Source organism: Pteropus medius, unplaced genomic scaffold (genome assembly GCF_902729225.1).
Source record: "Pteropus medius unplaced genomic scaffold, Ma_sr-lr_union100, whole genome shotgun sequence".
Classification (NCBI taxonomy): domain Eukaryota; kingdom Metazoa; phylum Chordata; class Mammalia; order Chiroptera; family Pteropodidae; genus Pteropus; species Pteropus medius.
In genome coordinates this window covers 2,097,162-2,169,250 of record NW_024343733.1, presented here as the reverse complement: position 1 = coordinate 2,169,250, position 72,089 = coordinate 2,097,162, and the positions used below count along the sequence as shown (strand labels likewise).

The 72,089-nt window shown below is 43.9% G+C and overlaps 1 long non-coding RNA gene and 2 other non-coding genes across 4 annotated transcripts; all 3 read left to right on the top strand.

Moving 5' to 3' along the window:
- Positions 1-3,981: 3,981 nt before the first annotated feature.
- On the top strand, positions 3,982-4,100 carry LOC120606882 (5S ribosomal RNA). The gene has a single exon (XR_005654010.1). It is a non-coding gene; the product is annotated as a 5S ribosomal RNA (ribosomal RNA).
- Positions 4,101-26,381: 22,281 nt separating this feature from the next.
- On the top strand, positions 26,382-38,322 carry LOC120606699 (uncharacterized). 2 transcript variants are annotated; one of them, XR_005653951.1, is made up of 4 exons: positions 26,382-26,463; positions 30,921-31,040; positions 32,105-32,164; positions 38,237-38,322. It is a non-coding gene; the product is annotated as an uncharacterized LOC120606699 (long non-coding RNA). The 2 variants fall into 2 exon arrangements; XR_005653950.1 differs by lacking the exon at positions 38,237-38,322 and adding an exon at positions 34,826-34,952.
- Positions 38,323-54,636: 16,314 nt separating this feature from the next.
- LOC120606883 (5S ribosomal RNA) lies at positions 54,637-54,755 on the top strand. Its single transcript, XR_005654011.1, has one exon. It is a non-coding gene; the product is annotated as a 5S ribosomal RNA (ribosomal RNA).
- The last annotated feature ends 17,334 nt before the right edge of the window (positions 54,756-72,089 follow it).

The following is a 72,089-nucleotide window of genomic DNA, read 5'->3' as shown; positions in this document are numbered from 1 at the left end:
CCTCCCCCAGGGAAGTCAACTGGATCCTACTTAGAAGTCTGGGATGAAGTGGGAAGGGGGTAGAGGGAAATACGACACCCATTATCCGGGGGTTCATGCTGTGATTAGAATACAAAGTTATACTCAAAGGAAGGGTTCCAAAGGGAGATCCAATGAGAGGCAGAAAGGCTGACATTATATAAGGAGCCAGGAAGAGTTCCTCCAGGTAAGGTCTAAACAAGAAAGCAAGTAGCAGCTTAGCCGTTACAGAGCTTAATGGCACATCAAGGCTTGGTGTTCAAGGAAAATTGCTCAGGATTCAGACCATGGGATACGAGAGGGGAACTTCATCTCGATTTTGTGCATTGGGAGAGCAAATATGACCACGTCAAGGCCCTACGCAGGACCCATCGGCAATCGGGCAGTGGCTTCTGAGGACTCCCAAACACCGAACTTGTCCTACTGAATTTCGCAGTCCTGTTTTGAGGCAGGCGCCCAGGAAAGAAAGAGATGAATGTAAGCCAGGACCATTCACAGAGGGAATCAGAGATCTGGAAGCTTTGTCAGGTTCATACGGATCTTTAATACGCATCGGTGCCCGCTGAGCTTGCCTCTTTCATATTCTAGGTTCTCTATCTCCGGCTTTCTCACGCTCCTCTGTATGCTTTTGGGGAAGAGCCTTCAGGTAAAAATAAATAATTATGCCTGAGACCATCAGAGTCGCTCACTTTGCTGTACAAACATTCGTGCAAGGCTCCCCTCATTAAATCTCCCTAAAATTCCAAACTTTTGAGTTTTCAGACTAGTGTGAAGTTATAGACCCAACGCCATCTGATCCAATCAGCAGCTTATCCAGACTTCTCACCTTGCCCATCCTTTCACACTTTCCAATGCATGCATTATTTTTTACTTCTGGAATTCCTGACGTCTTTTGATCATTCGAGAGACTTATCCGAGTTGGTTTTTCATTAGAGCATTGTGTACATATTTGCATCATCTCCGATACAGGTAGTAAGGGTCATTAGGATCACAATTTCCATCTTATTTCATCTTACCACTCCACCCCTGGCAAAGGGCTGGACACCAAGGAGGAGCATATATGTTATTGAATATGTTGAAACTGGGGAAATAAGTAATTGAGAGGTTCCTGGAATACTGAAGTACTTGTTTTGGTTTTGACACCAGAACGGGTTCAAAATGAGCTCCAAGAGCTGGACAATTATGCTTCTTGAACTTGGTCTTTACACCGAAAGAGGTGTTTCGTCAACCCCCTTTCTCAGTTAGGTTACTTGAGTTGAAAAAATAGTTGTTGACAGGCACTGTATGCCAGGCTTTGTGCTCGGTATTGCAGATGTAAAAGTGATTAAGACACAGTCTTTAACTCGAAGAATCTATAGCCCAATGAGAGAGTTAAATGCATCAAAAGATATTAAAATAATACTAGCTACTATTCATTAATCACTTACTGTATACTTGTGACTTCAAAAGCATATATTATCTCATTCTCAAAGCTCTGTGAGACTTTTGGACACAGCCATGGTGGAGTCGTTGGTCCTAGACTCACCCTCTCATAAATAAGTCTATGAAGCAGCTGTTTTCAGACATGGGACAGCTGACAGTGAAGAGCTGTGATCTTTGAGAGAAAGGAACACTTGAAACCAGCTCCACGTTCACGCCAGATTTCTACTTGCAGCACGGAGAAGTGGAGCCCAAACAGACAGCAGTGAACTTGCTCGAAGAGAACCAGATTGGAGTTTGGTGTTGCCGAGGCAGCAGAATATGTGAAACAGGACGGTAGAGAAAAGAAGCTACACAGACGACGAGGTCTGGGACAAATACTAAATGGAGTGTGTGCAAGGCAAGACTCAAACTTAATAGCGAATAGCCACTGTCAGGGGCAGAGAGTGGGTACTGTGAGTTAAAAGGTGATTCTAGAGGTTACACAGGGTAAGGAGATGTTGGGGCTCTGGCCAAGAAACAGAAGAGAGTGTGTTGAATTTCCTAAGCATTCATTTGATACCCGCAGCAAGGTCATGCCTTAGAAAGAGAACTATTTTAGCCTTAGAGAGAGAGAGCTACCCTTTACCCACCCTCCACACCCCACTAAGGAAGCCTAAACAAGTTTCTAAGGTCAACCCGAACCTCCGGTAAATTAACTACTTGCTAGAATAAAGCTCAATTCTCTTTAAAAGAAGATAAAATAATTCATATTTTCAACAATATAATCTCCACAGTTTTTGAAATATAATAAAAAAAATTTAGCAGGTCAGGAGGATGTAACCTATAACAAAAATGGAAAGCGCAACAGAAACAAACTAAAAATATCCAGTTAGTACAAAAGAATGCAGGAAAGTGGGGGCGTGGGAGATGAAAACAGCCAGAATAAATCAAAAAAAAAAAAAAAAGATGGCAAACAATCCCAGCCATACGAATATTTACATGGAGTATAAATGGACTAAATACTAAATAAGACAGATTGTTTGACTGGGTGAAAACACAAGCCCCAACGATATTGTGTTTACAAGAGATGTACCATAAATGTGAAGAGACAGATGGTTAAAAGCAAAGAAGATGGAAAAGAGGTACCATGCAGGTAGTAACCTTAAAAAGAAAATCCCAAGGTTGGCTATATTAATATCAGATGAGGTAGGATTCAAAGCAAGGACTATCGTTAGAGACAAAGAGGAACATAATATAATGGTAAAGGAGTAAAACCTACCAGTTCATCAAGACAGCATAACAATCCTGAATGTGTATTGTGGTAGAGTTTCTAAAGATGGGCATCATCGATCTCTATCCTTCTTACATATGCATGTCACTCCACGTGTCGAGACGGAGTCTATGTTGCCTTCCCTTGAACTTGAGCTGTTCTGTGACATCCCTGGCCTACGCGTCTCAGTTCCATTTCTTTCGGAGCAGCCCTTGCCATGCATTGATCTCCCGGATCAGCCCTGACCCCCTCGTCGTTCCTGCAGCCTAAGGATGCTGGAGCCTCATGTCTGTCGCTCATCTCAGTTGCTTCCGCTTGACTGGCTTCTACACTCTTCCGTCACCTGGGTAACTCATTCTTTACATTAACTTATCTCCATGTGGACCCATTTAGAATGGTTTCTGTGTCCCAGCGGGACACTAACTGATACAGGGAGCTGATGAAGCTTGTTCTACCAATTTGCCGGATGGGAGAGTGAGGCTCGGCATTGTTCTGGATGGTTCTTCTCCACTTTGGACGCGTACCCCTTCCGCATCCACAAGCACGCATGGTCCAGCAAAATGTCGGCAGGCTTTGATCTGCCATTAAAAAATGACTTTTACAAATGGAAAGGCTTTTCCATCTGTATGATTTAAACGGAACGATCAATGTTTAAATAATAAATGCCCTGATTTTGGGAAGTCTGTCCTCCTCTGGCGGCTTCCCTGGGCATGTCTGGGTCAAACTCAGCTGCCTTGGGTCTCTGTTTTCATCCCCCACCCTCCTCCCCCCGAACCTGAGGGACAGTGCAAAAATGACAACATTATTTATAACAACCAAGGCATGAAAATGACCTAAGTCTCCTTAGTGGATGAATGGATAAAGAAAATGTGATATATATACAGGTATACACACACACACATACACACACATATATAGTATACATATTTTCTATGTACATATGTATATATAATGGAATATTATTTAGCCATAAAAATAAAGAAATCCTGCCATTTGTGACAACATAGATAAAACTTAAGGGAATTATGCTAAGTGAAATAAATCAAACAGAGAAAAACAAATAATGTATGATATCATTTGTATCTGGAATCTAAACAATCCTGACTTATAGAAGAAGAGATTGCCAGGGATAGGGCGGTGGTGGAAATGGATGAAGGTGGTTACAGCATACAAACATCCAGTCATTAGCCAAGTAAGTTCTCGAGATCTAATGTACAGCATGGAAACTGTAGGTAACGATATGGCATTGTACACTTGAAATCCACTAAGAGTAGATCTTAAAACTTCTCCTTGTCTACGGCCATGCCACCCTGAACAAACCCAATCCCATCTGATCTCGGAAGCTAAGCAGGGTCGGGCCTGGTTAGTATTTGGATGGGAGACCAACTTGGAAGACCAGGTGCTGTAGGCATAAAAAATGAAAAAATAAGAGATTGTACACTGACAAGGTCCTTGCAATCTGTGAGGTCAACCAAGGGTTGCCTCGCCTAAAAAATCAAAATTAAATTAAAAAAAAAAACTTCTCTTTGCAGAAAAGAAAGTATGAACCATGTGAGATGATGCATATGTGTTAACTAACCTTATTGGGGTAATCACTTTGAATATCTACCCATATCAAGCCATCACATTGTACACCTTACACTCACACAATGTATTATGCCAATTGTATCCCAATAAAGTTGGAATAAAAAGCTCAATTAAACAGAAAATAAAAGAGAAATGACAGTTTGGAGATATACGTACATGTGTATTCATAACATATGATGCCTATTTTAACAATATATCTAGCTATTTGCATATTTTGCTTACAAAATATCTTTTTTACCAGTCAAATGAGGCAGCTTGCTCATTGAGCTGGCCTGGTTTTCAAGACCACAGGGGATTTGTGAGCTGTCAGGAGCAGATGATCCTAGTAAACGTGGTAAGACACATGCTTCCAACAAACACCTTGCCTGCTCCAGGTGAAAGCCTTGCTGCAAAAGAAGCTTTGAGCTGGGTTCCTTTCGGTTCGCAGTAGCTTCTTTCCCTTTTCCTCGCCTCCACTGCCAACTTCGGGCTCTGGTAAGCTCATTCTACACCCATTTCCGTTACCAAAACTGGTCTGATGGCCTATCTCTATGCCGAATGCATGTCTGCTGTACTGCATAGCAGAGGATGAAGGGAGAAGGTCGCGTGCTTTCAGATCTATTTATTTCTTACGTTCAAAATTGCACTTCTTTGTTTTACGAATCTAGTGCAGATTCTTTTCACACAATTTGATGGGAAAAACATAGATTGAGATTTAAATCCCCCAAGTGCCACATGATTTATTACATCATCTTTCATACTCACAATAATCTGAGGATATAGCCATTGTCGTCTTCACCTCGAGTGAAGACACCGAGACTCAAAGGACATAATTAATTTGCCTACATTCTTGATCAGCTTGCAAATAGCCCAGTAGCAGGATTTGAATCTAAGTCTTTGAATCTAAAGAATCTACATTCTCAACCCCTATGGTATAGAATCCTCTCCTTCCGAAAAAAAAAAAAAAGTATAGATACAAAAATACTCTCTATTGAAAACCTTCATGACTGGTTTCTTTCTAATAACCAAGGTGATATTTACTCCATTCAACTGGTGGGGCGAATGATAATGTCAAGAGTAATCTATTTAGCGATGTCTCCATGTCAGGCAGGGCTGAGCGTTGTGTATTATCTCATCGAAATTAAAAAAAAAAAAAAGGAAAGCAATCTTATGCTCGCCACCTGGAGATAGCCACTATTTCTATTTTAATGTCCGTTCTTTGTGTGTTTTTCCTATGCGGTTTTTTAATGGGATCATACTCTCCATGATGCATTGTGGCATCATTTCTCCATGGAAAAATAACATCACAAACACCTTTCCATGTCATTAAACAGTCTTTTATGACATTGGTTTGTAATGGTCGCACACTCCATTTTCTGGAGGCATCGTAATTTATGCAGTAATTCCTTATTGTTGGACACTTGACTTTTCCCATTTATACTATTGCAAATATCATTGCAACGAACATTTTCGTAGTTAGATTTTTTGTTGTTGTTGTTCTATAATACCCCTACGAAAATGTCTTCCAGTAAATATGCTGCATTGAAGCTTTTGCAGATGGTTGCTTCTTTGGGTAAAAGAATAAATGTCGAGCAACATTCTGTTTCCATCCAAGTTTATGTGGTCCATTTGGTCCATTTCCTCCAACCCTGGCCCCCAACTGGATATTTTAATTTGTTCAAAACAAAGAAGCAAAAATTGCTAATTTGCTAAGTGAAACATGATAAGTCATTGTTGTGTTGTTGTCATTTTATTGCTGGTTGAATATTGAAGTTGAATATTTCATCATGTGTCTGATTTGTTCATCTGAACTCTAATTCCATAGCTAGCCTGATCGCCTAATATAGAAGTATTAATGCATATTAGGGTAAATGTTAGGCTGAGCAAAGCTCATGAATTTAATATGAGCAGTAGGATATAGCAAATTTAAATCTCCTTTATGAAATTGCCTCTTTTCAGACTCTATGTATATGTGGTTCCTACTTAATGACCAAGCCATAGACCCATCCTGTGCCATGTTACGTGTCCCTTAGTCCAGAGAACACTCCTTCTGGAGACCCTCACCAAGTTGGCCAGTGATGTGGTCACAGACCATACATCCCTGAGCCATCAAGACTAATTATTGCCTGAAATTCTCAGCCTGCAATCAACAGAAAGCAGCAGTGCTAACTCCCTGAGGACAGCAATTAAGTCTCGTTCATCTTCGTGTCCCTGGTATGTCCCAAAGTATATGACCAGTCATGTTTGCTGCGGAATAAAGGAGTGCTAAGTACAAAACAGGAGAAGGAAGAGATAGGCAGGAATTTCACAATCAAAAGAAATAGATAGCAAGCAAATGTGCTCAATTAAAAATGAGAAGAGTTGGTGTAAAAAAAAAGGTGGGGGAGGGTGGGTTTCATAGACAGGAGGACGGAAATGCTAGCCAGGTATTATGGGCAAACTTGTGTCCCCCAAAATTCGGATGTTGATGTCTCGTCCCCCTATATCTCAGAATGCCACAGTAGTTGGAAATAAGATCTTTAAAGAGGGTAATTGAAGTTCAAAGAGGTAAACGAAGCTATTAAGATAGGATGCTAATCCAATATGACTGGTGTCCTTATAAGAAGGGAAAGGGACACACACCGTGGATACATGCGCACGGAGAGATGACCACTTGAGAAAGATACACATGCCCAGGAGAGGAGCCTCAGAAGACACCAAACCTGCCAACACCTTCAACTTGGACTTCTAGTCTCCAGAACGATGTGAAAAATTTAGCATCTCGAAATCCCCACTGCAGATTCCCAGGGGAGAAAAATCTGGTTGGCCCTGTTAAAACGAAGATGGGCTAATATCTGCACTGCCAAATGCCTCCGAGGACTCATACTACTATTTGTTCATTCACCATCTCCCCCAGCTAGGATGGTTGCGTCATAAAGACAGGGGTGTTTTTCATTCTGTGCTGTTTGTTCACCACTATATCCAGAGCATCTAACATGGTTCCTGGCATGTCGCAGGCACTCCATAAATCCTTGCTGAATGAAAGAAGAGAATTGAACTCAGGCTAGACAAGCTCTGGGGCTGATGCACTTTATAATGTGACTTAGGGGAGGTGCAGTGTCTTCAGGAGGAGTGTATGTTGCTTACGGAAGGTAAATTCTTAAATCTCCATGACTCCATACTCTCTCCAGGCTGACTCTTCATATATTTGGGATAATAATAATAATAATAATAATAAAGGATGCCAAAATCCCATCAGCATGTTTTAAAGAAATAGAACAAAAAATCATCAGATTTGTATGGAAGCACAAAAGACCCTGAATTGCCAATTGAGAGTCATCTAGGAGAGTCACCCAACCAAGTTGAGTGTTGCATCAGCAAGATATAAACTGTCACAGTGTCAAACCACTTACATATGGTGCTGCTTGTTATAGCAGCATCTAGAAGAAAGTCAGTCTGGGCTGGGATATTGGGCTTCTGCTAGACTAGAAGAATTTGGAGAATTTTCCCCGTTGTTTCAACAGTCAGCTCGTTGTCCCTATTGATAACTATTATAAAGATACATGTTGGAATTTCACAGTTTCCAGCTCTCATTTCGACCTCTGACAGGAAGGAAGGCAGGGCTCACGAAGCACGTTTTACAATGTGGAAAATGAATCTCTCTTGGTGTTGGAGTGGTCTAGCTGAGGCTTCTAGCTAGTCAGAGATCCCTGAGCCTGACATCTCACAGCCTGGTGCTCTTTCTACAACATGATGATGTGTTGCAGGAAAAGCGTGATGACGTGCTACATTCTGCCTGCACGGAGAGAGTGATATATGCACACCGGGGGGACTCCTTGCTTCGGCACCGTTCACGTTTTGAGATGAGCTTTGTCATGGGGAGCCGCCTTGTGCATTGTGGGATGTTTAGCAGAATCCCTGGTCCCTCCTCACTAGATGCCAGTGGCATCTGTTGCCCGGTTTTGACAACCAAAAAAAAAAAAATGTTTCCGCACATTGTCAAGTGTCCCCCTCTCCCAGGACAAAAATCCCCCCCGAGTGAAAACTACTGCCGTAGAGATTTCTGTCTCTTCGTAAAAAAGTGTTGTTCACGTGTATTTCCCCTAAAACACAAATATAGGCTAGAAAGCAGTTCTCCCTTCCTGGGGGAGAAGAGTAACATAAAATATGAGATGAAACTGAGGTAAAACATATCACTTTTATGTGTTCTGTTCACATATGGAGATCATATTTAGGGATGGTGTGAATCTCACACCATTACGGTTCTTTATTTAGCTATGATGGAATTTAATTCCTATGGAGTGCTTAGATTCCACTGGGTCACGAAAGCTTTGTCTGTTAACCGAGGCCCATTATAGTCAATTCAGGGTTTCTTAGACTCTTTTGAACCGTCTCACCTTTCTTCCAACTTCTCTGGGGTCGTATGTGACTTGGAAAAGGTCTAATGGTCTCAAGACGAGCATATGTTGTTTATGGAAGATAAACTCCCAAATCAACTATCTTTCCATATAAGTCATTCGAACCAACATTTAATACATGTTATTTTGAAGAATGATAATAATAATGATAAATATTATTGAGCTCTTGAAGTACAACTGACTTTGGGAAAACAAGCATGTGTGTCTTCAGTGTCAAACTTCCAGGACATTTAGGCTCGGTCAGCCCACCAAACAGTGTCTGGGGGAAGAAGGCAGTCAATCATCCTGACAATCTGTCATCTGCTTCTGAAGTCTGCGGGACGCCAAACACTCCGAGTTGGGAAAGCGCTGTGGTCTTGTCCTCCAGATGTTTGAGGTCATGTTACCCCACCCTCCGTGTGTCAGAGCTCCTGGCTGAGAGACAGTGACACTGATGATCACTTCTTACTACAAAGCATAACAGTACCGCCTTTGCATGTGTGTGTGTGTGCGCACGCGTTAAGAATGCACCATGGCTTAAAGCAGAGGGTTTGACGAGCGTTATCTTATTCCTTGAAGTGAGGTTCTATTAGCAGCCAAGGAACAGATCCAAGGCCACTCGGGTGGGAGGTGGCTGTACCGAGTCAAATGGTAGCCCCCAAAAGATATGTCCACCCAGAACCTGTGAACGTGACCTCATTTAAATAGGGCCTTTTGCGAGTGTGTTTAAGGATCTGGAGATGGGCTTGTCCTGGATTTAGGGTGGCCTGGTATCCTTACGAAGAAATAGAGGGAGATCTGAGGCTCAGACACACAGAGGGGAATGCCAAGTAAAGATGGAGGCAGAAATTGGAGCGATGTGTCTATAGGGTAAGGAATGCCAGAGATTGCTAGCAACCACTCGAAGCCAGGAGAGAAGCATGGTACAGATTCTCCCTCGAGGCCTCCAGAAGGAGGCAACCCAGCCAATACCTTAATTTCTGACTTCTGCACTTCTAAAATGTGAAGTTGTAAATGCGTTGTACTGTTGTACGAAATGCCTCCGTTTGGGGTGATTTTTCGTGGAAGTCCTCGGAAGCAAACATGGCGGCTGAAGTAAGAGTTGAACACATGGGTCAGCCAGTAACCTACGAGTAACCCACGAGCCACAGAACCAGCTCTGTACTTTCCAGTAACCTACGAGTAACCCATGAGCCACAGAACCAGCTCTGTACTTTCCAGTGCCTTAATTCAATGTCTTCACATTCCCAAATTCAGTGACCCAGAGAACTGCAGTTTTCAAAAGAAGTGCACATGCGTACACAGACACACACACACACACGTGTGCATACACAGAGCCAGACACACACACACTTCGAAGAGGTAGAACGACCACGAAGCCCTCTTAGCGATTTCCTCAGATGATTACTAACGCTCAAGAAAAGAAGAAAAAGGAAAAGACATTCGACTTGCAACTTCAACTCTGATCAAGCTGGCTGTGGGGGCTGGGGCGGCGGGAGGCGGAGTAACCTCAGCCATGCGATGCGAAACCAGAGGATTGGACCTCGTTAGCATTCATGATGATATTTTATTCCCATAGAGCCTTTTATCCCCGGATTCCAGACATCTTTAAAAGGGGAGCGAGTGCTGTTCTGGTTCGCATTTGATGTGGCCACGAGGTCATTGGAGAGGATGGAGGGAGGACTCAGGTCAAGACATTTACCCTCGTTTTCCGGAGTCGATGGACAAACCAGAAATAGTGCAGATTTCTAGGCATCGACGTTAGAATCTTCTGAGTTCCCCACACCCCAGTTGATTTTTCCTTGTAGAAATCGCCTTCCCTCTTTCTAGATAATTCAGAGAACTCTTATACATCCTTCAAGTTCCAGTTCCGATGAGAAGCTTTCCCTGACCTCTCACGAAGCGATGTTGATTATCTCATGCCTTGTACACACACTCTATTTCATATGTACCTCAATTACAGCATTTATAATAGTTGATACTATTTAGGGGTCAGTCTGTCCCTTTAGACAAAGAATCCTTAGCCCAAGAGTTTAAAACGGCCAATGGAAAGGCTTCAAGGGCAGCCCTGAAACTGCAAAATTTTTTTGTAAATGTGCAACTTAAAGGATAAGTCCTCTGTAGCTTTTGCGAATTTTCAAAGAACTTCAAGACATAAACACATTTAAAGTTCGCTGCGCTAAAAATTAAAGTCTCTTGAGTTTTTATATCTCCGTTGCCTGGCACAGCACCTGGCCCGGCTCAGACACGTGAAAAATGTCCGTTGCATAAAACTTGGATGGAAATATGGTCAGAGGGATTCTGAGTTACTCCGATTTTGCATTTGAATCATTGCAGCTTTGAGGGAAAACTTTAAAAGCTCCTAATCTGACTCACAGCTAGCTCTCTTTTCCAAACAAAGCAAGTCAGGTGCCTTATTCAGAAGAAGTTTATTAACATTTCGATAGCTGCTACCTCTTGCTTTCCAGAACTTTCTACTTTTTTAGTGGTCTCAGCAATCCAGCACCTAAAATTTATCCCACAGGGATGCGGCATAATAGCAAAAACACTGGACTCAATCTGATTGTCTGTCCATAAGTGCTATTGTTCTTTAGAACAGAGGCCAGCAGAATATTTGTCAAGGGCCAGGGAGTCAATATTTTAGGCTTTGGGGGACATGCAGCTTGTCTGTAGCCCCTGCAATTACTCAACTCTTCCTGTACTGTGAAAACAGCCCAGACAACATGTACATGTACCAATAAAACTTTATCTACAAAAGCAGGCAGGGGGCTGGATTTAGCCAATAATTTCCTGAGCCCTGCCTTAGAATTCCATATCGTTGTTAAGAATGACTTGTGGAAATGTCCACAATTGATCGAATTTGCAAAGCAGTATGACCAGCATGTGCGATCGATTCTGTTTTAAGCCCTTTATCTGTGCTATTTTATTTAATCTCCCCCTACAACCACTGATAACTGGGGCGGGTGGCTTAGCCTCCTTGAGCCTCCATTTCCAAACTGGTGAAACTGGGGCAGAACAGGACTGCCGCGCCTCTGTTTAAAGCATTAGACGCCGTTCCGTAATAGAAACACAATGAAAGTTTGTTCCCTTCTCTTAAACGTTTTTTTTTTTTTTCCCAACGAGCCCCTTTTCAACTAAAAGAGAGTGTAAAGAAAGTGATGGTAAAATAGTTTCCATTCTGAACATTTTCTCTGAGGGTACAGACATCTATTCAGACACAGATGACTTGCGTGGGGGTTTTTTTCTTATTTTTTTTTTTTTTGACACATGCTGTGGTGACATGGTGATGTCTATTATCTTATGTGTGATTAATGAAAGCTGTTAATATAAACAGTGAGAGGAGAGGCACTCTGATTTTCCCAGTGGCTGCTAATTAAGGAGGTGCTGCTCATTTTCAGGATTCCGAGGGAGCTGCTCTGTCTTAGCTGTCTGTAATAATTTATCAAGAAGCGAAGTTTTAAGGACATGACCTAGAAAGAGGATGATAATAAAAGAAATGTCTCTTTTCCTTGGAATAGTCGTAATAATGATAACGACAATACTAGATTGTACTAGATGCTTCTATGTGCCAGGGACGAGCTAAGGGCTTTGCAGGAATATCCTTATTTAGTTCGCCCAACAATCCTCTACGGTAAATTGCTGTGTTCGACTTGCGTTGTCTTCAACTTTTGGATGAGGTCGCTAGTCTTACAGAAAATGAGTGACTGACCATGAAAAGGACACTCGGCATGACTTAGTTAAAGAAGCAACTCTGAGGTTTGGGGAAAAGAGACATGTGTGGAATTCTCCATATTATGTGGATTCTGTATCTGGGGCGGGGTGTGTGTGTATGTGTGCGATAGAAATAAGCATTGGAGGGACACCTACAAACACATGTGTACAGAGATACGTGTGCAGAGATACACACGTACACACAACGTGGTCCGATCAAGAAAGTCTTTATGTTCGAGTAAGTATAATATCCACGAGCCTGTCATAATTTCAATGGTACGATATCCCTAGCACTAGTGGACAGGAACGTGAACACCAACACACGGCGTTGTATGTTGGGTCTCGGTTTGCCCACAGATACAGAAGAGGCCCGCGAGGTACAGCCCAGATCTGCTTTCCGAAAGCCGGAGGCACAGCGACATTTACTCACTCATCCACTCGCAAGTGCGGAGCTCGTGGGAATGGAGAGGAAAGATGACCTTGGGGATTATATGGGAAGTAAAAGTCCCAGGGCTGGATGATTGATTAGGTGGGGCAAGTGCGGAATGAGATGAAGCTGAACAGGACACCATGACTTTTCCAGTTTGATTGAGTGGATGGCTGATCACGCCACGGATGAGCTGGGGAACCGAGGTGCAAGTGCAGGTTCGGGGGAAGGTGATAAGCTCCATCTCGGACATTCCAAGCTGGAAGTGCCTGAGGGACGTCCGGGAGCAGATGTGAGAAGACACATATGGGTGTTTATGGGTCTGAGGCTTATGGAAGGGGGACATTCAAAGCCGAGGAGTGAAACAAAGGTGAATCCTGGGATGTACCGAGTATGAGGTGAGCGGAGGAAGAGAAGGGAGCGGAAAGGAGGAGGAGAAAAAGGGATCTGACCGATTCGAAGAACGATGGCGTGATCAAGAAGGGGACGAGGGGCCTGAACGAGGTGTCTGTAATGGGGTGTGGCACATGGGAGACCTCAGGACCTCAGTGGCCGAGGTCTCTTCCCTAACCTAGACTAGAAGGCCCCCTTGAGCTTCTTTCAAAGACAGCTCAGTTTTGCAAAGGGCCAGGACTTTGCTATAGTAAAGAGACGTCTTGACGTGTGATACATTCTCAGTATACATTTTTCCTTTTCCTCCCAGTTCATTAGGTGTTTGTATGAAGGTGTGTGTTTGTGTGTGTGAGAGAGAGAGAGAGAGAGAGAGAGAGAGAGAGAGAGAGAGAGAGAGAGGTTACAAAGGACAGAAAACATAAAGACAAAGGGATTTTATGGGCTCAGATGGCTGAAAATTCCAAAAGAATTGACTTCAGAGACAGCTAGATTCGGGGATTCTGACGAAGTCAGATCTTTTACTTGCTCTCTCTCTATCCCAGCTCAGCTTCCCCTTCGTAGGCTCCATTTTGAGGGAAGTATCAAAATGGTCCTTGCAGCTCTGGGCTGACTCTTAGCATCCTGCACCTAGAAGGGCGTACCTCTCTCTCCCAGGAGCGCAGAAAAGAAGTCTCAGCAGAGTCTCCATTAATTCCAAAAGGTCTGGCTAGAGGCACATGCTCACCCGGAACCAATCACTGGCCAGCAATGCTGTGATTGGCTGGACCTTAAGTGGACCACGTGACATTCCCAGAACTCAGTCTCTGAAGGATGAGAGTGGGCAAGGTCTGGCACTTCCAGGAACAATCAAGGTTCCAGTAACAGGAGACTCCATGACTGGGTACAGAGTCTGTGCCCTCTACAAAGGCAATTTGGTGTGTGCATGTGGAAATTTTTCCTGGCTCCTTAATTCCTAAGTGTGTTTGTGTGCATTTCCACCCCATTCCTTCTTTTTACTCATTGGTGAGTTCAGAAAAGAGACGCTAAGCATCAGCTCCCTGCAGAACGGAGTTCTCGCTGGAGCAGGACCTGCAGAGGGGCGTCTCCCAGGATCCCTAGCTCCAGACTCCCTCCCTGGGAACGCAAGAAGGATGTCTTCAGCCTCTGCTGACTCAGCGGGTCAACGGGGACCTCTGACACCTCCTAGCCTTTCCCGGAACCTTAAGAAGGAAGAGGAGAGAGTCTCAGAGGGCAGGTTTAAAATTAGAAGGGAGGGCAGTGCTGCCTGTGGTTCTTGAACGTCAGCCATTCGGGAGGAATGGGAGATAAGGTGGTCAAGAGACAGGAAGCATTTATTTAAGATTCCTATCACACTGGGAAGCTGGAGGGGGAGTTCAGTTCAGGGGAAGAACAGGATGTTGCCAGGATCCGGGGCAGGGCCAAGGGCAGGGGGGCATGGAGGGAATGGATATTGGAAAGGGATTGCTTGTCAGCCAGGGGTTAAGGCGAGAAGGTTTGGAGAGGTCCCTGACAGGAAGTCAGCCCTGAAAGAGGCCCCTTGGGAGTTCGGGTCCCTTCCGTTGCAGAAGGAAAGATAGATCGTCTCTTCGAAGACCTTGGATCTTTTCAGCGAGGCTGGCGTGTTTCTGGGTGGTCCACGGGGAGAGGGATCTCGTTGAACGCTTGTGTGAGCTCTCGGTTCTCTGTTCTCCCTGGAGTCTTTCTGCAGTCCCCCAGCTCGGAGGCTACAACACTGACCTCTGAAGGGCGCCACTCTGTAGCTCCACTTGCCCTTGAGGGCTGCAGGAAGTTAAAGGCCAGACTGTCTGACTCAGCCCCTGGGATCAATTCTCACCCCACTCTCATGATGCTGAGGGCCACGGTCCTGAGCGCCAGTAAGTCCTCCTGTCCTTCAGGGGAAGTGCGCAGTTTCTCTAGTCTTCAGAAAAGACCACCCCACCCCCACCCCGTATCAGAATAAAAAAATCCAGCGGAAAGAAGTCCACAAAGAGGCCACTTACAAGATGAAGAAACGCAAATAACCAACAAACACCAAGGGGAAAAATGTGATCATCATTCAACTATTCCACGACTGCATTGTTGTGGTAAGCCAGATACTGCCGTGAGCCTTGGACATCCACTAACTGGTTTTAGTCCTTTTAACGACCCTAAGAAATATTTTCTCCGTCTCACAGCACAGTCCTAGAAACCAGGGCACAGAGGGGTTAAGTTCCCTGTCCAAGGTCCCAGCTGTTAAGTGGCAGAGTGTGGAGGAGAGAGGACTCTGCTAACCGCCTGATGGATAAGAGTCTGGGTTTGCAGCTGACGAAACTGGCCTTGGACAAGTGCCTTCACCTCTCGGAGCCTCAGTTTCCACACTCTAGACAACGAGGATAAAATAGCACCCCTATCATCGAGTTGCAGAAAGTTTTTAACAAGAAAATATATGATCAGTATGGTCCATTAGTATTTATTAAAAGCACGATAACCAGTAAAGTTTTGTCCAAGGCAAAAGTTTCATTATTGTGGACTTGCAGGTTCCAAGGACCTACCGTAGCAGCTGTCAGGTGTTCTGAAGGGTCTTCTCCTGGCAAAAGAAGCCAGAGGCCCAAGGAGCAGGGCTGAGATGTGTCGCACCCTTACTCTCCTCTCCCGGCTCTTCTGCGGGCATAGCTGACAGGAGTCTGAAGGGACCTCTCGCTCACCCACACCCGGGGCCTCCGGGGAAGCATATGGACCCCAGCGGCGGATCAATGGTGGAGTATTTGCTCAGCTCCACACCCACGGTCCAGCTGAAGAGACGCCCTTGGGTTCAAGGCTAAAGGCTTCCGGGAAATGTGGCTGGGGCTCCAGGCCATCAGTCACTCAGTAACTGACCACCTCGTCTCTGGGGACAGCCTAGAGCTCTGGCATGGGCCTTTCCACGTTCTCATTTCCAGGGCGAGCGTCTGCTTCCTCTTGCTCTTTCCAGTAGCAGCCACACACTCGCGTCATTGCAATAGTTTTTGTCACCGTTGACTGAGCGCCCGCCGCGTTCTGGGCCCCGCGCTAAGCATTTTCTGTACGGTTCCTCATTAAATCCTCACTATCACGCTAGGTCTTAGACAGTATAATTTTATCCCTGTTTTACAGCCCGCTCAGAGTGGAAGTTCTTTGCCAGAGGTCACACCGCCGGAAAGCAGAAGGCCTGGGATTTGAACCCAAGCCACCCGACTCCAGAGTCCACGCCTGAGGCTACGACGCTCATGTGCTTTCACAGGGATTCTCTTGGCCGGGTCCACCTGCCAATCCAGGGCACCCTCCCGTCCTCTGCTCTTACAGAAACCAAGGGGTGACATTGGGCAGTCAGGTTATAGGAGGCAACCAGGGTCACATACGTGACAAATGCAGGGCAGTTACAAAGCTACAGAAGAACTGAGTGGAAAGCATTTCAGCCAGAAAGTACAGGGAGTGTGAAGACCCCGAGGCAGGAACACACTCATCCGGTTCTCATTCATTTCTAGGTCTCTTCCACGGAGATGTTTATCTACCATCCTGTTTTCCACTCATCCATCCTTTGGAGCCCAGTTAAGTGTCTCCTCTTCCAGGAAGTCTTCTCCAAACCTAGGCCAGGCTTGGTCCCCTGTCACTGTTCTCGGGGTCCCCATTCTTCTTCAAAGAAGGTCACACACTTATGTGTACTTAAGAGCCTGGAGTATTGGCTTACCGTTGGTCTCCTACATGAGGTTATAAACTCTAAGTAGGTGCAGGGGCGAAGATGCTTGCCTTGTAGCCTCTCTACTTGGAACAGAGGCGCCTAGCAGGTTCTCCGACGAATGTTCATTGACTGGCTCGTCTGATGAGACCACGTTTTGAAGATTAGAGTCAATGCTGGATGCCCTTGCTTATCAGGGGAAAGACATGCCTGTCACTTCTTGGGGACGGGGGGTGCCACTGGAGAAACTCTTATACTCCTGCACAAGGAGATATACGAGTATGTCCATTACAAAATGATTTGTATGAAAAAAAAAAATTGGCTTCGATTTAGATGTCCACCAGCGGTGACACCATGTGACACCATGCACGCATGCGTTTTAAGGCTGCACACATCACAAGGAGGGTTTTCAAAACATAATGTGGAGGGACCATTCTGGTCACAAAGTGATTCAGGTCTCACTTAAGACATTGGAGACAACCCAGAGGCCCTCCAGAGGTTTAAGGATTCATATGTAAGTCTGTAAGAATCATATTAAAATGGGAGCGTGTATTCTGAGCTCGTGGGAGTACTCGGGGTAGAGACGGGGGCAGGTAGAATTGCACCTGCGACTGGACGAGGGGAATTTCACTTTCCTGAGATGCTCCAATCGCGTTTAAGAAGTATGAATTCATGTCTTCCTAATTTTAAAATGGATAAATACAAAATGGAGATGGTTAGAAAATGTGCCAACACATTCATAATGGCTAATTGTGGGTGGTGGAAATATGGGTGAGTCTTATTTTTTTCTAACCCTCTTCCTCCTCTTCCTCCTCCTTTCCCTTTCTTCCGCCTCCTCCTTCCCCTTCTTCTGCTAGTTCTTTGATTTCAGAGCACAGAGGAAGGCGAACGAGAGAGGGAGGGAGTGAGAGAGAGGGAAGAGACACAGGCACGTATGCAGGGGAGAAGTTATGAACGTAAGAAGTCTGAAAACAGGCAAGAGAGCAAGGTTGTAGGAACAGAGATTTCTGACCCAGAAAAAGGCAAACCCCATTTTCGCATATTTTTAGCGGAAAAAAAATAGAGCACACCGAGGAAGCTTGAGAAAGGGCAGATTTTAGCACAATCTAATAAGAACTTATTAGCATGTCAAATAAATGTTAATTACCTAAACTCTACAGTAATATACCATCCTTAATAACATTATTTAACACTGCAGATGGCTTCAGAGGCTTCTTCTCCCCCCGAACCATCTCCCAGGGATAACCTCTGTTGTCAGTTTGTTAACTTCCTACGTAGACTTTTTCAAATACCTTTGCACACATATAATTACCATAAAAAATGCGTAGATGAGTTTCGTGTTGATTTATTTTAAACACGCCTAGAACTAAACTGTATGAAATGTTCCAGAAGTGTTCAAGAAGCACTTTCGTTCACCATTGTTTCTGGCATTTATCCACAGGGATATATATGTATAGACTTAGTGTCTCCTTTTTCCTGGCTATCTAATGTTCCATTGAAAGACCATACTACATTTTATGCATGCACTTCTCTACTGGAGAAAAAATAGATTCGTTCAATTTTTTTTGCTATTACAGTGTAGCTGTGATCACCCCTGAACACACCTCCTCAGGCATCTCCAGTTTATAGAAAGAGCACATTTTCAATTTTAACAGATTCTGTCGATTTGCCCAAAGGAACATTAGGTAACCGTGAGCTGTCTGGGACTAAATTAGGCCACTTTGCAAGAATGAGTCCCTCATCTCTGCCAGTGTCCAAGCATTAGCTGGACAGCCTCTTGGCACGGCTACGTTAAGGGGACGCTAGCCATTGAGGTCCCTTCCAACCATGCTGTCCTGCAATCTCTCACCTCCCGCAGTGGGACTTCCACTCGATACAGCTCACACCAAGAGCCCCAGCTGCATTCAGGAAGAAAAGTCATCTTTCTGCAAGTTTGAAGTCGCTATCAAGGACAATTTTGTAAAAACACATGTTTCTTGTTTTTATTATTGTGTCATATTTTATTCTAAGCCGAAGGCATCTTAACTAAATGCTGTGTTTTGCCAGCGTTTGGAAAGGGGAGGCCTGGCGCCAACTCCTGGGTCGGTACCCAGTAGCTGTATCATCTTCAGCCTGCTCTTGAATTTCTCTATGCCTCAGCTTCCTTGTCTGTCAAATGGGCAAATTCCTACTTCTATCACATCCGTCTGGGCGATTCCACTGGCCGTTGGATGTAACTGGCTCCAAAGGCCGGCGAGTTGCATGTTCTCTAAGGGAGTCGAGGGGGAAGGGTCACTACACAAACTGGCTGTCCTAGAGATGCACGGACTGGGAGGCATCTTTGCCCTTGGACAGGAAGGAAGTTCAAGGTTTAACCAATCCATCGCACCCATTGCCGTGGCCAGCACAACCTTTTGTTCAGTGTTTTATCTTTTTCCAAGCAAGTCCATTATCTCGTCTGTTCATCAAAGGTCCCTGCAAGGAAGTCAAGCAGAGGATGGGCCCAAGGAGAGATGACTCAGGGATCTGAAAGTCAAGGCCAGAAGCCTCTCTGACAAGCAGCCCACTGGGCTGAGTTTCTCCACTGATCTTGGCCTTGGAGGAAGGTTAGGCTGTCCAGGCCTGGCCTGAAATACTCACAGAGAGACTGCCTTTCCTCTGACCACGCACTGGGCTCCTCAGCCCAGCCAGATGGTCTGCAGATGTGAGCTCTGGGTTGCAAGGGAGGCTGGGAGAATAGGCAAGACCGATCCTCTTGCTTGGGATGTCAGGCCCCAAGCTCAGGTCCCACGATGCTATAAAAGCCACGGGTCCCACGGCTCTCCCTAACTTCAGTTTACAGACTTTTGGAGAGAAGGTGGTGCTGGAGGCACTGGCACCCTCCCGCGATGCTGGTAGCTGTCCGTCAGAGAACATCTCAGGCGACAGCTGTCTCATCCTGCGGCCTTCAGGTCAGCTCGGACACAAGCCGCAGCCTCATGTCACCTCTGCAGCTCGGGCCAGTCCCGGAGAGCCTGCTGGGTTCCCAAAAGCCTTCTTCCAAGGGACCGCGGGCCCTGCGCTGCCTTTTCCTCCTCCAGTCTATTCCAAAATTCAGGGTCCCTTCCCTCATGCCGTATCTTTAGAGTAGCCAGTGTTGATTTTTATCTTAGGGGACCAATGTCACCGCCAACCCCCTCGGAGTGGGACTGTTTGGAGCTCTGCCTTGAAATTAATAATTCCCTGACTCTCAGAGAGATCCCAGGGGCTTTGCTTCCAGGCATGTTTACGGCCAGACCCAAGTTCTCCCATCCATGCTGTGTGGCTTTGGGGGAGTTACCTCACCTCTCTGATCTTAGGCTTCCTATGGGTAGAAGTGGGGAATCACGACTTCACAGGGCTGTTGGGAAGATTCAAGAAAACACTTTTAAATGCCTGGTATGGTGCCTGGCACGGAGTCCGCGCTCCCTAAGGGGTTGTGGCTGTTTCCGGTGACTGTCATTGTAGTCGTGGCTGTGGCAGGTGTGAAGAAGATGCCTCCCTTCTGCCCTCGGCCCCCTCGTGGCCTCGCGAGTCAGACCGACCTGCATTCTCACCCTAGAATTCCCTTATAGCTACATGCCCTTGAACAAGTTCCCGAGCGTCCCCCAAGCCTGCCTCAGTTTCCCCATCTGTCAAGAGAGGTTCAGAAAGCTTAAGGGACTCCCCCAAAGTCACCTACCCAGTAAGGAATTTCCACCCAAGCCTGCAGCCAAGAGGGCTAATCGCATAACCGTGACACAGCTCCATCCCAATCCTATTTCTACGTCCCTTAAGTAAGGCCACTGTGTTTCTTAAATTTCACCCGGAATGAGGACTACCTAAAAATGACATCTTCTTCAAATGCTAAAGTTCTGACTGAAAGCCCATGTCCAGCCGACCACCAGGACACCAGTTTACCCTACCCCCATTCCACCCCACCTCCAAAAAAAAGCCAGCAACCAGGTGTGAGAGAGGGCTTTGGACTATTCAGAGAAGGTTCATGAAGGGAGGGTCTGAGGAGGAGAACTGAAATTCACCCCATTCAGGAAGGACCTTGATAGCATCTGCACATCAAAGGAAGCCAAGGCTTCAAAGTCGGGCTCTCTGTCCTGCCCTCCTCCCCCCAGGACCGGTCACGGCTAACTGGTTCACTTGGGGACAGCGCTAGCGGGTGCAATGTGAGAAACTTGTCCTCACGGCAGTGAAGAGAAGAGCGTGACTCTGGAGCCTGGCAGATCTGGCTGCGTTTCTCTCTGCCTCCCCCTGCCACCAGCTCGGGGGCCCTCGCTCTGGGGCCCCAGACCCCAAGTGCTCTGTGCATGTGGAATTCAGGTCACCCGTGAACCTGATCGAGGAGAAAATGTATCGCATCCTTGTCATCACTCACCTCGAACTGAAATTTCTCATTTCTTTTCCATTGTGATTGTAGGCAGGATCAGCTGTCCCTGTCATCAATAGAAATCGCAGATACTGGCATGTCAGGTTACAGGTGTCTCACCGAAGTTAGCATCCCTTAGTCTCATGACACCTCTGCCCTCGTGGTGGTGATTAGAACTACTGCTATGACTTGTCATTTCAAGAGTGGGTAATGAAGCACAAATATCACATGACTTTCCTATTTGTCGTTGGTTTCCTTGGTAATCTGCGTATTGTATTTTCTGGGATCTTAAACACAATTCTGAGAAGGGGTTCCTAGCTTCAGCATAGTGCCAAAGAGTCTATGGAATGTGTACACACACACACACACACACACAGACACACACACACACACACACACACACAGACACACACACAGCGCACACACACATTACTAAGAACGCCTGTAGTTCCATTAAACTCTGTCAGCCTTGGCTTTCTTGTCAAGGAAATGGTCATTAAATCTCTTCTCTTAGTGCCTTTGTGAAGATCACATATTCCAACGTGTGTGAAAGCACCGGGCACGTAGGAGACATTCAATCAACGCTAACCTCCCTCTTTCCTCTTGACAATCACCCTCATGCAGCCTGGGGCCAAGAGCTGGTGTATTTACCACCTGCCTTCCGTGGCCGCCCATGAAAGCCTCTTACCACATGCTGCTCACACCCGGCTCCAGGAATAAAATGCCCCTCCTGTGCTGCCACGACACACGTCCAGTGAGATGGAGATTGACAAGGCCACAAATATTTGAACTATCTTTGGGATAACACAGGGCATTGACTCCAAAGTATGTGCTACATCTGCCGAAAGTTTATCCTAGAATAACAAACGTGACAGCTAGCAATGTGGGGGATGTGGGGGGTGGCACGATAAGATAAAAGGCACCCGTGGGGTCCACAGGCACAGCCCATGCAGGATGAAAGAAACTCGGGACTGAGTGTAGCATCAGGGGAGTAAAGCCACTGAGTCAAACAGTCCATTTTCTAGAAAGTTCCCAGCATCTGAGTGGGGCATGGAGCAGACAGTATGTATAAATTCAGCCTTGTTGCTGTGTGACCCTGGGTAGCTGTGACAGCAAGATGCTAACCTTGTGTGCCTGAGAAAATTCAGAGAAATCACTGTAAAGCACTTAACGTGTGCCTGGAACAGAGTGAGCCTTCAGCAAATGTTGCTCTGCTGTTTTCACTATTAGCATCACTAGACTGACATATGGAGACGAATTCATCTCCCGGACCCAGTGGTCAGGGGGTCTGCTTTGCCAGTTAAAATTATGTGACCTTGGGTTGTTTTATTTCTTTGTGCCTCAGTTTCTTCAGTGTGCTGTGGGATAGCTTTAGGAGCTTGTACAGTGGTTCTGGGACTTAGTTAAGATAATACATGGAAAGGGCTTAGGCCAGAGTCTGACCCAGAGCAAACACATGATAAATGTTAGCAATAACCATTACTATCATCATCATCATCACCATGTAGCACTACAAACTGGACACAGAGAGAGGAAGCCCTTTGGAATAAATAAATCAAGGGCAGAGTTTCTCGGTGAGACAGATATCTAAACCAGGGGTAGGTAAACTATCTGCCACCTGTTTTATAAATAAAGTTTTATTGGAACACAACCACACCCACTCATTTATCTGTTGTCTATGGCTGCTTTCTCATACAACAGCAGAGTTGAGTATTCTCTAGCCCTTTAAGAAAAAGTTGTCATCCCCTAGCGTGGAGGACTGGTGGTATTTCAATGAGATGCCTCAGAAGGGATGCTAATGAGCCATTCGACATCAGTTAATTATTATTTTTCTGTGTCGATTGATTAATCATGCTGGGAAGAATAATAACCTTTCTTCTATCCATTTTTCTGTACCTCCATCCACTCGTCTATTCGTTCAATAAACATTCAGAACTCTACTAAGTGCTGGGGGTGGAGCAATGAACTAAGACTAATGAGAGAAGTGGACAAGTAAGTGGATAATTACAGTTCAGAATTTGGAGAGCCATGCGGGTCAGCCCACACCACGCTTTCTGTGAATCAGAGATGACGTAGCTGAGAAGTCGAGGTTCGACACATCAGTGGCTAGAGTGTACAAGCGCGATCTGAGGTGGGCAAATGACATCGGGCAGGAAACCAGTGTGGAGGTGTCGGGTGAAGCTTCGTGGAGGAGGACATGGGAGCTGAGTCTTAAAAAGAGGTCGGGCGAAGAGGAAAAGAAAAGGGGACAGGGGACAGAGAAGGCCATCTTAGGTGGAGGCAATCGAATCAGGTGACTGGAGACGGGGTCAGGTCTGCTGCTATGAAGAGCACCTTTGACTACATCATAAATTTCTACCAGAATAATGTCAGACCGCCATCACCTAATCACCTCCCCTCAACTTTACATTCTGGCCCTAACTCAGATCTGGTCTTCTCTCCATCCTCAGCGCCAGCCTCTAAACCAAGCCACCGAGGACTCCCACCCCGGCATCGGCCAGAGCCATCCCGATGATCCCCACAAACGTCTCCTCTGCTTTGCATCCAGAAGGACCATCCTAAAATCAGTCTGATCGCCATACCCCCTGCTCTAACACCTTCCACGGCTCCTCGGTGCCAGAGATCAACCGAAACTCGTCGATGTGTGGTCCTGGCACAAACTCTGCTTCCCTTCCTCCCCCCGCCCCACAATGCTTCCCCAGAGACTCACTTTTTTTCTATCTTATCTCCTCACATGTTGGAATTTCTGTTTCTCTTCTTTGGCATATATAGATCTAGATTGATACATGATGGAGAGATAGATGATTGGTGATAAGTGATGGATAAATAGATGCGATATATGTCTAGATAGATGTGATATATATTTAAGTAGATCTTCAAGTAAACGCTATATATTTCTGACTACATGTAAAGTCTATCTATCTATCTATCTATCTACTTATCTATAGTATTGACATAATATATATATAGTATTTGCATATAGAGAAATTTAAAGATGGAGATAGACACTTCAAGCCACCTCGGTTCAGGGACGGGCAGCCAGAAACCTGCTAACTGGTCTCCCGGCTTCTGCCTTCGCCTCCTACAGTCTTTTCTCTCAAAAGTAGCCAGAGGGACCCTTTTAAACCTACGTCAGATCATGTCACCCCTCTGGGCAAAACCCTCCCACGACTGTCCGTCTCACTCAGAATGGAAGCTAACATCTGGGCCGCAGTCCCCCGAGCCCCGCGAATCCGGGCCTGCACGGTTTCTCTAACTTCATCTCTCACTGGCCTCTCCCTTACTCCTCTCCCCTTTCAATAGCCCCGTTATAACTCCTCAAACGGTCCACGCACACTCCCACCTCAGGACCTTTTCACTGGCCGCTCCCTCTGCCTAGAAGACCATTCGCCCGTATCTGTGGGACCCTCTCTCTCCTGCTCTCGCCTCTCTTTTGGGACTTTACTCAAATGTCGCCTTCTCACAGACATCTCTTATAATCCCATTTAAAGCGGCAAACTGCTTCCCAGGTCCTTCCTTCCTTCTGCGTATCTTTATCACGCATGTTAACGTACAATAACATTTAATCATTATTTTTTTAATATCTGTCCCCATTACCTTGAAAGCTAATGCAAGGATTTGTGTCTGTTCGGTTTACTGTAATACCTTCAGCAACTCTAATAATCCATGGCGCATAGTAGATGCTCAATGAATACTTGGGAAACGAAGGAATTGTCTCCTTTACTGCAGTCAGTATACCTCTATTAATGCATCCATGGATGACTTTGATTTTTTTTTTTTTTAGCCATGTCATACTATTAGTGCACACTGATATTTCAGTTGTCACGAACCTTACGGTTTTTGTTTCTCCATGTGTGTTACATGCCCTGGTAATGACTCAGGGAAATTTTCTGTGCTCCCAGAAGCCAACAGTCCAGACAGGGTTAACCCTAGGCCTTACCACCCACTGGGTGTCCCCAGGATCCTCCTCTTGTCCCGACGTTGATTTTTTTGTCTTCCTCTGGCTTTGCTGTCGTTTGTTTAACTTGGACTGTGCTTTCTCTGTTTTCTCCCTCCTGTTTGCTCTCCTGGGCCTCTGGTTTGAAGTCGGCCGCCCAATGGCCTCGACACTGTCACCTTTCCTCCAGCCACCAGCTGTGCCCCACACGCCACCAACACTTTTGCCAAGGGGAGGGGCCAGATGGCTCAAGCATTTCACTGCAGGTCAGCCCCCAGCCTGGATCAGCCTGATGGACAACGGTATTGACAGTCTGGCTGACCCTCGTTCGATAGGCTGACATTCCCCATATTTCACAGGCCGACGTTGGATGTGTATCAAAGAGACCGTTAGGTCACCAAACAGCTAATTAAAGCAATAAAGAGCCAAGAGGCCTCGGTGGCCTCTTTCTTCCTTGAGAGGCTTGAGACCCCTGGTAGGAACTTGTGCTCCCTTTGCCCGTGGGGTACAGTTTAAGATGATATTTAAAAAGGTCCCAGTGAGCCCTCTCATCGGAAAAGAGACAAGGACAAATTCCAGACTCCACCTCCATCACCATTTTAATCTTTAGGACTCCACACGGAGTTGCACAAGGTAGAGTCCGCAGAGCTTGTTCTTCTGGGGAGGAGTGTTTTGATAGAGGCCACTTGTTTTGATCGATCATTACCAGGTCTACGTGACTGAGGGTCATCGTGAGTGAGACTGAAGGTGTCCGGGGGCCCAGCTCACTCTGGCCACCTTGGCAGTAGGCACCCCTGGGCATGAATCCCAGCACATGTGCTAGCCGTGTGTGGCCTTGGCTTAGTTTTTAAGCCATTCTGAGCCTCGGTTTCATCATCTCGCAAATGCAAATGTGAATAATGCCAACGTTAGACATTAATAACGTTAATCTTATTGCAAAGATCAAACCAGTGGATCCTTAATTCTGGCTTCTGATTAGAATCACCTGAGGTGCTTCTATAACACACTTTTGTCTAAGCTCAGCCAAAGCCAATTGATTTAGAACCTGGGGCTGGGTTTTGGGCATCCCGTATCTTTTAAAAATAACTTTGGATGGTTCTTATGTGCAGTTAGGGCAAAAATCACCAGATTGAATGATATTAAACGATTACTATGCTCTCCTCAGGGCTGACGCACAGTAGGGGCTTCATGAAGACTGAGTATTTTCCTTTCTTCTCTTTGGTGTCTGTTGTTTTGAAACCTCTCCTTACCTGCTTAACAGACGTGACATCGAGCAGCTGTCTCCAAGCCATCTGATAAAGAGATTTCCAACATAGTCTTGGAGACTTCTACTGGTGAGTTATCAATGGGGTCCAGTTTCTCTTTCATCTACAAAGACTAGTCTTTTCCATAATTCTGTATGATCCCCCATCAGCACCATTTTTTGATAATATCTCAAAGAGGCTACAGACTTCAAAAGTCACTTATGGCATCAAGAGCCTCCAATTCGTACTCTGGATGTCACGGTGCCACTACGGCCCTGTCGTAGGGACCTAAATCACACCTTGCTGCATTCAGTGGGTGACTGGACAAAAGTCCTTAGTGGCAGACTGGAAAAAATGATAATGGTATACATGAGAGCGAGTGTTGCATATGATCCAGATGGTCCACCAAAGAGACAGGTGTGGACGTCCTATTTTATTTATCTCATCTCAGAGACTTTTTTCAAGAGTAGAAATTAAAATTTGTGGAGGTGCTCAAACAATATTATAGCGACTCATCCAGGATCTACATTTATGGCCTTCTCTATGGATCAGGTTACTTAGCCTCTCTGAACCTCGGTTTCTTCATCTGTAAAATAGGCTTATTGATGATACCTCTCACATAGTGCTGTTGTGATGATTAAATTAGTTACCACATGCAAAGTGCTTAGAATAAAGTCTGGTACATAGTTGAATCTCCATAAAGACAGTGATGAGTATTGTAATTATTTAACACATTTTAATCGGACGCTTCCTGCATGTCGAACAACGGGTAGATCTGAGAGGTACAATGAGGAAGAAGAAAAAGACCTTGGCTTTGCCCTCCTCATGATGTAGTCAAGGAGACAGATGCATAAAGAGAAAATAATAATAGAGGTCAACTGGCATTTATTAAAGGTCTGTGTGCCGGCACTGTTCCATGATCTTGAGACACATCAGTGAGCGAAACGAACTTCTTTGTCCTCCAGGAGCTTATATTTTATCAGAGAGCAATGAACATTCAATAAGAAAAATAAATAGATAAAACATATCTGTTAGAAGGTGATAAGCATGATGGGGAAAGGAAGATTGGAAATCAAAAGAGAATAAAACGTTCTCTGTAAATATAATTGGTTTAAGTGGTAGCCCCTTGAAAGATACATCCAACCAGGACCTGTGAATGTGAACTTATTTAGAAAGGCCCTTGCAGATGCAATTAAGTGAAGGTTCTCATGATGAGAGCATCCTAGGTTATTCGAGTCGACCCTAGATCGGATAACTAGTGTCCTTAGAGGAGAAGAGATGGGAAGGTGACACAGAAGGAAGAAGGCCATGTGAAAACGAGGGCAGAGGTTGGAGCGATGTGGCCACAAGTCAAAGACCACCTGGAGCCTCCAGGAGCTGGAAGGATTCTCCTCAGAGCCTTCAGAGGGAGTGTGGTCCCTCTGATGCTGTAATATCAGACTCGTGCCCTGCAGAACTGTAGGAGAATAAATTTTTGTTGTTTTAAGCCACTGAGTTTGTGGCAATTTGTTAGCACAGCCCTAGGAAATTAATATGGAGCACAGAGAAAGGGCACTGCTCCGTGCAGAGGCGGGAGGGTGGTACATGAGATTATCCCAGGTCCCTAACTGATCCCCCTCGGCTTCCTCGTTTAGAGATGGGGCAGGGGTCCCTCCTTCCACTGAACAGATGGGAAAGCTGAGAAACTGGGCGAATCGCTATCTCAACAAAGACTTCCTCGGGGTTTGTCGGCTGATTCAGAAACAGAAAGTACATGAAAGACCTGAGTTCTAGGTTCCACCCCTGCTCTACCGCTTACTAATCGTAGCTCTGGGAAAATCGCTTCCTCTCTGTGAGCCTCAGCTTCCCTATCTGCATAGTGGAGGTAATAAGATCTCACATTTCCATACCTTACAGGTTGGTATGGGGATCAGATGAGCTCGGGTTTGTGCGGCACTTGGCACAGTGTCCTGTATGTGGCGAACCTTCCACGAATGACAGTTGAATTTATTTTTCAGGTTCAATGCCTGGTTCAGACTCTGACGAGTGTACATGTGAAGATGTTGTATGTGTGTGTGTGTGTGTGTGTGTACAGATAGTCTCATCTAAACATGTTTACATATTATATATATATATGTATGACTATGTGTTATATATGCATATGCATGTAGTCTCATTCAAAAATTATTATGTGTGTGTATATACATTTGTGTATATGCATGTTGTGTGTATCTGTATATGTGTGTGCATGTCGTATGTGTGTATGCTGCATATGTGTGGGCATATGGGTGCATATATACCTATAGTCTCATCCAAAAGCAATATATACATGAATAGATGTATGTTCACTGTATGCGCATCTACACATGTAATTGCGTGCACATGTACAGCATACATGCAGGTGTGTATGTATGTGCATGTGTGCAGTGGGTATGTATACGTGTGTGCATGTGTGTGTATTCATGCATGGACACACACGCCAAGTGCTTTCTCACACTGCCATTCTCTCCGGGAGCAATGGCTACATACATTCCCACGGCTGCTGCGGCCCCCAACCTGCCTGGCGCAGCACGTACTGAGAGCGTGTGCCCAGCGCGGCAGCCCGCCTAGCTGAGCCTCAGAGCGTGGTCATCAGCCCACCTAGCTGAGCCTCAGAGCGCGGTCATTTCTGAGATAAGGCGAACCCTCTGAACCCCACAGCAGGAGAGAGAATGATTACCAACTTCAGCGGAGAAACCCGAGTTAAAATGGGTTAAAATATCCAATTTTTGCAGCTCCATAAGGATACATTCGGCTTTCAGCCCCTCTTCCCCTTCCTTCCTCCCTCCCTCCCTCCCTCACTCACTCTCTTTTCCTGCCTCCCGATGAAAAATATGCTCTGGCTTAATAGAATTACTCTCAGAGCCATCAATGCAAACGCTGTTTCAGGGCAATCTCATTCGAACAAATGTATTTTTATTTGAACAGTGTTACTTGAAAAATTAAATCGCGGTATCTGTTCCCTTTCCCCTCCCCCGCAGCCCTCCATACAGCCCTCACAATGGGGAGGAGAGGAGAGCAGAGCTGAACATTTTTAAAATGAATTTGATCTGATTTAATGATTCCTCTCTGCATTAATTAACAGTGAAACCAGCCGATACGTTATGTCAATCACAGACGTATCCATGGGCTTCCATTTTATTTGTGGAACCGACCGAATGTTGGTGTCCGAGCTTACCGTCTTTGAAAAGTTCAAAGCTAGGTTAGACAGGCTGCAGGGGACGTGAGGACTGGACGTGTATACGTGTGCACAGGTCTGTGTGGGTCTGGAAGTATCTATGCTCAAGTGAAATTGAGGGGGGGGCTGCCCAGAGGTTGGAACCAAAGAGACCCGGGTTCAAATCCTGGTGTGAACGCTCGGTACCTGCAGGTCCTGTCATCTCCCTCTGCCTCACGTTCACCCCCCGTAAACTGGGGGGTGAACGTGAGGCAGTCAAGTTACACTTGGCTTAATGTGTTCGTGCTGCTGCCTTAAAATTCTTAATAATTTCATCTTTGTGTTGTGTAAGTAAAGTCTGATGTCACAGTAAGCAGAGGAGATATGTATAATATGCACATTCCCCACCATCTCTTGTTTCTGCATTTGGATGTAATATTTGTGATATATGGGCTGTTTTTTTTTTTTTAAACTTTATGTAGCATCTCTATGTGCCAGATACTTCAAAGATTTTATCTGTTAGTCCCAACAACATCCATAGTTAGATACTGTTATTATTCTCCTTTAACTGATGAAGAGATGGAAGCTCAGAGAGGGTAAGTAACCTGCCCATCGTCACACAGCTAGAAAAGGGAGACACGGAGCATCCTAGCCAAGTGTTTTGGCCTCCAGAGCTAATGTTCTTAACCACTCTGAATTTGCTCTTTGAATGGAATGAAGGGTGGCTCTTCCTGAGAAAGAACTAACTGAAAGCATTATCACTCCTCGGGGGAATAATCTTTGCTAACCGGCTAATTATTTTAATGGCAGAGACAACTGTTATTCACTAAAATGTCTCCTCTGGTCTGATGTGTTTCTTCGTGTTTCCTCTCCCATCCGTGGCTCTCTGAGCTACCTCCCTTGCTGCCCCATGGCCCAATAGAGTGGGCACATATGCCTTCTCAAGCGTGTCCTCTGGTAAGTTCTGAGTGTAGCAAGAATAAAGTTGATTTGGAGTCCAACAGACTTGGGTTTAAATCCCAGCGCTTTTCCTTACCGATTATCAGATCTTGAGAAATTTATATTTTTTAATAGAAATAACGATATCTGTGCTGAATGATGCGATGTGCTGCCCAGCTCCCCCTTCAGGAATGAAAGACCTGTCCCCTCAGCTGTTAAGAGTGTCGCCATCTGCTAGATCTCAGCCGTCAATCTCTTGGGGGTGCCTCGGTTGTAAAAAGAGCAATACCATCCAAGGGTGCCCCACCTTCCCAAAGCAGCTGTGCCTCTCACCACAGTGGGAGAAGATCTGAAGAATTATCCTGGCTTCAAGGTTCTCTGTAGGGTTGACTGAGGTCTTTGTTCAGACTGTGCGAACCTGACCTTGTCCCAGCTCGCTCCTGCATCCTTCCTGTCACTGATTCAGAAAGCCTCCTTGTGAACGTCTTGCTTGCTGATCTCCATCTCAGAGTCTGCTTCCTCAGGAATCTGACCTGTGACAGAAGCTCTTAAAGTAAGTCCTAATGCATCATTAGCTATTATTATTTATTTTGGAAAACACATATAATAGCCTCCTTCTGTGTCCTGGGCACGTAAAGGATAAAAGGCAAAATATAAAAGATTGAAAGTTATGGAAAGGGTGATGAACTAGCAAAAATAGTCATGGTCTCCGCAGTGAGACCCTACACTAACAGATATCAGATGTAGGATTCTTTGACTCTGAGTTCCTTTCTATCTTGTCCAACTTATTCAGCTTAAGAAGAAGAAAGTAGAGGCTCAGACAAGGGGGCAGGACTTCACTTGTCCGGAGACACTCAGGACTCTGTGCTGATTGTACAAAACAAAGAACCAGGTCCTCTCATTCCCAGGCTGCTCTGCTTATGTGAGGTCCCCAACCTCTAGCTGGGTTAGGTCACCCAGTGAAGTTCCACCCATGTCCTATCGGGGATGGCTGTGCCAAAAATGATGCATCGACATAGGTCTTCATCAATGACAGTTGATGACCGAGGATAAATTTTGTTAAGCGCAAGGTGTCTTCTTTCTGTGTTGGCACATATCACCATCATTATTATCACCATCACCGTCATCATCATCAACATCACTACTATCGTTACCACCATCATCATCACCATCAACATCATCACCATCAACATCATCATTGCCATCATCATCATCATCATCAGCATCACTACTATACGTTACCACCATCATCATCACCATCAACATCATCATTGCCATCATCATCATCGCCATCATCATCATCATCATCACCATCATCATCACCATCAACATCACTATCACTGAGGTCATCCTTAGCTCATCATCTCGATCATTTGTTGAGTAAGCCCTTTAAGATATCATCTCATACAATCCTCCCAACGATCTGTGACATTGTTAACATGTTTTTAGAATTGAAAAAGAAGATGCTCGAAGAAGCTAAGCAACCAAAGTCACAGCTAAAAACAAAAAGCAGAGCTGGGATTCGAATCCAGGTTGTCCAGGCTTCAGGCCACCTCTCTTAACTATTAAGTTTCACCTGCTTTTTTTTGTTTTTTCTTTTTTTCTTTTTTTAACCAGATAGAAGAATGTCAGATGATAGACTTGCAGAAGAAACTCTTATGGGGAAAACACTAGCAGGTATGTGGAGGTGCCTGAGTGCAGAATTACATGCTCAAAGCACTCGGTATCAAGAGTTCCTATGATCTATCTCTGAATTTTCATCCATGTCCATGGATGGATAGTGACTTCTGAGTGTAACAAGAACACAGTTGATACGGAGTCTTGGATTTGAACTCTAGCACTGCTGCTTGCTGAGAGATCTTGGGGCATTTATAATGCTTCCCTGTGCTTCGGTATCTTTACTTACAAATGGGGATGACGTTATCGGGTGTGGATAAAACAGTAGTGGGTGCTGTGAGGTGCTTCTCAGTCCTCTTTTCTTCCCTAGCTTCAGGAGAACATTTCAAAAGTCATGCTCTCATTAACTCACTCAAAACGCAGTTATTGAGCCTACCGGGTTACTGAAGACTGGAGGCGGGGGAGGAAAGTCCTCATAGCTAGAGATTAGTTTGGAAGTCAGAATCAAGACCAGTGCATCGCGGGACATTAGACAGGAGAGGGAGAGCATCATTCTGGGAACTGGGGTGTAGCGGGGCTCATTGTACATGGTATTTTGGGTAACAAAGAATCAAGTAGAAGATTCGGAGAAGCATCACGGAAGATAGGATGCTGGGTGGGGGCCAATTTGTAGCTGGGCTTGAGTGCTCACCTAAGGGCTTTTGATTTTGTTCTGAAAACCTTGGTGGATTTGAACTAGGGGAATGTGATAATGTGATTTTCATTTGGAAGGTTTGGAGTGTTATGTTATCACAGAGTGGCGTCATGCCAAACATGAGAGAACATCGGGCTCTCGCCTATCAAAGGCGGAGCAGTGAACACGGCCAGCACTGTGCTCGGGGCCTCTCCAACCTGGTCTGTGGGTTATGGATGCCTTTCTCCAAGCTTCCGTGCACGTCCGTTTCTAAGGACTGCACTTTTGACCCTCTTAGCCAGACTGACCCTCTTGTCTTTGGAACCCCTATGTCTACACAGAAGCGAGAGCAGGACTCCTCTGGGAGCTTTGTCCCTCAGGCAGAGTCCTCGGCCAATCCAGGATTAGCTGGGACAAGACGATGAAAGTCCTCCGTCAGCTGGGATGCAACTCTGAGGTGCACCTCCCACTGCAGAGCGTCCCCAGGGCACAAGGACGAGGCTGTCTCGGGCTAGACTTCACACTCTAGCTGGACTTCACACTCTGGCTTGGCTTCTTCCTCTCCTTTGCCCTGCTTTTCCCACTCACCTGGGAGTACTTCCTGGATAAATCACCTGAACTCAAACTTCATCTCAGGGTCTGCTTCTGGGGAACCTCACCTTAGAAAGATAAGAATGAATCACCGTTTTAGGAAAATCAATCAGGATATAAAATGAAAGTTTCATGAAGTGGAAAGAGTTTGGAGAAAAGGGAAGAGGTCTGATCTTACACAATATCAGGAAGCTATGACAGGGTATTGAATCTCTCTCAGGGTATCAAAAGCTTGGCATAACTTGACACCCTAGATTTCCAGTCATTCTCTCAACTTAGAATGTCCTGTGGATCTGTCTATTCTGTTTAACCCTCTTGGTATTCTTGGTATTCTTCTTTTCTATTTGCTACCTGGTAAACTCCTATTCATGCTTCAAGACCCAACTCAAATGTGATCTTCTCTAAATGTGAACTTGCCAGCAATCCAGAGAGAACAATAAGCCGTTTTCTCCACAGTACCCCCTTAAGGCTTGGCCTCAAGTCTTCTCACGGTCCGCTGGCTGCTTTATTCCCTCCATCCCCAGACTTGTTTATCCCTAAGGGTAGAGTCATGTGTTACTCATCTTTGTAATAACAAAAGTAAGACTGATCACCTATATATCGTGATTAATATTTGCAAGATACCATTGCAACTGCTTTGCCTATAAATGCAGAAATTCTTACTACTGCCATTAGCCGAAGAAAGTTCCCACAGCTAGTAAGTGACAGAGCTGGGATTTAAACCCAGGCAAGCCAAGATTCAGAGCATCTGCTCTGGAAGACTGTACTCTAGACCAGGGTTCTCAAACTGCAGCCTGTGGGCCAAATCCCACTGATGCCTGCTTTTGCAAATAAAGTTTTATTGGAACACGCCCCTTCATTTACATATTGTCTATGACTACTTTCCTGCTGTAGCGGTGGAGTTGAGTAGCTACAACAGAGACCATAAAGCTCCAAATATGTCCTATCCGGCCTTTTACAAAACACAGTTGGCAGTCTCGCTCTGCAGCCCTCTCTCGAGGCTCCCTTGTATATCTCTTAGAATTAGAAGAATAATTTCATGAAGCGTGTGTTATTATTACCATTCTGTGGGTAAAGAAACTGAGACCTAAAGGAAGTGAAGCAATAGATCCAGGTTTAGCGATCGAGGTAATGGCAAAGCAAGGACTCCTTCTCGAGCCACTTGACCCCAAAATGCATGCTTATGACGCTTGGGTTTCACCAGCATGCAAAAAAAAAACGCTTGGGCAGCTGAGCAGTTACCTCGTTGATGAGAGAAGGCTTCTCAGTCTGCAAGGCTGGGTGTTGGTGAAACAGAGGAAACTCAGCCCACTGCCCCTGTCCTCCCCCACGGGGCCCGGTGGCCATTTAATACACACTGCCCCTTCCCACCCTCAGCAGGTCCCTGATCTCTCTCAGCTGGAGTGCTGTCAAGGACTGAAGGGCCATCCATCTTTACGGAAAGTTCTCTCTCCCAGCAGGACATTGCCTCCCTGGCCACTGACGCAACAGGATGCTGACAGGCGTGATGCATTCTCCATGGGTCACTGTCACCGTCCGGGGCTGAGCTCCTGTGTAGGAAGTCCCGGAATCCAGAGGAGTGGGGATGAGTTAGACCCAGGCAGGGTCTTACTGTAATGAGCAGGACAAGGGCCATTTCTGTGCAGGCATCTGGACAGAGCAGTAGGAAGAAGACAGAACAGGCTAGCAAAGTGGAGCCCTTCCTAATAATAATAATAATAATAACAACAACAACAACAACAATAACAATAAATAGCAAACTCGGAGCTCTTTTTGTGAGCCAGATTCAGTCCTCAGTGCTTTGCATGTATTAACATTTAGAGCTCACGATAATGCTATGAGGTAGAGCTATTATTATCCCATTATACAGATGAGAAATAGAAAGGTAAGAACTTAGTCCAAGGCCACATAGAGAGTTAGGAGCAAAATGACACTGCAAGCCGAGCAATCTGGCCCTGAACTGCCACCTGTGTGTCCTCTGCCGAGGACAGCAGCTTCCTGTTGCAGTAAAGACAGCTAAGTTGGGCAGACAAATCCACCTGCCCTAACCCCACTTTACAAAGCATCCTCCTAACTCTGGTCTCCAAAGGGTCCTTTCTTTCCTGTGGTCAAGTATTATTGTTCTTTCATACCTTAGGATCCTAGGGCCAGAGACTTAGGTATGACTTAAGGGAACAAAATAGAATGGAACAAAAGTGGTAAAGATCTCTTAAAATAAAAAATTAACTATAGCTCTTTCTGCTTTCTTGGGGAGTGATGTCACCTGACTATTTGTCTCTTGGGATATGTAAAGCATTATGGCAATTAATAAAAATTAATGATAAGTGTTCCAGTTGCTACTGATGTATAACAAATCACATAAAACTATCATTTATTCATTCTCACTCATTCTATGGGTCAGTAGTTTGGACAGGGCAGAGTGGGAACAGCTTGTCTCTGCCTATGACATCTGGGGCCTCATCCGGAAGCCCTGACAGCTGGGGGTGACTCAGCGGCTAAGGGCTGGAATCATCGTGAGCTGTCTTCACTCCCATGTCTGGCAGCTGATGCTGGCTGTTGGCTGGGACCACAACTGGACTGTTGGCCAGAATATCAACCTGAGGTGTCTCCACGTGGGCTGGTTTGGGCTTCCTCACAGCATGGCGGCCAAGCTCCATGAGTGAGCCATCCAGGAGAACAAAGAGGAAGCATGTGGCATTTTTATGAAGTAGACTTGGAGGTCACATAGCTTCATTTCTTCTACACTACCAGTCAAAGCAATCGAAATGTCCCCCCAAGTTCAAGGAGATGTAGTCCGAGTATTCAATGGGAAGAGCATCGAGGTCACATTTTAAGACAGCCACATAGGATGGGCGGTACTGTCGTGACCATCTTTGGAAAATACAAAATGCCCAAACAATCATAACTGACACCTAAATAATGTTGATTGCTTTTCAAGCCACTTTATGTAAATCGATCCTATCAGTGAGGTACCGTCATTATCAGCATTTTACAAATCAATAAACAAAAGGGATGCCTCGTGCATTTGTGATGGGCTGGAATGATCCTTTTGGTGGAAAAGGGGGAGGCTATAATGTGAGGGATGGATGGCGGAAGAGACTCCGCATCAGTGGTTCCCAAACTGTGGTCCTGGGACCAGCAGCATCAGCATCATCTGGGAACTTGTTAGAAATGCAACTTCTCAGGCCCAATCCCAGACCTGCTGAAGTAAGGTCTCTGGGGCTGGGGCCCAGCCATCTGTGTTTTCACAGGCTCTCCAGGGGATTCGATTCTGGTACATGTTCAAGTTTAAGAACCCTCGAGCTGCAGAATAAATCAAAGGGCTTTTAGCTTCTGCAGGTAGACCAGAAAGGGGAGGTGAGGTACCAAGAATGACTTGAAAAGGGGAGAAGAGAGAACGGGTTGGAAAGAAGAGGCTGGAGGACATGGCTGGATGCAGGAGATACTGGAGAGACAGGATTAAAGAGATATTTCTGGGCAGCATGTGATAGATGAATGTTTACAAACAGCATGTTGGTTATTGAACTTGAGGTTGTTTCCTAATTCAGGCTGTAAAGTCCTACAATACTGAAAGCCACCAGTGCTCTGCTCTCTCCCTTCCAGCAACACTCCCCTTATTCTACTTCCTTGAATGAGCCTCACTCTCTCCTGACTCAGGCCCATAACAGGTGTCACACTCTCTACCTGGAAAACACTCTTCTCAACACCTGACCCTATCCTTAGTCTTGTCAGCTCCTTCTCATCTTTCTCATTTCACCCGGGACTCACTTCCACCAAGGAGTCTTCTCCACCTGTGTGGCTGTTATCAGGTCTTCCTCTTATACGCTCTTGTAGCTCTATGTGTGGTTCCTGCAAAATACTTGCTTGGGTCAGAACTCTTTTATTTTGCAAGTAACAGAAACCCAGGTCAAACCAGGCCATTCAAAAAAGATGCTTTATTAGCTCACGTGACAGCTAAGGCCCAGAGATGGGGCTACTCAGAATCCTCTGGAACTTGAAGTATCTCTCTCTCTCTCCCTGCTCAAATCTTGGTTGTACTGCCTTCTTCTAGGTTGACCTTTTTTATTTTCTCTCCTGAAAAATGGTTCTTCTTCATGTGGCTGGAGCTAAGGAAAGTATGTGTGAGATATACAGCACCATCCATTCTCACATCCTTTCCATTTCCTTTTGCCCATATAAATTTCCAGGAAGAAACTCCAGGGGCTCTGTTTGGGTCATGTGCCCATTCCATAGCCAATCACTGCAGCCAGAGGGATGAACAGCTATGATTGGCCAGCCTGAGTCACATGTCTATTCTTGGGACAACAGATGTAAGGATGCCACATATAATCAGTAGGCCTAGCAGAACCGCATGGTATGGAGAAAGACAAGCTCCTCAAAGAAAGTGGGGGTGCTTTGGACTGAAGAAGAGAAAGATATTGAACAACAGAAAGAGTAGATATCTATGTCAGCAGCTATCATGTCTATAATTATCTTTTCAAGGAATCATTATTTGACCTTTGTCTCCCCCACTTATAGTCCAATGAGGTCATTTTACAAGAGGGCAGGAGAACCAAGATGTGATGGAGGGGAGACAGAGAGATGCTTCAGGTCCCAGAGGTCCAAGGGTGGACGCTCTAAGCAGGAGAGCCAGATGGACGCTGTAGCGCCTTCCTAGGCTAACCTCAAAAGTCACAGAACGTCACCTCCGCCACATTCTATTCATTAGAAGCAAGACACTAAGTCCAACCCATGTTCAAGAAGAGGGAAATTAAACTCCATCTTTTGATGAGAGGCATGTGAAGGAATTTGCAAACATATTTTAAAACTGCTACACCTCCCATTGCCCCTTCCTCTGCCTGAGATCATGTTCTTATCTTCTTTCCAAGGCTGGTGGACCTCCAGAAGCAGCCAATACCACAGAACCCAGAGCAGCTGCAAGTCTGAATCTTTTAGGAGTATGCGTAGAAATACAGCCTAGTTCTGACCAGGAGAGAGGAGGAACAGAAACAAGAGACGAGGTCCCTGGAGGTCTTTCTGGCTCCGTCCAAGAGAGGAAATGAGAAGAAGCTACTGACTATCCCTTCCCATTACTACACGCCTTTATGACTTTCGTAATCTGTCACATCCAAGCAGCTCTGTGAGTTGGGCGAGGTAATTTTCTCCATGTCCCAGAGGAGGTACAGAAGCTTCGAGAGAGACTGCATGGTGGTGATGGTGCATAATCAGTGGAGCCTGGATTCCAAGTCCCCAGCACCTTAATTTTTGGGGAGTCCACCGTCATATTTCTAAGCTTGTGTTTCTCCATCCTGTGAACTGTGCATGTCTCTTAGATCATATGGGAGAAGTGGGTCCCACCAGTGAGGTTCACACCCATCTTAACTGCTCAATAAAACCTCAAGAGACTTCCTTGAATCCAGAAAAGTTAAGTCCTGACACTTTAACAGCTCGTTCACGATACACAAACCAGATGGACCTGGGCCTTGAATCCATTTCACGCCGTCAGGCAGCAATCACGTTACAGGCTCTGCGAGCTGGCCGGGCACGGGACCCTGCTCTTTGTTCTGTCCGCAGACATCCTGGGGCAGAGGTGGACGGTACCTATTTCCTGTCTTGTGTCTGTTTATAAACACGCCACCAAAGAAGAGAAGCTGTTGGTCTTTCCTTTTGGATTTGAAACACACTTTTGGCTTCTTCAGGAAGTCAGACAGGTAGGATTTTTGGCAACTGGCATGCTCTGAAGAAATTAACTGGGATGTGGGGGCTCCTTAGTGAAAGATGAAAGTGTAGCCTTTAGCTTTGATGCTTCTAACAGGGAAATGGAGTGCTTTGGACCATGAACTCTGGGTTCATGAAGACCTTAGTTCAAACCACAAGTCTGCCACTCACTGTTGATTTAAGCAGAGTCAAAGGACTTAATCTCTACGTCTCCCCTTTTTATCTGTATAATTGGGAATCACATAAAGTTGTTACATCCAGGGTAATTGTGAGCATAATGTGGCTGACACATAATATTCGCTCAGTTTGTGGTGACAGCTGAAGCTTCAAGAGCTCAGCAAGGCAGTGTAGGAAACAGGTGACAGTCTCGTTAGGGAATCCGGTCAGGTGGCCCAACGGACACTGCGGTCTGAAGGTATTCAGTGAAGGAAAAATACATGAAAAAGAGAGTCTCTCTTCAGTTCAGTTTTGGAAAACTTGGTGAGACGAAAATAAACAGGCTTTGGTTAGTTTTATTTCGCTGCATTTCTTCCCAGGACCTTTACTATGCTAATGCACTCTGTGGATTTCCCCAGTGGCCAGGGTACAGGGATATATGAGGGTGTGTGGAGGATGAGGAAGCAGTTAGGCTCCCACCATATTTGATCACGGAAGATGATAGAGAGATAGGTGATAGATAGGTGAGTGGGTGGATGGATAAATGGTTGGATGGATAGATGGATGGATGGATCGATCGATTGATCTATAGATGATGACAGACATGATAGGTGGATGGATGGATGGATGGATGGATGGATGGACAGACAGACATAGATAGATGAGAGAGAGAGACACAGAGAGAGAGATTCCCCCCTCAAAGCCTCCTTTGACATGTTTAAGCCACTAGTATTTTACAAAACACAATTTGAGACAATTTGGTGTAAACGATGCTGCAAGTTCCCTAAAAGAAGTTGAGAGGGGATGATACAGATGCTCAATTAAAGGGAGTCGCTTGGGACTGGAAAAGGGACACCTCTTAAATTTTGGCAGCAGGAAAAGAGGAAGTATTAGAATTTTAGTTGCAGTTGATGCTCTGGAGGATCAAAGTAGAAAAAGAAAGAAGTTGAACCAAGAAGTCAGGGCTTTCATTTCCTCCCTGAAGCAAGATGCAGAGTGGCCTCTGAGAGCCAGAGGAGAGGCAGGAGAGACCTTAGAGTGGACGAAGGTGATGGTGGAGTAAAGCTCAGCCTGGGAGTGCGGGGGGCGGGGTGGGCAACTACAATCTCATGAATTTTTAGAAAAACCATCATCTGTTTCTACTGATGAGTAACTTTAGTTTTCAGTCCTCTAAGAACTGATTTTGAAAGAACTTTACAGAATTAAATGGTCTGTATTTCAAAAACTGTAACTTTCTTTTGATTAAAATATTTAAATAGAAGCACACTGAGGTCTTTCTTATCATAGACACCGAGGTTGGTTAGAAGAATTAGAAACGATGTCTACACCCTAAAAATAGCAATTGCTTATTTTTAAAAAGATGTGTATATATTAGACTGAATAAAGGCCCCCAACATATCCACAGGTCTTAATCCCTAGAACCTGTAAATGTCACTTGATATGCCAAAAGAGCCTTTGCTGGTGTGATTAAATTAAGAGTCTTGAGGTGGAGGTATTATACTGGATGGTCTAGGTGGGCCCTGAATGGAATCACAAGTGTCTTTATGAGGAGGAGGCAGAGGGAGATTTGATTACAGAAGAGGAAAAAGTGATTTGGTAACTGAAGCAGAGGTTGGAGTGATGCAGCCATAAGCCAAGGAATGCCGGCAGCCCCCAGAAGTTGTACGAGGCAGGGAACGGATTCTCCCCTGGAACACATCCCTGCTGACACCTTGATTTTAGGCCCATAAAAGTCATTTTAGACTTCTGGCCTCCAGAACTCCAAGAGAATAAATTTCTAATGTTTTAAGCCACTAAATTCAAGGCAATTTGTTACAACAACAATAAGAAACTAATACAATATATATGTATGTATAACTATGTGTGTGTGTCTATGTGTATTTGCACACAGCCTTATGATGGAGACTATTATTCTTAATTCCGCTACACAGGTAGGAATATTAGGAAGAAAAGAGTTTAGATATTTGGCTTCATGCCACACAGCTAGAAAAGGGTGAACCCAGGCCTCAGACCTAGAGAGTCTGGCTTTAGATTTAAATTCGCCCACACCATGCTGCCTCTCTAGGTGTTTACGAGTATTTGGGAAGGTAAGAAAAAGGGGTTGGTCAAGAAGTACAGAATCAAAGAGATTTTATTGAGAAGGAATAGAATTACGGGATGATTTACAATTGGCAGGATGGATGGGGCATTAAAGCAGCCTAAATATCTGAGAATTGAGAAGGGATTAGGTACTCCATGGTCCCTGACACTAATAACAATATGATGAATAGAGTAAAGCATCTGGGTGCTACGTTCGAGTTCAGCTCCCACCTCTAAGCAACTATGAGGCTTTGGACAAGTGACTTTACCTCTAGGAGTCTGTCTCCTCATCTGAGAAAGTGACATAATAATAGTAACCCCCTCATCACATTGAAGTGGGTTGAATGAGATTATAGATGAAAATCCTTAGATTTAAATTTGCCCACACCATGCTGAATGAGATTGAATGAGATTATATATGAAAAGAGCTAGCTGAGAGCCTGGCATATAGTAAACCCTCAGTGACATGCTGCTGTTATTAATTTTATTACTAGCACACAATACCACATAGCCATCAACAGGCATGTTGACTTTTTAATGCTAAAAATTAGTCTTGACATGTTAAGTGGAAAAGTAGATTAGAAATTAGTAAACTTGGTATATTCATGCGGAGAAAACATATCGCCAAAGGAAAGAGCTTGTTTCTTTGGGAGATGCAATTATGAGTGTTTTTCTTTTTTTCTCTTTAAAATTGTGATAAAATACACATAACATAAAATTTACCATCTTAGCCATTTTTCAGTATACAGTTCAATAGTGTTAAGTATGCTCACATCTTTTGTCTTTTTTTCATTATTGTCTACATTTTTCTACAGTGAACACAAATTGCTTTAGTTAATATACTACAACAGAACATAACATAGTTATAAAGTAGAAGAAATGGGTAATAAAAGAGATATAGAGAAAAATTAAAGATTAGGTTGGGGGAAAATATTTGTATCATGTAAAATGATCAAAAGGACAATAACCATAATCTATAAAGAAGTTTACAAATCAATTTAAAAAAGACAAAAAATTGATAGAAAAAAGATGGATAAAAGACATGAATAGTCAGAAAAAACATGAACAGATGCTTAATCTCAGTAGATATTTTTAAAAAGTTAATTTGAATGGGGTAGCCTGTTGACAAACATTTTAAAATGCTTCTAACCATTGTTGATGAAGGTTGGATTATTTTTTCTACATTAGAAAGAAAGTGCTTTGCATCCATTCAGAGGGCAATTACATTCTACCTGGCAACAAAGTTCTCTCTGCTCAGTAGTTTCACGTCTAGAAATCTGTTCTAAAGAAATACCCTTATATATGAACAGAGGGACATAAATACTAGTGGTGTACTGCAGCATTTTTTCATTGACAATCTAAAACAACCTAAAAGTAAATCAGTTGAGGATTGGTTCAATGAATTATGGTATCTCCATATTATGGAAGATGAAGTAACTGTCTAAAATATAAGAATGAAATATGGAAAATGACATGGAAAGATGCCTATGATGTTAACAAGGGAAAAACGCAAACATCAGAACAATGAGTGTAGTATGTGCCCAGCTATGTCGAAAAATAAAAATCATACAAGGACTGCTGTGTGTGAACGTGTGCGTGCGAATGTGCATTCAAAAAAGTCTATTGTGATTTACCTTAAATGTTAACGGTAGTTATCTACAGAAAAGGGAGTGGGATTTGCACAGAGCTGTGGGAGGGAAGTTTTCTGTATGACTTTATTCTCATCTAGATTATTTGGATTTTTAAAAATTTACAATGAACATATAATAATTCTACAGCACACAAAAAAAGAAACCACGAAACCTGTTGCCCAAGGGGAGTTTTATCATTTTATTATGGTCGAGCATTCGCAAATGACCTCGGAGGCCGACGCAGCCGATGCACCGTCTCCCCGAAGGGGTCAAGGGTCCACACAGACAGACTGGGCCGGACTCTTGCAGACCAATAACTATCCATCTTGGTCTCAAAGTCAGGAAGTCACTTCCACCACCTCTCCCAATAACTCATTCCAGGGCTTAATAGCCTTTCCTTGCAGGAAGTTCTTCCTCTCATCGCAGCTAAGTCCTTCCTGCTGCCCTGTCAGCTCTAATGGATGGGTCTCCTTTCCCTCCCCACCTGTTTGGCGTCAAAGGCCCAGAGCGAGGAACAGGACAGGGAGCTATCAATTTGGGGCAACTTGTCACTTCTGCTCCATGTAGTGGCAGTGCTCTTTGGACCTTGGCATGGCAGTGACCGCGACCATCTATTACAGCCAGAGACTGCCAAGGCCTCTGTGCAGCCCAAAGGGTCCCCAAGGTCCCTCCAGTCTGCCCACTGGATGCTGCGCTCTGTGTAAACTCTGCCTCCCTGGCCTCTTTCCTGTCATATTTCATGCATCCCGATGGTCACTCAGGCCAAGATTTACGGAATTCATATCCTTTCAAGCCGGGGGGAAAATGAGAAAGTCAAGATTTACTATCCCCCTAGGAAGAGCTAGGAAGACATGGACCCAGGACCTTGAGGGGCCACAGAGGTGAGTTAGAAAGACAAGCATTTATATGCTCACAGCCTCACCAAGGTGGAGCCTGGGTCTCTGCCATCACTAAGAGCAAGCACATTTCTTCCTGAGCCTTCCTCCTCTCATAGTCTCCACTCGACTGTGGGATGCTGGACTAGGGACTATAGATAACAAAAGACCAAGCAGACAGAGCTCGCGCTATCCTGAAACTTGAGCTTCCTGGAAGGAGGTAAACAGGTACTTCAGTTATTCCAATCAAGGTGAAGATGGGCCGACTTCTCACAGGACAGTGATGAAATACATGTATTTAAAAATCAGCAGAGGCTCTCCTTTGTGCCTTGCCGGTAGAAATGTTTAGGAGAGCTATTTTAACCTTTCTGGGCCTTAGTTTCCTTATCTGTAAACTGAGATTGATCACTGTACTTTGTTTGCAAGGATCGCGTGTGCATTTAAGAAAATGGAGCATGTGAAGGACTCTAGAGCCAGACTGTCCAGGTTTAATCTGCAGCACTGTGATTCACCAGCTGTGGAACCTAAGAGAGGTCACATAGCTTCTCTGTGCCTCAGATGCCACATCTGAGAAATGGGAATAATCATAAGAGTAGCACCAACCTCATAGGGCTAACGTGAGTTAATACATGCGAGGTGCTTAAAACAGTGTATGGACCATAATAAATATCACATGGGTTTGCAATTAGTAGTAACACTGTGAATATGGGTGGAGGGTATATATAGAAGTGTGAAGAGGCATTGGATAATTCTGACATCAAACTGGGGATTAGATCAGCATGGCCGAGTGGGTTAATAGCTCAGACTTATCTAGCGGTGGTGTATATAAGCATAAAAATTCATTGCAACTCATTAATTCATGTATATTTTGCTGTGAATACATTATACCTCCATGAAAAATAAAAATATGATGATAACTTTTAAATGAAAATAAGAGAGCAGGCTCTGTAGTCAGATTGTTTAGGCATGTACCTCAGATCTACAGCCAACCAACCATCTGGCCGTGGCCAAATTGTGTGCCTCTCTTTCTGAGTCTATAATATGGAAATGAAATTAGTATCTACCTCACAGAGTGGTAGGGGTTCAATGAGATCATACATGTAAAGTTCTCAAAAGAACGTCTGACAAATACCGTGCACTCGATATTATTATAATTTTACTGGCAAAATGAATGGTTGGGAGTTGGTGTCTTAAGTTTGCAACTAGCGACCAGCTCTGTCTCTTCCTAGTGGTGTGGTCTTGGGACAGTCATATCTCTTTTCTTAGCCTCATATTCCTGCATTATCACTTGCAATAATGGCTTAATTTACAGAGTTATTGCAAGACTTGGAGAAAATGTATGTAAAATTGCATCGATAGGTGCCCAGCCCATGGTAATTGATCATCATCGTCATTGCCATCACCTTCTAAACAACATCAATGGCATCATCACCGTCATCACCATCATCATCGTCTACGACAATACCTACATCCAACAACATCATCACCATCATCATCATCATCGTCATCATCGGTTCAGGAGGAAGTTAGTCTAGGTTCAAAATATGAATATACTTCATCAAGGTGGCACCAGGTACAGATATGAAAGACTAAAGAGGCAAAGCCTGAGCTGGATTGAAGGAGCCCCTCCCCCCGGCCATGCCCCTTTTCCACACAATCTGCAACCACTTCTTTGTACTTTAATCAAAAAATGACCCAAGGATGGAAAACCAAGAGGAACATGTGATCTGAACAGCCCTAGAAATAGGATGAGTTGTGCCTCATCTCCTGTCTCCTGTGTGGAAATCCACAAGATCCATTTACCCACCCAGTCAAAAGTGGAGCTGCCTTCTCCACTCTGAGAAAATTCAAGAGTCCCAGACACCTCTGCTCAGAAACTTCAGCTCACACACCTGGACCGAAACCAACTCAAGTCTCAGGATACCTGCGTCAAGTCCAAGGAGATTAGGTCTGCATGTCATTATGAGACAATAATACAATTGATATTCAAAGCCAGGGCTCAGAACTGTGCGTGGTATACAGTAGGTGCTCAATAAATATTTGCTGAATAAATAAATGGCTTCAGCTGTCACTTATTGAAGGCTTATTATGTGTCAGACAATATGATAAGTATCTTACACACATGGTGTTAAGTAAACCCCACAACCACCCCATGAGCAATGTTCTATCACTTTTCCCTGTTTCATAAATAAAGAAATTAGATCTTAGAGAGGTGAAGTCACGCGCCCATGATAACACAGCTAGAGAATGGCAGAACTGGCTTTTAACCCAAGTTGAGGCCGATTTCTAAGCTAGTGCCCTTTCAATTTGCATCACTGCCTCGCAAGTGACTTTCGCTTTGTAAGTTCACATGCTGGCCACCCGCCAACCCCACCCACCAACCCAGGACTCACTCAAGTGTCTTGACCTGAGCAGACACAGAGGACTTTCAGTAACTACCCATTGAATGAATGAACAAATGTCCCAGACCATCTGCTGAAGTCTCCCTGGGAACATACATCTTTTTCAACTTTCTACCGAGTTGAAGCGGCTTTCCTCCTGACTCCCTGGGGCCTCTTAAAACTTCGAAAGGATGTAGCAGTCCTCAAGCTAGTCTCTGTCCCAGAGCCAACAATCGATGGAGGGTTAACATCCAGAAGTTACAGGACACTGCGATTCTCTTTCCTATTAGCTTAGAGCCCCAGGTTCCCTAATGTTTTCTTGACATGACCCCAAAACAAAGCCATTTCATGGTCGTGGTCTCCATTTTCACACCTGGAAAGGAGAATTGGAACACCTGCCCTGTCTCCTTCACAGGGTTATGCAAGGCTGAAATGGGGAAGTTGGCTAAGAGCATAAGCCTGGTATCAGAGGACCACCGTTCAAATCCCAACTCTGACCCTGACCTGCCTCGACGCCTTGAGCAAGAGAATCTTTCCCGTCTCAATTTACTCGTCTCAATGAGGCAAATATCAAGATGTCAATATGTATAGTTACTAATACTTGCCATTAATAGGCCATTGTGACTACTCAGGACACTGTCAGGAATATATTAAGTACTAAATAAATAAATTAAATAAAACTTCGTCGATTTAAAAATGACTTTTGTTTTATTCAAGAAAATAGGAGATTTGTCACCTTAACTGTAGACATTGATTGTAAAACACATCTTGGTTGCAGAAACAATAGATTATGAAAAGTCATATGCCTCGGCATTCTGGATAGAGGATATGATTATTATCACAACAAATGCGAATGGACTTTGTCAACTATAAAAAAAACATAGAGGGCGAAGAAAGTACAATAGGAAAGCACCCCTTATCATAACCTTTGATGGGTCATGAAACAAAGACCCAGAGAAGTCAGTCGTCTGCCTTAGGTCACACAGCAAGTGACTTTCGGCTCTAGTTTTTATTTTATTTTGTGACTTTATTTAATTTTCGTTGTGTTTTGTTTTACTTTGCTTCCCTTCGCTTGATTTTATTTTATGTTATCTTTTATTTCATTTTTCCTCTATTCCTGCTTCTGTAGTTGGGTCTTGGTAAAAGCCCCTGGTTATAGAGGGATTGTCACACCTTCTGTTATTACCTGGGACAGGTTTGACCTACTGGTCCACTTTCCTGTGTGTGTGTGCCAACACTAAACAATTAGAGGTGGCTGCTTTAGAGAACTCCATCGAAAAGGATTCTGAACTCATACCTGAAGTTAGTAGAAAAGGCAGTCATTATCAGCTAGTGACGTCTGCCACGGGTGATAAATGGGAGAGTGACATCAAGTGCTCCAAGTGCAGTGTCTGAAGTAGGCATCTGAGAAGCATAGAGAAGCAGAGCTCAAAAGAGTGGGAAAGGCCCATTGGAGATCGCCTGGCCCATCCCCTTCATGTGACTGTGAGAAGGAGAGGCAGAGTATAAGCCCCTTGAGGAAATACAGAGAGATGGGTCCAGAAGGAGGTAGGCATCTTTTCTGCTATACTGTGACTGACTCACAAAAAGGATCACCAATCACAGGTGCCGGCCCATTTGGAGCTGTTGCATCTGGTCACCCAGGAAAGCCAGGGAGCCTTGATGGTCCCTGCTTCCCGATGTGGTCATGTCAACCTCTCTAACCAGTGTGGCCACAAGCAGCTTCCCTTGGGGACAATAAAGGCTTTCGCCTGAGCCAGAGGCTCTCAAAGGGAATCGCTTCCCTTCGCCCATCTTCCAAGGTTTGGCTGTGTTTACTCAGTTCGCCAAGTGGCTTCCTGTTTCGAAGAGGAATACGCTTTTTAAAGGGTTATAAACATGATTCAAAAGGCTTTTTGGACATCACGTAGCTCATTAAAAAAGGAACATTTAGACAATTTCGGCGTAAGTGAATGAAAAACATACGGCGTATGCCCCCTGCTCTCCCGTTACACCAAAAAGTCCTGGCACAGACAGGGGAGCAGAAGTGGCAAGGAGTTTGGGATTCACTGTATCTGGACTTGAGAGTCCAAAGCTCAGAAATGTAGCTTTTATTGCAAGCCAGAGCATATTTGAGTAAAGTGGTTGCCTTGTATTAAACCAGTTTAAAAAAAAAAAATTAAGGGAAAATATTTCCTTAGGCATTTTTAAAAGTTTGTTCTGTCTTGCTGACTTCACCTCTGTCACAGGTTCCAATGCACTCCTCTAAAGCAGAGTGTCTCAATCTCGGCACTGGTGACATTTAGGCCAAGTGATTCCTTGTGTCGGGGACTGTCCTGTGCACTGTAGGATGTTGAGTAGCATCCCTGGCCTCCACCCACTAGATGCCAGCACTGCCCTCCTCCCGTTGGAAATCACTTTTATAGAGTCACAATTCATTTATCTAGAGTGTTCTCCAGTCAATAATATTAGCATGAGAACGGGAATAGGTAAATAGATGTGCTTTAGGGAAAGAAAACAAAATCAAATTCTAATAGGAAAATAAAACACTCGTTTCTGTATTTCCATGAAAGATGTATGCAAATCATTATTCGTGATATTACATCCTTCTCACTAGAGTTATGTTTAGAGGCCACTGAGCCAATCCACATGAATGTCTGAAACACAACCAGGAGCCTGAGGTTGGCTAACCTACTTTCGTGCAGTCGAAAGAACAGAGGTGAAGACCAGGCATTGCACGTCTTCACTTGAACCTCACCCTGAGCCCAACTGTCTTATGTTTATTCAAAAATTTAATCAGCTTGACGAACCACTGAGAGCAAAAGCAACACATTTGCGGGTGTGTGTGCATGCATGTGTGTGTGTGTATGTGTGTGTGTGTTTGAAGGAGAGGAGATCGGATGACTAATCATCCTGGTTAGCCTGAGACTATCTGATTTTAGCACTGAAAATCCCACGTATCACGAAATCCCTCCGACTCTAGCACGCCCCAACAGTTGGTTGTCCTAGTGGGAGAGCAAAGGAGCTTTTAGAGGCTGCCTGTACATACTGCTGTCAAAGGTGGCTCTTAACAAAGGAAAGAAAGAGCGTGAACTCCAACAATCCCTCACGAAGACACCCAAAGCTGAACCGTCCAGGGCCACAGAGCATAAGAGATGCAGCCTTACATATCTGGACTGCAGGCATCCCGGAGTTCATTTCAACATCACACAGCAGCTGAGGTCCCAAAGGGCCCCTCCGCACACCATATATAGCAAGTCTTGGGAGTGATGTCAATGAAAATGATGGAGCAGGTAATTCCAAGGACCTGTCACTCTACAAAAACATTGAAAAGCAAGCAAAAACTGGTAGAATCACACGGGGTGTTTTCAGCGCCTACTTATTTTTTAATCACAATAGTATTATTAACATATAATTAATATATAATTATGTATTATAATTACATTATGGAATTACATAATTATAACATATAATTAATAATACTAATAATATTAATCACAGCATCCTTTTATTGAGTGCTTGTCACATGCCTCTGAGCACGGAGTTAGACATATTGCCTATACCATATCGGTGAGTCCTCTCAAAAAGTTGAAAGTAAGCTCGTTTGACCGATGAGGAAACTGATGTCAGAGAGGCAATTTCAAACCAAGTTTCAACCTTTATCTTCTAAGGAGAAAATAAAATATTCCATCAGGTACTGCAAGTGAATGCATTGCGTTACTGTCCAGAACTTCGCAAAATCCCAAGCAGTTAGGAAATAACTTAGTTACTTCTTCAATCAGGTAGGCATGAGTCTGGGTCCTGGTTTGGTACTTACTAATTTAGAAAAGTTTACTTAATCTTTCCCGGCTTCAGTTTCTTCTTCCGTAGGTTGGGAAATGCATGGGAACCCAGTACGGTGCAGTGATGGGTTCTGTACCCAGACTGCCTGGGTTGAAATTTAAGCCAAGACACTCCCTGTGTAACTTACTTATGTGTTGTCAGGCCCCCTTATGCCTCAGTTTCTTCATCTAAAAAATATGGATACCAATAGTTTTTACTTCCTAGAACTGCTGTAATAAATGCATTAACACATGCACACTTTTCAGAAGAGAGCCTGACATGTAGTGAGCAATGTTACTATAATTATTTCTGCTATTGCTTAGCCAGTGGTCCTACTAGGCTGATTCAAAGAGAAAATGCCTATAAAATTTTAGTATAGTATCTGACACGTAATAAATTTTCATTAAGTTAGCTGTAATCATTTGTTTAGTCAACATGTACAGACAACCACTGTGTGCCAGATGTTATGGTAGGTGACGGTATATGAGAACACTAAGATATCATCATTATTCTATGGAGCCCACAAACCTCGGTATGCTTTAAATCTTCAGAACACCTTGACCAGTAGGCATTGCAATCTGTCATCAAATGCCATTTGCAGGCAGAAACATCCTTTGTCCTGGAGCTTCACTGTCTAATATGGTAGCTCCTAGCCACATCTGACTATTACAATTAAAAATAATAAAACGTTAAAAATTAAAATTTAGCTCCTCAGTTGCACTAGCCATGTTTACTACATTGGACAGTTCAGTTATGGGACATTTCCAGCGCGGTAGAAAGTTCCATTGGACACAGCATCGCCCAGAAATGTTACGCCAGGTTTCCGACGTTAGGTGGATAATTTCGTGGCTCTTCTCATCTGATGACCTTCCGCTCTCTTGGTAAACAATGCCTGTGTAATTATCAATGTGGTGCGTATCATGCCCAAAAGAACTGAGATGACAAACTGAGCTTATCCGTAGCAGTTTCAAACAAGCATGGCACAGATCCCGAGTTGATTTATCTTGATGTTTGGTTGAATTCCTCACATTTTGGGTCTCTTTAGTAACCTTTTCACCCCGTTCTTTTTTAAGGTGGCTGGCTGGCTGTTATAATTCATCATGAACGCATCTCACTCTAGGCCTGGCTCCCCTGACAGAAAGAACAGCCGGTCTTCAAGAGGTCAAAGACATTTTTCTCCCTTCGTCTTTCTCAGTTTCCAGCATAGATTTGTCACTCTGAGAAAGCATGAATTCTGGATTTGATGTACTTTAATTGATTTCACCCTCGACAAGTCAGACTGTCCATCAGCTCGCTCTTTGAGCTCCTCTGAACTTTGCTTAAGGCTAAGGTTTTCTTCTGTCCCTGGACACAAGCTGTCACCAAGCAATTTACTCCCCTCTCCAGCCTCCAGGAGCCATCTCATTTTCATTCCTGTAACTCTCCCAAGGGAAGAGGAAGCGATGTGGGATATCACAGGGGAGAGAGGGTAGATAAAGGAAAATTAGGACAGGATAAAAGAAAGGATGTATGAGAAATCCTTATAAGTTGTCTCATCCTCTGGTGAATTTGTCTGACTGCTTTTGTCTGAAATGTTAATGGGGTGAGATTAGGGGAAGAATGGGAAGAATGGGGTGAGATCAGGGGATGGATGGGTGGGTGGGTGGATGGATGGATAGATGGATGGATGTATGGATGGATGGATGGATGGACAGATGCACAAAAAGACAGATGGGTGAAAGCATGCTTTGATAAATTGATGGCCGGGAAGACAGAAAGACACACAGAATGTATGAATAAGTGAAGGAATACCAGGCACAATCACTAATAATTTGACTCTTCCAATAGAACTTACATTGTGGATTATCTTGCATTTGCTCCAAAGTGATACATGCTTGAAAGATGAAAAAACCTACACAGTGTCTGTAACCAAAGAGCTCACACTCAAAAGGGAAGAAGGGCATATTACAATGAGAGATCATAAGGCAGTTTATATTAAGGACATGTATGATATTGTAAAAATAAAGAAAGGCGATTTTCAGAGACATCTCATTGATATCCAATAAATTATCAGTATGAATGTCAAAGTAATTTCTGGGAGCAAAAATACAAAGAGCCTATTCAGGACTTTCCCTAGGTTAAGTTACAAAGCAGAATATATGGGTGCCCCCTCTGTATCCCCCTTATCCATGTGAAGAGTGTTCATGTTGACCTATCTCTCCTTTCATGATAAAACATTAAGGTATAAGGAACGGGTTAAATACATTACTTCCCCCAGGCATTTATATATTTTGAAAGATTTCCTTGACTAAGATTCCTCCTGGTAGAGGACTTAGGGCATTAACAAAAGAACTATTTGGAAGACCAGAATTATACACTTAGTTTAGTTCAGTGTGATTCTAGCAAACTAAAACAACCAACTCCCTGGAAGTAGATAATGATTTTCTGGATGATGTCTAGGGATAAGGTTGACAAAGCCAAGTCAATGTGGAAGGATTCCATGGTTAGTGACATAGAGTGGCTACTTCAGCACAAACCTCCAAATAGGCCAACATGTTTTCTCACCAACAAAGCCTCGTATGCAGTCCTTGGTATGGATTACGATGGAAAGAATGTCCATCACCTCGCCCCTGAAGCTTGGAGAAGACAGTCCTACAATCTGGGTGCTGTCCATGGTTCTAGATGAATTCAGGTGTGTCGTAGATTTCTTAGTGAGGAATGCAAAATGTACCAAGGGCGACAGTGATTTCTTGCACAAAGTTCTTCTACAGGAACAATTTTAGATTGGCTACCAAAAGTTCCATAAGGTATGATGACTTTGAGTACAAAGCCAAACTTATTAAAGAGAGATATAAGACTTGATTTAATCCTGAGTTTGAATCCCAACATTATCCCTTCCCCATGCCTTAGCTTTCTGTTTTGTCCAATCCTACTTCACATGGTTATTGTAAGAATGAATTTAAATAGTTAAACTGAAGCATAGCAGATAAGACTGGAGACCGTGCAACAGTCTGCATGGCTTGGAATTTTGACTGCTGCATTCAACTTTGTGGCTTTAGGAAATCTACTTCATCCTTCTGTGTGTCACTTTCTTCAACAATAAATGGGGATATGATAATAATAATACATACTTCGTAGATTTATTAAATGGGAATGAAATAAATTAGCTCTTGTAGAGCAATACTTAGCGCAACCTAAACACTCATTAAATGTCTGTTGTTTGCTGTTAGTAGATCATTTCCACGTCACAGGTGATCATGTGTCTGGATGTTTTGCTAAGGAGATTGGGCTTTATCAACAGTGTTTATTCTTTCATTCATTCATTCACTCAATTCAGAAAATGTGTACCAAAGATTCTCTCCTGTTCCTAACCTCCTCTAAAAGCAATTACAGAGTCAAACATTTATACGGTAGGACTGCTTGATGAATACTTACTAAAGATTGGCCTTGGTTAACTTTAAGGATCCTCCCAATTTTAATTCAATGAATTGAATTGAACTGAACTGAACTGAATATGCTAAATACATCAATAAAAACATCTTTAAGCAGTTCTGCGGATATTTTTCTTCTCTTTTTGTTTTATCTATTCTTGGTATTTCTTATGGGTCACATCTCTAGTGGAATCTTGAGAATTTTAAAACTATATAGCACATTAAGTATAAGCTGAGTTTCCTCTCTCTGGGCCTGAAACACAAAACACGTGTGGCGTGTACATTCAGTAAAGAAGTAAATGAAGGATTCAAAATTATTTCTTCGTTCCTGTATCTATTTCTGTTTTTCCAATTTATTTGCTTTGGCCTCACAAAGCAGCCCTACTTTCCATAGGGACAAAGGTTTAGAACTGCAAGAATGAATAGCTCTGGCTAATAGATGGGTCCAAAGTCTGTCTGTCCATTAGCATCTCTGTATGTCTGTCTTTGCTGCAAAAGGGACCTACTTTAACTCATGCTTTTTGTCTTTTTTCTGTAAAAAGTTTCTACATTTTTGGAGAAAGAGTCTAGCTGGACATTTTCATATCCTTTCTTGTTTAAAAAGAGAAAAACATCCTACTCACTCAACTTGAAGAGAAGTGTCTTTTAGCAAGATCCAGTGAGCCTGTCTCCTGTACCACAATGAGGCATTTGCTGTGTAAGTTCCCCCATTTGCTGAGTCTGCAAGGTGCTGGCATGGAAGTCACAGTCCAGGAACTGGTGGCAGTTTTTAATGTGTCTTGATGTTGGGCTGCCTAGATATTTTTTAAAGCAGATTTATGCTGCATTTTAAAAATCCATTATGCTACATTATAGTCTTATTGTCAATCCAGATAATGTTGATCAATTTCAGTCTTCCAAAATCTGCATTTATAATTGTGCCATGTAATCAAAATTATTTATGTATGTCTCTGTCCAGACATTTATAAAATTATAAATTGGAATTATTTATATGTATCACAAGATACTTGGTTATTTCGAATGCCTGATTTATATCACCATACATTGTCATATTTTTTTTCTTCCTATTTCATAAGTCCTTGCTGGTGACTTTACCTTTCGCTATAGAAAATACCTTTCAGACAACTCAAAATTAGCATTTACACAGGTTATTTAAAAATAACACCTCTTCTTTGGTATGTTCACAAACTGTAGTGTTTGCTTATTGCAGAAAATTTGGCATTTAAAAGAATAGACTAGTATACGGTCATGCCACCCTGAACGAGCCCGATCCCATCTGATCTCGGGAGCTAAGCAGGGTCGGGCCTGGTTAGTACTTGGATGGGAGACCACCTAGGAAGACCAGGTGTTGTAGGCGTAAGAAATAAAATAAAAATAAGGGGTTGCAATCTGTGAGGTCGACGAAGGGTTGCCTCGCCTATTAAAAAAAAGAATAAAGAAAAAAATTAAAATCAACCCTAATTATATCTTTTACCACTATCATTTTGGTCTATTTTATCCTGATCCATATGTGCATATATGTTTTGCGTGCGTGTGTGTGTGGGTTATATGTTCACTAGTTAAGATTATGCAACCTTTGCACTTATATATCCTGCATTTTCCATGCAATTTATATTACGTGCATTTCCTACTGTCAAATATTTTTCTAAAACATGAAACTTTCAATGGCTACAAACAACTTATCTTGTAAATACGTCATAATTAACTTAATTGTTCTTATTTGGTTGGACACATAGGTAATTTCCAATTGTTTGCCGGTGTGAATAAAGCTATGCTGGACACGTTTATGCTCTAAATCACTTCCACTTCTCTAATTGGTTCCTTAAATTTAAGTCCTACCAGTAAACTTTGTGGGTCAAACATTTTAAGACATTTGATACATATCGTATTTGACTAATTCCTGCAGCATCTTTATACTAAAAATTATTTACTACCCTGTAAATAGTTGATTGAATATCAGCCCAAATTCGTCATCTTTTTCTTTATCCATGCCCTTTGTCATCTAATGCTGTAATCAGATGAACACAAAGCTAATTGGACTTCCACATCCACCAACTTTAAGTTCAACCATATGATTTATTTCAACGAGTAGGATATCAATGCATGGGACACAAACAGGGGTTTGAGATGTGCTTACTTAGTATAGCTTGTTTTCTTCTGCCTCCACCATCTCCATAAGAAGACATTGCCCTAGATAAATTCCTTGTCTTAAAAAAAAAAGAAAGAAAGAGAGATACATGAAACAGAGCTACCCATCTGGATCGAGGACTTAAAACTTAAAGCAAAGCCACTCAGCAGAGCCAGCCTCAATCGGCCTACCCACAGACAACCTGCTGATGCAAATGAGCTAGCCCAGTAAAGATCAATAGAGATGCTCTAAGGAACCTCAGACATGAGTGAAATGAATGCTTAGTGTTTATGCCATTGAAGTTTGGTGATTGTTACAGAGCAATAGCTAATTGACACATCCTCTGTAATTCGATGAAGAAATTCGGTCCTGCCATATCCACTGAATAAACAAGCAAACCGAGATAACACAATGTAATGGTTAATACAAGAGGCTTAGGACTTATCCAGACCCATGTTTGAGTGATCTCAGCCAAGTTATTTAGCCTCCGTGAGCCTCAGTTTTACAGTCTGGGAAGGATATCAGCACGATGTCATAAAACTGTTAGGAATGTTAAACCAGATAATGCTAGGAAAGTGTTTAGTATAATGCTTATGTATGAATTAGTGTCAACAAATGATTTTGATTGTTGTCCACTAAAGAATGTAAAGTTCTTGAGGTCAGGGACTCTAATTTATCACTTCTAGAATCTTGGGCTGCAACAGTGCCTGGTACATAGGGAGTACTCAATATCTGTTGATCAGTCATTGCGTATTGTTATTGTCCCTCTACTTGATGCGATGAGTTGGAAACAGAGCTGAGTACTACTTCATTGTTCTCTAGACTTGGGGCTTCTCTTGCTGAATTACTTCTGCAATGATGATAACCTACCTGAATTTTCCCATCAGTGACAATTTGAAAATAAATAGGCATGTTATACCTGCACTTCATGATGGGAAAAGCCACCAGGCATACCCCAAATATCCCAATCCCACATCTTCATTCTTTCCAGCCACCTACACTTCACCACTGCCCACCTCCACCAGGGATGTAGTAGATGGTGATGAGATAATGTGATTGAGTGGCTAGCAAACATTTCGTGTATCCTTAGAGCTGTGGTTCTCAACATTTATTGGATTTCTATCACCTTCTTTGAAAATCTGATGGAATCTATGGAGCCTCTCCCCAGAAAAAAATAGATATACTCTCAAAGCTCACACATATCGTTCAGATTATTATGAATCTCTGCATCGGTCATTCATCCGTGTCTTATCTTTGTGACATTCTTGTAGCCAAAGCACAAAGGAGAAATATTCATCCAGCCTATTGTCTTTGTTTGTTTATTTGTTTGTTTTTTGTCTACATAAGCAAAACAGACCACTTCTCTGAGCTGGGAAAACGATGGTCTGAACTCGCGATAGCTGTTGTCGGTATATTTAGACACAGAGGCAGGAGATTGTCTCTGGCAGGAGCTGTTAGCTAGCCATCAGGATTGATGCTCCCTCTAGCACAGTATAAAGGTGTGGTTAGGAAGCCACTCCCTGGACAAAGACCACGTTTCCTAGAAAACCTCTTCCCAGTGGTGGTCATGTGACTAGTTCTTACCAACGAAAGATGGGCAGACATGATGTGTGTCACTTCTGAACCAGGTCTTTTAAGAAGCCTTCTCCTTATTGTAATTTCACTTCTGCCTACTGACAGCCACTGAGCTGGCAGACAGGTTAGCAGACTGGTTAAGGAGACGCAAAATCACAAGATGGAAGAAGTTTGAAATCTCGAATCACTATTTGAAGAAAAATCACCCACCCACCAGGGACGTTCACATCTGTTGTGTGAGAAAAATATAAACTTATGTTGTGTTAAACCACCCATACTCAGCCTTACCCCAAATCAAAGGTCCAAAAGTGGGATCCCCAGGCCAGCAGCATCAGCATCATCTGGGAATTTGTAAGAAATGCAGATTCTTGGGACCCATTCCAACGGGACTAAATCAGAAACTCTCAATGTGGGGTCTGGCAATCTGTGTTCTGAATGGCCCTCCAAGTGATTCTGGGAACTACCACTGTAGATAATACAGTGGTTAAGAGTGAGGTTTAGAGTCTGGTCTCCAGGTTCAGATCCCGGCCCTTGCACTTACAAGCTATGTGACCTCGGGCATGCTACTTAACTTTCTGATATCTTGATAGGTTAACAGATGTAGATGCCAAGGGCGCATGGCAATAGTACCTAACTCACGGGCTCCGACGTGAGCATTAAAGGGGATCATCCATGTGGAGGGCTTAGGACAGCATCAGGCGCACAGTTGAGTGCTCAGAAAACCTTAACTACATGGAATATTTATCAAACTGAAAGCCAAATCTCAGTCTCAAAGTTTGCATAGTGAGCTTTTTTCCCCCTTCTGCTTAATGCTATTCCCTGATGCGTACTAGTGTGTGCACATGTGCTATCACAGGCACGGATCCCATCAGCTAGGCATCATGAGAGGTCTAGACCTGCAAATGAGAGCAAGATGACTGAATGCTTGCCCAGTGATGGCCACTGACCTGGCAGACAGTGTGGCCAGAACACCAAGGAAACTGAACAAGAAGACGGCTAAACTGGGCTCTAAAGGAATGGGACCAAGAAGGGTTCCTATGTCAGGTAAACTCTGGCTAATCTTTTTTCACCCTTGCAGGAAGATGCCCTCGCTTTCCCAACAGCCGCCCTGTGTGAGGACTAATCTTTGAATCTATGTTCTCTAAGCTGCTCCAAAATACGAAGCTCGGTGATTAAACCAAAGGCTGCAGAAAGAGCTCTGATGCCAGGTGTAAGCATATTTTTAAAAGGAGATGGCATACTTTCAAAACTAGCCCCTGGGGGCAGCCAATTAAACTTCTCTATGAACAATGCATGGACAAATGGAGGGCTGGATGCCTTCGCTTTGATTCTTGCTCAACTCTTGGCCGTGGGTTGGATGATTTTGTTTCCTTGACCAAATGGTACCCATCACCCCGTTATGAGGACTTGCACCTGCTCTTCGAGGAACCAAAGCTGCCAGCTCCGCTCACTTCTTTTGAATGCTCCTGATCAGCTTTAATTCTTAAAGCCCTGGATTTTGTCAGCTTAACTTCCCCACCATTTGGTGGGCAAAGGGGAGTGTGCTCCCAGTGGCCTGCCAACTTCACCATCACAGCTGCAGCTCTCCACTGAGAGTTCCTTCTGCTGAGGAAATGTGAGGAATTTTACAAAATAGTCACCCTAACCTCACAGAGTCTGTGAACTCCAGTCCCTCCTGTTCTTTCACAGGAGATCAGATTTCTCTCTGACTCAATCTTTGTCAAGGCTCAAGGACAACAGACTGGCTTCTTAGACTCCTAGAGTCCCAAATGTATTTAGCAGGCAAAGAATGGACCAAAAAACAAAACTTCTGTGCCCATGGCAGACATCAACAATCAATCACAGAACACTTATTCCAGGCCAGGATCCATCCTCCAAATTTGCGAGAGCACTCAAGACAATCATCATTAATATATCTCAGTGGGCCACTTAGACACATTTGCCATCCTGATCTAGAGCAGCCTCTTTATATAAAATAAAAGGGCAGAGGGAAGAAAGACCTATCAATCTTCAAATACCACATGTGAGATATAGCTGAGATTAGAACTCAGGTGTGCTAATTCCCAGTTCTACACCCTTCCAAGACAAGAGTTCATCATTCCCCTTGCTGTCTCTGGAGGTCCACTCCACCTCTCCACACTAAAGACCTAAATAAATGAGCCTTAAAATGTTAAAACCATCACTTACTGGCCAGGCTAACTTTCATCCCCCACCAGCATGCAAGATAAATGATGTATTCGTCAGCTCTTGTCATAGTAATGCTGTATAACAAACCACTCCGCAATCCAGTGGCATATAGCGATAGCATTTATTCTTACATTTAGGGATCTGCATTTAACTGCGGTTAACTGTGGTTCAGCTGACGTAGGCTTGGCTTGGCTGCGTTCTACACATCTTTGCCACATGTGTTTATTCTAGAGTGCTGGATAAAAGTGCAATGACTACCTGAGTCATGCTTTTCTCATGATGGATTAAGAGAGCTCAAGAGTCAAGCCAAAACATGCAAGCATGTTTAAGAACTCTGTTTACATCATGTCCCCTAACACTGCCTTGACCAAAGGTTGTCATGTGACCAAGCCCAAGCTCAACAGCATGGGGAAAATATCCCACAGTGGGAGTGGAAAATATTTGCTGAACAATAAGGTACACTATATATACAAAAAAAAAAAAAATGGCTTTTAAAATTCTAAAGAAACCCTCCAGTGAGGGTTGGGATAAATAGAGGGCTTTTTTGACAGCCAGATTATGCTAGGCTCTTGCTAGGGAAAGTGGATAAGCTTCTGTGTTCCACACTTAATCCCTGAGAAAGTTAAATCATGTATTGTATTAATACTGGCTCACTGGTTCTGTTTCTGATGCCCCTGCTTTAAGGAAAGCCTGATATGGAAATGCTCATCCAATGAAAGACAGATCATGCATATTTTAATGGCCAGACAGTGAATTTCCTAAGAGAAGTCTTTGTGTCCAGTATTGCTTTACTCTTCCTGGTGCTTCTGAAAGAAAGTACTGAATATATATATGGTTAAGAATATGGACATTGGAGAAAGAGAAAGAGAGCCAGGTTCAAAGTTAAAACCATCACTTACTAGCCAGGTGACCTTGGACATTTGTACGATATTTCCAACCTTTGGTTTTCCTCTCTGATATGGGAATCATCATATCTATCTTGCAGGGTACATATTAGGTAAGATAATGTAAGCATTGTGCCTGGTCATTGTTAGGCCATCAGTGTATCCTAGCTTATATTTTTATCCAAAGATTCTCGTAAATTGCTAAATTCCCTTGGCACAGTAGCCAATAATGCTACTCATCAAATATTTCTAATTCTCTGTCTTCCGGGTAGTTGGAAGACTTGTACTCCTCCACTCATTTTGAAGTTAGGCATGGCCACATAACTTCCTTAGGCCAATAGCGTATGCACAGAAGGGACATGTGTCATTTTGAGGCAGAAACTTTAAGTGTCGTGATAAGCAATTCTCCCTGTTCATTTCCCAATGCTGTGATGACCTTGACAACACGTCAAGATAAGCTCTATATCAGCCTGAATCTCTGAAAGATTTCAAGGAGCAGAACCATCCCCCATCCCCACCCCCAAGCCCCAGACACATGCACTTTCACATGTAGCACGAGAAGGAAATAAACTCTAGTTATGCTGAGCTACTGAGATTTGGCAGGTAGTTACAGCAGTATGGCCGAGCCCACGGTGCCTCATACGCTTTGCATTATTGAATATAGTCTCCTTACAGAATATTATGGATCATTGTTTTCAAAAAATTTACACTGCATATAAATCAGTTATATTTGCTCATATGCCAGTATTTCCCCATATCTACAGGGTAGCCCAAGAATTCAAAAGACCAAAAAGAAAAAAAAAGTGCTCTAGGAGTCCAAGAACAAAGGTTCTGGCTTTAGTGTGGACTTACATTAGCTTCAAGACCCTGGACAAGTCATTGTCCCTACTGGCTCATCAGTATCCTATTAATACAAGGGATGTTGTGGTAAGTGATGGAAGAAGTTGCAAAGGGAGGGTATAAATAAATGACAGAAACTAAAGTTATAGAAGCTCAAGACTTAGAAGGGAATAATGGATACTGGAAGAGAAGGGGTAGAGCTGGCCACAGTGTTCTATTTTTAATTTGAAATACATTTAAATTTTAAAATGTGGAATGTTTCAGAGAGAAATCCAGATTTCTGATTTTGCTCAAAAAAAAAAAATCTGGAAGTTGCAGCAAAGTTGGGACAACCTTCCAATATGACTACCACAGATGCAGCTGAGCTGTGTCCCCTCGTTGGGGACTCATGTTGCCCTTGCTGTCCGGTTTACTAGAGTCTCACTGACTCCATGTTGTTTCCCAGACACCAAGATTTTTCTCACACTTGGCCAGATTCATTCATTTATATTCACCTTCGGTCACTGAAGATATTTGAATTGGGGCCCCTGGACCAAAGAGTAGAGTGCAGTGTGTGAATCCATGGCATTTTTCTTCGGTGCCTCAGTTTCCCAAGTGACTTCAGAATCTCTTCCACCAACTCTCCCTGACTTCAAGCCAATGGATCCTACCCCTAAGGGGACTCAAATCCATTTGAAATTCTAATGACAGCTATGAACCCTCTGGCCAGAAAAATGCCTATATGAACACAACACACACACACACACACACACACACACACACACACACACACACACACACACACACACACACATCTCATTGTGCTTTGTCTGCAAATCTAAATTAGCTTAAGAAGTGCAATTTGTCTGCCCTGCAGTCTATGGTAGACCCCAAGTTCTCCATCAGATTCCTCCCACCACAGCCTTGCCTAGACAACTCTGAGACTGCTTCAGAACTCCAGAAAAGCACCCTTTCCAATGAATTTCTTATAGTCAGAGGTCACCGTCTGGTTCCAGTTCCCTCCTCATGTTCCATTCATGCTTTCAAAGAACAGAGAGAAAAACAAGCAAGCCACAGCCAAGTGACCCACGCTGAGAAAAGTGCAGGGGCCAGCAGGGCCCTGACCTTCCTGTGTAGGTAACAAATTGGAAGCCGTGTTTGCACCAGGCCCTGGAGGGAGGGAAGGAAGGGGGGAAGTGGGGAGGAGGGCAGTGTGAGATGGAATTGGGTTACAGGGGTCAGCAGCCTTGGCGTTAGGCATCCACACAGCCCTTCCATCCACCCTTCCCAGGAAATAGCCACCGCTACAGGGCATGCAGAGGGTAGCAGCTGGAGGTCAGCAGAGGCCAAAGCATGCACACACAAGTGTGTATCCATGCGATTGTGTATGTGTGTGTCCGTATGCAGCACAGGCACGGGAGTCCTTGAGTAGAATTCTTTTAAGAGACCTCCAAGGACCCTCTGGCCCAATGCCCAGTTCTTAGACACGTCAGGTGTTAATTCCCTCTTCTTTCTCCAGCATTATCAGAAAGGAGTGTATTTTGGCCTGTAGATACATAATTTCTGAAGTTCAACTCCCTGGGTTCAAATCCCACCTCTCCTACTTAATAAGCTGCATGACTTTGGAAGGTAACTTAAACTGTAGGTGCCTCAGTTTCTACTTCATGATCTTGATGACTTCCTTATGGATTTCTGAGAACTAAGTAAACTAATGTACATAAAACGCTTAGAAAAATAAGGGCAAGTAGATGATTATTCATTCAATGAACACACACAGAGTACTCTGTACATGATGCATTAATTTTCTTGAATATCTGCAATGTGCAAAGCCATGCTTATTTTATATAAATTATATCATTTAATTCTCCTAGAAAGACAAGTGCCTTTTATCCCCATTTTATAGATGAGGAAACTGAGGTTCAAAGGGTTGGTCACTTGCCCAGGGTTACCCCACTAATGAATGATGGCATTAGTTTTATCTGCTTCACTCTAAAGTCTCAGCCCCTAACCAGTTCACCACAGCCTTTAACTTGCCATTGGATTCCAAACACCCAAGCCGGTATTCGCCATATCGATGAATGAATAAGTGAGTGAATGAATGGACGAATGAATGGACGAATGGGTGGCTCTACCATTCTCCTTTCATTTACCCTTTCCACTTTCACCTCTTGTCCAGACATAGCCCAGGGAAGGCCACACACTTCTTCCGTGCACATGCACACATCTCTTTTCAACTTCCTGCTCCTCCACCCGAACCCATGGGTCTCCATCTTCCCCAGGCAACTGCCCTCTCCTACAGATTTCAATTCCCATGCAAGGCCCCAAATATTTCTCTGGTGCTGGAGGAAACTCATTCTTTCTGGTTTAATTCGCCCCGTCTGGCCTTAATTGCTTTGCCCTGATGTGCAGAGAGACCTCCCGTGGCGACAGCCCTGAGGATGGGCTGGGGGGCAGGGGCTGGGGAGGAAGTCCAGGCGAGCTGTTGAGTGGGGAGTGGATTAGTCAGAGGCCAATGGGGCAACGGAAGTCAGGGTTCTCAGAACGGGCGGCTCCAGACCCGCCCTTGGTTGTGACGTTTACGATTGAACTTGGGCAGGAGCATGTGTCTGGGGGCTGCGCCGGCCTCCCTCGTCCCTACCCTGAGTGTTTGGTCCTGCAGCTCATTAAGCAGTGACACTTAACACATCATCAAACTGCTTTACAGGCACAGCCCACACAGCTCCTGGCCCCTGGAGTCCCCAGGTAGTGGGGGACGGTGACCTCCCAGAGACTGGTGCTGGGACACTGTGGACACACAAGGCGATCAAAGCTCTCATAGGAAAACCAGAGCAAGGACTGGATTAGGGCGCCAGGACCCCTGACCTTTCACCCCCAGGACTGATAAAGACTAAGGTGCACGGAGAACAGGGGATCCAGGGCTGGTGTCATGGGACCAACATGGCCTCTCCTGTCATGTGAACAAGGCTCAAATCCCGGACTTGCCACATTCCTGAGGCTGAGTTGAACATTTCAAACACTTTTTAATTTCTCTGACCCTCCTTTCCCTCAGTGAGGCTAATAATGCCGACCTCAGAGGGCTGTTGCCAGAAGTATTGGGAGAAGACATATAAAGTGCTTAATAAAGGGCAGGCAATAAACAGTGCTTATTTGAGTTACCCACCCTCCGAGGAGCAAAGAGCTCAATCAGATCAGGCTGAATTATTATTAGCTTCCTCTACCCAGATTTTCTTTCAATATTACCAAAAATCAAAATAAGAAAAGCAACAGAGATAAGAGTAGCCCCAATTAACAAGTGTCCACTATGAGCCAGGTGCTATATATATATATATATATATATATATATATATATATATATATATATATATATATATATATATCATTATGTTTTCATAACCCTGAGGCATTTACAATAATTATTTCCATTTTACAGAAGTGGAAACTGAGGCTCAGAAGGGATAAGTCATCTCGTGGTGGTTGAGCTGGGATTTGAACCCAGATCTGGAGACTCCTTGTTCCTTCCAACAGTGGGTAGGTCTTAGAGGGGTGGGGTAAGGGCATCAGAGGACCTCTGGTCCACGTCCCCTGCTCTGGGCTCTCAGAGGGGTCCACTGAAGAGTTCCCTGATTTCCAGCCATCCTTCCAGAGCCTCAAATATTTCCTAAATCTCCTTGAAATAGTCCTGGCCAAAAAGGGCCTGCTTTCACGGTTGATGTGTAGTAATGAGGCAGGGTTAATACCTCATTAGGTCACGGTGCCATTTTGCATTTCATGGATATTCAATAACACAAGCAACAACAAACATATGAATTCCTGAGCTTGGCTTTCTGTGGGGTTGGGGAGCACAAGATAAGGGCTCCCTGGACACAGGCACGGGAGAAAAGCCAATGCCTGGTTCTCATGACGCGTGGACAAGATGGCCCGGCAGCTGGGAGCCGTGGCCCCATCCTTCCTCCCACCTTTGAGGCCCTTTTTAGTGTGCAACTCAGCTTAGGAGACGGGAGTTTAAAAATTTCCTTGGCCTTCCCGAAAGGTGAGTGCATTTCGTATGGATACTGTATCTGTCTGCTAAGGCTGCCATAGCAAAGCGCCACAGACTGAGTGGCTAAAACAACAGAAATGGGCTGCAGGCTGGAAGCCCCAGATCGAGGTGTCAGCAGGGTTGATTCTCTCTGATAATTGTGAGGGAGAATCTGCTCCATGCCTTTCTCCTAGCTTCTGGTGCTCTGCTGGCCATCTTCGGTGTTCTTTAATTTGCTATTGGATTCCAAACACTTAAACTAATATTCAATATATCAATGAATGAATGAATAAATGAATGGATGGATGGATGAATAGATAGATGAATGGAGATAGATGGAGATGATAGATGAGTAGATGAGTAAGGTGGCCGAATGGATAGATAGATGAATGGATAATGAATGAATGAATAGATGAAGTAGATGGGCAGATAGATGAATGGAGTAGGTAGGTAAGAGTAGATAGGTAGATGGTAGGTAGGTAGATAGATAGATAGATAGATGAATGAATATGGTAGATGAATGATGATTAGATGAAGCTTGAATGGAGAATGGAATGAATGGAAGTAGGTAAATGTTCATTAGATAGGTGAAGTGGTGAATGAATGAATGGTAGCTGCCAGAGTAGATGATCATTGAATGAGTAGATAGGTAGGTGAATGGTGAATGGAATTGCCTTGATGAATGGTGAATGAATGATAGATGAATGGATAGATGAGATGTGAAGTAGATGGGCAGATAGATAGATGGTGAAGTAAGATGAATGGATAGATGAGTTAGTAGTTAAGATGAGAATGAATGAATGGTAGATGAATGAATAGATGAATGAATAGATGAATGAATGGATAGATACAGATAGATGGAATGAATGGAGTAGATGAATGAATAATGATGAATGGTGGAGTAGATGGGTGGGTGGTTCTACCATTCTCCTTTCATTACTCTTTCCACTTTAACCCCTTGTCCAGAGATAGCCTGGGAAGGCCACACACTTCTTCCATGCACATGCACACATCTCTTTTCTCCTTCCTGCTCCTCCATCCTTGCTGCAGCATCACCCTGATCTCTGCTTCATTTTCACATGGTGTCCTCCCTGTGTGTGGTGATGTCTAAATTTCCCCTTTTTATATGGACATCAGGTATATTGGATTAGGACCCATGCTAATGACCTCATTTTAACTTGATTACAGCTACAAAGACACTACCTCCCCCAAAAGGCCACATTCAGAGGTACTAGGGGTTATGACTCCAATATGTGAGTTCGGGGGGTGGGGTGGTTACAGTTCCACCCGTAACAGACACATATGGCAGTGAGACAGGATCCCCCATGGGAACCTGAGAAGTGGAAGGATAACAACAGACAGTGACAGTCACCTGATCAATTATCCATTTTGCTCTTTTTCTTGCTACCAGAATCCTGATTTTGTTCAGAGTGACAATTCATTCACTCGATATTTAACAAGCGCCTCCTATGTCAAAGATAAACCACCGAAGGAGAAATAAATTCTCTTGGCCCTCATGGGGGAAGGGGTGGTGGTGGTGGGAAGAGACAGACAATAAGCAATTGTTGAGTAGATTTATAGAAAATTAGAAGATATGTAGTGGTTTTAGAAGGAAAAAGTCAAGCTGGCTTGAATAGCCTCCCCCAAATTCACATCCCCTCGGAATCTCAGAAGGCGATGTTATTGGAAAGAGCATCTCTACAGATGGAACTAAGCTAAGATGAGGTCATATCAGATTAGGGTGGGCCCTAATCTGATGACTGGTGTCCTTGTAAGAAGAGGGAGATTCCACCAGACGCTAGGAGAGAGGCATGGAACAGGTCCTCTCTCACAGCCATCAGAAGGAAGCATCTCTACCAACACCTTGATTCTGGGCTTCGGACCTCCAGCACGTTGAGACAGTAAAGTTCTGCTGTTTTAAGCCACTGAGTTTGTGGTACTTTGTTACAACCGCCACAGGAAGTTAATGAACACTGGTGAGGAATGGAAGAGGTGTTATGAGATGGTCCCATTGAGAAGATAATATTTAAACACCTGAAGGAGGTGAGGTGAGCGTGCAGGTATCAGGGGAGAGCCTTCTCTGCAGAGGGAACAGCCAGTGCAAAGAGGCTGGAGTGGGACCCAGGAGAGAAATATGGAGCGAAGTCAGAAGTGCCACAGGACCCAGATGTTGTAGGATATGCAGGCTACCATAAAGATTTTAGCTTTTTACACTAAGTGACATGGAGCGATGTGGTTTGATATTTCGGACGAGTGAGATGATATGATTATGCCCCAAGCCGGATGGACCATGATTAAACTAAAACCAAACATGACAAGCTTCTCGTCCACTTTCAATCTTTGTTGAAGCTAGCAGAGGCTAAAAGATGGCCAAGTAAAGACAAATAAGACATAAACATAAGTCTGCTGAGGGAGGTGGTCTCTGGGAAAACATTCACTTTCCTGATAATAAGGGATAGACACAGTTGATACCGCCTTTTTTCCACCCTCATCTTTTCCTCCAACTGGGCATATGTCTGGTGCTTCAGCATCCATCTTGTGACATGAGGCAACAAGCATTGGCCTAAAAAGACAAACCCATGAAACAAAGAAAGATAAACAGAGCCTTGCCTACAACAGCATCACCAAGCAGCTGAATCAACAGAAACAAAAAGCTACCCACTGACTTCCCGTGATGTAAGAAAAATATGTGTTTAAGCCACATGCAAGGGTCTCTTTTACTTGCAACTGAACACTTTCTTAATGAACAGAGTTGAAAATCAGACCTCAGAGAGAGAGCAACCAGAAGACCATTAAAAAGCCAGAGGTCGATCTTTCCTTTAAAGCTGAAATTCTGTGGGAAGACAAAGTTGAACAATGTGTGGGGAAAGGCTCTAACGGCTAGAAATTATTAAGCAGGTATAATGAATCGACATGAAGGATCTCTCAGACTTGAAAGGGAGTTAAGAGGAAGCTGTGCGTAGGAACGAGGGGTAGCCATTACTCCTTTTCTCTGATAAATGTGACTAAGCCCTGTGACAAACGAAGAGTCAATAGGGAAATGAAATTAGGTATTGAGATTCGACTTTCCTTTTGGATAGCTGCTGGAAAAGGCAAAGATGCCTATATTGCGTCTTTTCAAACACTGGATTACTTAAAACTGAACTGATTCATATTTTAGAGCCCCAGTAAGTGGTTCCATTGTTTTGGGTTTTAGACTACTAGGTCACTCTGATGAAACCTGTGGACTGGACATGTCAAGTCAATTCAGGGAGACATACGCATAGAAATGTCACGTGATTTCAGAGGGTCTGTGGGCTTCTGAAACATGAAGTCTACATCCACCAACCAAACCCTTGGTAGGATGTCCTGAGATCAGAGAGAGCAAAGTGGGGGATATGGTGGGCTGGGTGTGGTTTGGCAAATTAAAAGGTAAGTTTAGTTTGGGTCATTAAGTTGAAAGTATAGCATTAATGTGTTGCTATGTTACCAATCCACGTCCAAATTTCTAGCTTGGAAGGGAATTTGGGACTTTAAATTCAAAATCCTTCTTTCTTCCTTTGTCTCTCCCTTTTTTTTGGCATGCAAGAAATCTTTCTCCAAGATTTCTTGCATGCCAAATATATGCCAACCAGTGTGTTAGGTGCTGGAGATATAAAAAGTTAAAAGGAAAAGCAGGTGTATAACTCACAGGCTAATGTGAAAGTCGAAGGTGGAAAGGATGGGAGAAACCCTGCAATAGAAAATGTTAGGTAATATTATCAGAGAGCTGACCTGAGACAATGAGTCTAGTGAGGTGAATGTGCATTAGACGCTGATTTGGTGACTATTCTGTATCAAAAAATATAGGGAAAATATAATTAATGCTGCAAAACAGAAGTGAGGGGGATATTGGTTTTCCTGTTTCTACCAAAAGCTCTATTTTCAGTCTGATTCTGGCCAAACTAAGACCATGTTTGAATTAAGAGAGGATATGTGATCCAAGGCTGGCCAATCAGAACATCAGGTTCTTCCAAGACCAGTGATTGGTTCAGGAATGGTCATGTGACCCATGTCAGCCCAATCAGAGCAGGTGAGGTTGAATTCAGGCACTTTTGTTTGAGTTTTTGGCAAAACAGACTCTCTTTTTTTTCTGAATAAAAATGAGAGACTATGGGGCTGGAGCTACTGGAGGATCTTGTCATCATGAGGAGATCTGATGTCAGAGAACAGAGAAACCAGAGGAAGGCAAAGTGAAATGAGTGGAGGATCTTGTGGAAAACTGGCATCAACCAACTCAGTAACCACAGCTAGCCCCTGGCTTTTCAGTTATTCGAACATATATATGTAGGTATATGAATATTAACACAATTTTAATTGGATTTGCTCTCACTTGTTGTCAAAACAGTCCTGATGGAGTAGCTTCAAGAGGTCAATGTTGAAGGCCATCCACCTAAACGGGAAAACTAAGCACGGGCATGGAGGAGTTTCTCTCAGGAAAAAGCATATACAGAAAGAAGAACCGACCGAGTCAACGGATAACACTTGAAATGATGCTTGCACACATGTGCCATGAAGATAAAGAGGATTCCTTGAGGGGGATAGAATGGCATCACTTAGAACCAAATGTTTCTAGTTGTGCAGGTGAAGACTCAGGGAGCATAGGTAGATTAAATTATTAAATATCTTACAATTAACAAACCAAGCGAAGCCAATAAGAATAATGGAAATTATTCTATGGAAATTGTTTGAATGGGGAGGGGGCGGTGTTCGTTCTCACTGGAGTTGCTGAATTGGATAAAAACTTATAGTTACTGGCAGTCAACACCCCATCACATGGGCGGCCCTGCATAAGAACAGAGCTAAGGTTGAGCAAAGAAAAACCAATAATGAAGTGTTACAGACCAAGTGCTAATAACACGCCTTTAACATACCTGAAGCTAGTCCAAACTTGAACTCTTAATCGGTTAAGTCAATTAATACTTACTCTCCTTGGCAGATGCTGTGGATGGTGCATCCAGAATTTCTGGGCAGTCACCTCTACATGTTGACAGTTCTTTACAGAAACAGCTGTGACTCTCTACCTAAAGGTCGCTCCCCAACCCCTTGACCACAGGAGTACATTCAGGATCATGGAAAAAAATGCCAGGAATGCCAAAGTTAAATCCCCAGCAGTCGAACTCTCTGACATTGAATGAACAAGTTCCCCCAGGTCCCTTATCTCCTCAAATGTAATAACTCAAGAAAGATGTCCTACGACATCACCCAGAGTTCCCACCTAGAGTTTGGAGCAAACGGGGTAATCTCCATTTGCCCACACTATAATCAGCTTGATAGTGAACATCCTACACTGTCTTCCTTCTCTTCCCTGCCTCATTTTCCACTACCTAATATTATCTGGCCATCTCCCAGATAAACTATTTGTATTCATCTCCTTGTCTCAAGATCTGCTTCGGGGGAGAGTCCAAAATAAGGCTCACATCTCATTTTTTTTTCAGTCTTAGGCCAGTGTGAACCATGTTTCTGCATCTCACACCCAACAGAGCCCTGATGAATCAACCAGGTTACAAAGGAAATATCCCCAGCATCTGAAGCCACCAAAAGCATGTTCCACTGTTAAGGACCTCAATATCCTCATCTTAAACAGAAACTTCTCCATTTGCAGGAGAGGCAGAGTGGGCGACTTTTGTCCGCAATACTCAGTTAGCGGAGTGCCACACTCTTCCCCAATGAAGAGGGGCTGGGGCGTTAATGGAGAAAGGGGGGTGTCTGGGTCTCTCCAATGAGTGTCGCTTGATCCTGTGGAGTGCAGAAGTCTTGGATCTTGTGAAAGGTGCCATTTTCTTTTCTCATAAATGTTGCAGGTTCCCTGCTCCATATATTGCTGTTAATAAATTATACCCCACCCCTCTTTTAAGGCCCTTTTGTTATAACTCCGGCTCCCAGTTCCATTAACTCTCCATTACTTGAACACTTCATTATGACATTTTTTTGCAAACTGAGAGCATGGCTCCTGACACCCTCAGCCAGGCAGAAGGCAGAGATCAAAATTGCCCATTAAGTTCCTGTGGCCAATGTAATTTTTTTTTTCCCAGCGTCTATTTTCTGCTGCTTTTAAAATAATGGACTCAAATGTTTCCCTTCTCTAGCAAACACCCCAAGAATGCACCAAGGACAGAGCCCGAGACAGAGGATAGAGTGCCCTGCAACGCAACTGTTTCTTCACATCTTTAATTTTCTGACACCACAGACGAAAGCTTAACCCTCCTCAAAGCAAGGCCACTCTTTGGGGGCACTGGCTGAAATGTGCAATCCAGGCCATTGTGGGTAATACTTTAAAGCTCCAAGTGTTTGTCTGAAACGTGTGATTACAAGATGTCAAAGAGGAGAATCGTTCCCAAGCCTTGGAAGGTTGGGAACGATAACCCCTCAAGTGTCTCCCAGGGCCTGGGTTGTCCATAGCTTTGCTTCCAAGATGTCATCTACTAGTTCTTGTTTCTAATGAGTTACTCAGGGAACATACACCAAACCACAGGGAACAAAGCAACTTGCAAAATATAGAAGAAAAGACAACACAGGGATGTGACGTATGCACATGCTTCATACATAAAACACATATAAACATAGATGTGCACTTATGTAGCTGGTAGACATAGCTCTGTGCTTCACACACATTACCTCATTTAATCTTCCCAGTGACCTTACGAAGTAAGAATTAATGTTATACCCATTTTTCAGAAGAAGAAATCAACTCATAGAGAGGATCATTTACTCATCTAAGACCACACAGATGTTGAAGAGGGGGGTTGTGGCTTTCATCTGTCTTCACAAGATAACATGCTTACAAACATACTGCTCTGCTGTTTCTTAAGTTTTCACTTAAATGGAACTGAAACACACATGTACTCCATTCATTGTGCATTTACACAAGTATACACCTATGAGCTCCCTGCCAACACATGATATCAGACACACTTTGACTTCAGCCCAGCTGCAACGTTCTCAACCAAAACAGCATAAAAATAAGTCCTTTTATTTGGGCAATGCCTTGCCATTTACAAAGCACTTTCATATACATTAACTCATCAGCACTGAATTCGCTGACAGGGCCAGGACGAGAAA